Source organism: Cavia porcellus, unplaced genomic scaffold, assembly GCF_034190915.1.
Source record: "Cavia porcellus strain 051 isolate PalLab524CR breed Dunkin Hartley unplaced genomic scaffold, mCavPor4.1 scaffold_14, whole genome shotgun sequence".
In the NCBI taxonomy this organism is placed as follows: Eukaryota; Metazoa; Chordata; class Mammalia; order Rodentia; family Caviidae; genus Cavia; species Cavia porcellus.
In genome coordinates, this window is record NW_026947497.1 from 26,746,808 (window position 1) to 26,818,896 (window position 72,089).

The 72,089-nt window shown below is 35.3% G+C and overlaps 1 pseudogene; it reads right to left on the bottom strand.

The window, feature by feature from the left end:
* Positions 1-9,837: 9,837 nt before the first annotated feature.
* On the bottom strand, positions 9,838-56,785 carry LOC100726974 (large ribosomal subunit protein uL16-like; annotated as a pseudogene).
* Positions 56,786-72,089: the final 15,304 nt, after the last annotated feature.

The following is a 72,089-nucleotide window of genomic DNA, read 5'->3' on the forward strand; positions in this document are numbered from 1 at the left end:
ATTAAAGTTTTTAATAAACATATCTATTAAAATGAATAAAGCAAAAGACAATTTCTTCCACTGATCACTGTTTGGAAGTATTATTTTGGCTCTTCTCTAATATTAATTTGGTTCTAGAAACATAATTTAGGATTTTCCAAGGGCCTGTCCGAGCATATGTTTCCTAATGGTTGAAACTGTTTTTTTTTGTTTTTTTTTTTTAATTCTCGCTCAACACTCCTGGTGTCTGATTATCTCTTGCACAACACGTCCATGTAAATTAATGGAGTTTTATTCTCTTCTGTCTTCTACAAACAAAGCACACATTTTAAAAGAAGAAATTTCGTTTCCTGTCTCAACATCATCAATAATTGTCATCAGAGACTTCACACTGAGCATACATATATTTAGACAGTTTTCTGAGAACTTGAAAGGTTATTGGCAAAGACTAAATTTATGATATTGTACAATGCCAAATAATATTGGAATATTGGAATGGAATTTAAAAACAAATCTTAAAATTTAGAAAGTTGTTAGGTCTGTGAGGTTGTAGCTTTATTAATGCAGCACTTTCCTAACATATGTGAGGCTTTGTATTCAATCCCCAGTACCACAAAACCAACAAAAAATTTAGACAAGGATTTATAAAATTAAATTTAGTAAGTGTGTCATTCTTTGCACGTTTAGAATCTGTGTGACTCTAGAAAGAACACACAAGAAGAACAGTTGAGAGCCAATATGGATGTGTGTAGTAGCATGTTTAGTTCTATATTTGCTTTCTTGTGGGGGAAATATTTAAATATAACAACTTCTTCAGGTTTCCTAAATCCATCTGTGGTCTCTTCTATATTAATCCTTGCAGTCTTCAAGGCCAGGAGACAAATCAGTCACTTTTTCAACCCCACAAAGCTCTATATAATTCACATCAAGACCACACCCTTCTTAGCAAGGCAGCCCAAGAAGGCACCAGCACATAGAATGCCTTCCCCTGTATTTCCCATTAGCATCACCCCTCCAAAGTGCTTATTTTCTGATAACTACTAGGGTCAGTATACTTTGTGTAACATTCATTCTAAATTTCTCCTTTATTTTTTTTTCCTGTTAAAAGAATGAAAGCAAAGGAACAAGCTGATGATTAATGGCATCTGTAAGCACCAAAAGAGAGTATTTTAATTCTTGTTATTCTTTTACTTAGAAATATTAACTTTTAACTCTAAAAGTGGATTTCATCAATAACATTATTTAAACTTTTCTAGTTACGTATTCATTTAAAATTTGTTTTCTTCATAAATTGTACTAAATCAGGGATTGTATTGAACCAAAATCTTTTACAAGTAGCTCTCACTTAAAATATAAAAATAAAAGAAATAAACATTTCTGGGAAAATGTAGTGTGAAAATTATACATATGCAAACTTCATTTTACTGCTTTAAAAGAAACAAAAATAAGTAAAAGTAGCAGAAATTAACTTGTGTCTCTCAGACATTAAAGAGAAGAAAGGCATGATATAAATTAAGATTGTAATCTAGAGCTAAAATGTTCCGCAGTTTATGAAAGTTGCCTCGCCTACTTTATCAAAAATACAACAGTAAATGGATGAGGTTTCTAATTACAAACACAAGGACTGGAGCAAGAGGAGACAAACCTGAATAAGAACACAGTATGTTTCCTAGGCAAGTGGGGGCAGAGCTGAGTATGGTAGCTGCATAAGAGACAAGGCAATTCTGGTGATTTTCTGATTGTCACAAACAGGAATGGGCTTGGGAAGGCAGGAGGTACATCCAGGCAGGGAAAAACACCAAAGAATCTATGAAATGTCCTACAACGCACATGGAATCCCCCTCCTTCACAACAAAGAATTATCTTGTTCCAAACCCCAAAACTGTCAACATCGGGAAGACCTGATTTAGCCCAAAACCTCAGTCCCACCAAAGAAAAAGTACATCCTGTTACATTAAAACAAAGTTCATTAAAATGTTTGTCTTCTATTTATAGTCTCTTCACTCACTCATTCACCAGACTGTAGCCTCAATTATAGAACATTCACTAGTGATATCTTTATAAGTAAACCAAATTATTTCAAAACCAGACATCAGCTGTGTTATACACTTGACTCATTTATATACTTCTTTATCATGATGTTGGTTCGCTTCAGTTGGGAACTTCTTGTAACACCGCTTCTGTTATCGAGACAACTTTCTTACGGACATCATTATATAATTTAACAGCCTCAGGAAAATCTCCGTCAAGGATGGCAGTGTGACTGCACCAATAAATTTCCTCCCAGCTTTACCTCCAAGCTTTTCCTTACTTTTCTTACTCTAGGATAAGTTGTACACATTTTATTTTTAAGATTTTTAAATTGACAGATATTAAGTACATATGTCCAGTGTAAAGTATGATAATTTCATAACATACACAATGTCTCTCCAAAGTGCATGTGTCAGCACTTGGTCCTTGTGTTGGCAGGAGCTACAGTGGTGAGGGTTTTGGAAGGAGATTAGGTCAGGGAGTTTGTGACTTTATCAGTTAAGGAGTCCATTGATAGGTTCATAATTTGATGGCCTTATTGGGAGGTAGTAGGTACTTTAAAGGGTGGGATCTAGTTTATAATAATTCCTATGATACCCAAATGCATTGAAGATGTAACCATTGATACAAAAAGTATTTATACATAAGTCACATATGACATGTTAGCTTCAAAAGATGCTTCTAGTCATGGGTCACACAAGAGGAAGAATGTGAACCTCAGAGTTGATGTGTGTGGTCCTGTTAGTTGGCTTTACCAACACAAGTATCAAACTATACAGTTTCTGTTTTCCCCAATCTGAATCATCTTGTGGGTCTCCACAATTAGTGTATATACTATGTCTTAGTCATACCATATTAACAGTAAGATGTTCATTCCCAGAGTTATAATGATTTATCCATGAGTGTGAGGTTGAACTTGCTAGAATGAGCAGATTTCAGGCTAAAAGCAGACACAGCAACAGAATAAAATTTAAAGTGAGTAATTATGTGCAGCCAACAGCCAAGGATCTGATTGTCCTAACAGCCCTATGGTAATACACTGCCTAAAGTGATTAGTTGCATTTCCTGAATAATGGGATTCGGTCCAGGTTTGTTCCTCAAGACTGTCCATCAAGAAGATAAATAGCAGGTTTAAAACCACTTGCACTGGTGGAAGGTTAACTGGTTCACATAGTGCAGAATCCACCAATAATACAAACGCCGTAGGCTTTTTGGAGGTGGAGCTTGCTGACTGAGCTGACTGATGGGATCTAAGTAATGAACAAAGGATAGTGGAGGCCGGACTTAGAAAACAACTGCAAGAGAAGTATTTTTAAGCAAAATAGTGTTAATTTTAATAGTTCAGCAGGTAATCATCTCTTTAAACTTAACAGTACTATTACAATTCTTCAAAGTGGAGGAACTTTAACGATTAAGGCAATTTGAATACCTGTGTCTAATAGCCCTAAGCAAAGTAACTGATTTGTTGGACCCCAAATTATATGCAGGTAGAACTGAGAAAGTTGTAAATGTTTCAATTAAAAAAAAAACAAACAAACAAACTTTTTTTTGCAGTGTTGAACATATTGGTATTAACCCCACTCTCTTCAGATACATATATCTCATTATTTTTGATATTTTATGAAGCATTTCTGAAAGTTCCTTTTTGAGTGTCAGTTTTAAGGTATAATAAAAATACAATGAACACTGCTGGTGAGTGCCATTTAACACATAAGAAATTCTATAAAATATTATGGTGTGTTCCCATCCAGTTTATTCACCAGACCTGGCACTGTGAGACTTGTAGCTTCTGTCCAAAGTCAAAATAACTATAAATGTAAATGTTTTGAATGGACACAAAATATCAAGGCAGTCATGATAGTGCAACTAAAAACACTCAAGGAAAAGTGGTTTCAGAGCTTCTTTGGAAATTGACAAGAATGATGGGATAAGTATGCTCAAATGAGGGAGAGAACTTTTGAGAGATCTCAATACCAAAAAATTACTGTAATAAAAATTTTAAATTTAAAAATTGATCATCCATTTTGATAACGTCTTATAGGTAATGCTAGAAGGTTTTTTGCTGTTGGAGATACTTCAGAGATCTCTGGAACTATGTGTGGAGCTGGTCTCTAACCTCCCCTACTGAGGATCAAAGGCATATGATGAAGGGAACAGTGTCTGTGAAGAAGACACCTATTACTGTTTGTGTCTAACATACTGGACATACTGTAAATTTTGTTGACTTACCAGAGCGCAGGTCATCTGCAGCTTCCTTGTTCCTTATGTTGAATACACATGCTCTTATCCAGCTTAGCTTCACACTTAGTAGAAGACGCAGAGGAATGTCTGGGCAATGAGATGGCCTCACAGTTCATAAAAACTCTGATTTAAGACAGGTGAAGTATGTTTGCTGAATTAATAGGCAGCGCAAGCTGAGTTGGTGTCCCGTGAGTTTCTATTAAAGCCAGGGCAGCTACTGTTTCCTGAATTACTGTAGCATTAGCCATCACTGCAAATTCATAGGACTCAAAGCTTTTAGAGTGAATTCAAAACTCAGTTCAGTCTGTGGATATGCTAATCAGGCTGAACACTACCCATTCCCTGATAAGTTCATCTTAACATCCTCACTCATTACAGGAGACCTCTGGCCTTTGATAACATTTTCCATAAATAGTCTTCCTGGGCTGTTATGGGATCTCAATTAGAATTAGATAAAATTTAAATTATGAAAATCCATTCCAATGTCATTCCCAGCTTGCACATTAATTGTGCAGGCCCCATAGCTAACTATATTACTATGGCAGCCTATTATTTAACTTCAGTCCCATTGGATGAAACTCATCAGTGGCCCAATCCATTCTAAACAGCCATGCAGTGGCCTCTACATTTGATCCTTGGGTTAGGGTCCTTAAAAAGAGTAAGGCTCCCAGGGTAAGTGAGAGCCCTATTTCAGCTTCTAAATGAGAAATAGCCCCTATCTTTTAATTGTTCATCTTTTTTTTCTGCACCTTTTGCTTTGTGCATGGTCTCTAGCAAATCTAAGGTGAATCACCCTTATCATTATTATGAACACATCATGCTGATGCTGATGCTGAAGTATTCTTTGAGCCTAGGAAAGGGTGAATATTTAACAAAACTGACACTTTTTGAATGAGAAAGAATATGATAAAAATATCAGAGAAGGGCCAGGGATTTAGCTCAGCAGCAAAGCACTTGCTCAGCAAGCATAAGGTCCTGAGTTGATCTCCAGGAGCAAACAAACAAACCAAAAAACAGATAAAACACTAAACAATAGTATCTTAAACATTATCAAATTAATTCAGAACAACTAGCAAATTAAATAAAACATTTAGAAAGTTTATGGAAGTATCTGTCAATGAAATAATAAACGCAAAAAGTTTGTTTGATAAATTATTTGAAATTATAAGGAATTATAAATTTATTGAAATTATAAGGAATAGATTTCAGAAAAAAAAGAAAAATTTCTGACTATATTTTTATAAAACCATTGCAATATTGAGAAAAACCTTCCCCAAATACAACACAAATAACTACCTACGTAGACTACTATTATTCATGAATAACATTAGAGAATTATTTCCCACATCTTTATATATAGGATTCCATAGTACATTAATAGTAGAGTTACATACCATCACAAAACAAGTCATAAAAGCAGTGCAAGGATAGTTCAATATTACAAAAACCTATAAATGTAAGTCAAACTTGTTACTGGCTCAAAGAACAAACAAGTGTGATCCATTTGATAGAGGCCAGAGCTGAAGACAAGGTACAATTGGTTACCTTTGTTTCCAAATAAATTTGTGAATGCAAAAGAACTTTAAAAAAACTAACGCAATGAAGAAACAGAAATTACTATATAAAAATCTGCACATTTTCCTAGTAAAGAATTATCAGTATTTATATGCTTTATGTGAAATGGGAAGGAATGGAAATACTTTTCTAAGAATGTTCAGTTTTTATTTTTTAAATCATGTTTTCTGAATTATTGCTTGAATCATTATGCTCACAAAAAAAACTAGTTATTATAAGTTTTTGTGATTTTCATAGTGTTTCTTAATTTTACTTCAACATAAATATAGATACTGAACTAGAGTGCAAATTGATAGAAATTAAAGCAGCACAAAATAGTCACACAAGCAGACATAAAAACCTGACAGATATATTCTCAAAAAGGAGAGAGAATTACCTGTGTATAAGGGTTATTCAGAAAAACCAGTCTGTGACTTAAGCAGACTGTGTGCAGGTGAAGATGTTGGGTGGAGACAAGGTCATGTACACTGTCTACCATAAACACTGCTGGAAATTTTAGCCTCAGAAAAATGGAGTCACTATTTTAACCAGGGAAATGATAGGATTAGAATTGATTTTCTAATCTATCATAGACATAAATTATTATCAGGTTCTGGGGTTCTGGGGTCTCCTTCTGAGCTGGTTTCTAGCCCCAGCCTGATTCCTCTTGTCTTCAATGAAGAATTAGACAAAATAAATCAAAAAAGTAGTAGGGTTTTGTGGTTATTAAAGGCAGTAAAATAAACATGCTTTGCCATGGAAGTTTGAGCCAAGTAAAAATAGGAAAAAGATATACTGTATAGCATGGAAGAGGACCACTGTGAAAGAGAGAATGCAGGAATCAAAACATTGTACTCCAGTGTTCTGAGAAGCACTTAAGACAGAACTTTCTAATTGAGTCCATGAGCAGGGCTTTGGGAACTGTGAGTATGTGTCCTGGGATTTTGCAATTCACCTATCACACTCAGTTTCCCAGCCAGTTCAGCATTCCCTGTCTCCTGCCTCAGTATCACCGAAGTATGAGAAATACATAAAATGAGCAGGTGAAGAAAAAAAAATATCATACAAATCCCAGGGAAGACGAGGAGTAATATTACTTTTTAATAATCTGAGGAATGTCTATTTGGGCAGAGAATACCTTATTTGTCACTGTTCATTGAAGTAGTACTGTAATGTTTTGGTATTTGCTATTATCAGAAGTCTAAAAATGCAAATTGTATTACTATGGTAGTAATCTGTATTGTTCTATTGATTGTTCCATTGAACAAAAATACTTGGAATATTTAATTTCAAAGGCAAATTTTTATCTTCATGTATATGAGTCACCTATTTTTGCATTGTCCTAGTGTATCAGGTCACTATAACAAAATACCACAAGCTTCGTGGCTTAAAAACAATAGAAGTTGGAGGCCCAGAGTTCTTGGTTTCATTCTTTGTTTTTCATTGAGTCCTCATGTATCAGAAGAGTTGATGGAGCTCTGCAGGTTTCCTTTCATAAGTGCACTGATCTCACTCACAAGTGACTCCACCCTTGGGACCTAATGACCTCCTCAAGGCCCAGCCTCCTAATCCCATTACCAAGGTGATTTAAATTTCAATATATGAAATGGGAAGGCACTTTCAGTCTATAGCACAAGTGACAGACTCTTGGTTTTCAGAGTCAGACTTCAGTTTTGTAAATTTTATTATCTTATAATATTTATTTATGCTTTTTTTATTCTGTGGAAGATCTGCTTTGATATTTACTAAATGCAGTTTAAAAGGGACTAAAAACTCACCAAGATGAGGATTACTTTAAACCAAAAACATTTCAGTTACAACATGCAGAAAGAAATCTTATCTGAATTTCTCTTATCTGACTAATGCAGAGTCTTCAGAAAATACAGCTTCCATAAACCTCACCCTGAGAGATTTTCTTATTTTGGAGAAAACTGACCTTAGCACAGCAATGAAAAAGTCCAATAGGACCTTCCCTACTGACTCTCAAAACTTTAAAAGCACTCTCTTCAACCTCACACACTTTAAACTGACATACCGAGTAGACCCTCATACATGTGAGGTAAAGCTTTTCTCCTATTAATCTGTGACTGGTTAATTAGTAGCCCCTACCTCTACCTGTTGTAGCTAAATTAGTGGAGGAAAACTTTTTCCCTCCCAATAATTAATATATTTTAAATATTTTATTAGCTTTGTATTTTTCCTTTATTCTCACCTGTTAGCACCTTTTCATTTTTATTTGCTACAGTTTTCAGTCTATCTCTGTCTCAAATATTTTAGAAATGAGTCCCCAGACTCATATTCTCAGTGCCGGAAATGATACACGCAGACAGCAAGCAAGAGAAGTCCACAAGGAAGAGTTTAAAGTTAACATCTGCAGAGAAGTCCTCAAGGAAATGTTTAAGGTGTATTCTGCTCCCGCGCAGCAGGCCTGCCATGTATTAGGCAAGTGGGGTTTTTAAAATCTCACTGGTGGGGAGCAGATATCCTTTAAATTCATTGGCTGGATTCAAAGGCTTGCAGCCTATCACGATTGGCTAGTTTAAGCAGCAGAAGAGGTGGATTCTAAGGATTACAGAGGGAAAGGTGTGAGAGCAGGGGTCAGGGATCAGAAAGTCCTTGGCTATTGATAACAGTCTAGGTCTGCAGTTAAGTTCCCGGAATTTAAACTGAGTAGGCATTTTTGTAAATTCAGTGTGTTCCCAGGTGGGCTTTTAAACTTATATTCTTGGATACAAAAGTCACGGCCACAGTTTCTCACGAATATGATTCAAATTTTGTTCACTGTGATTGTCATTTTAATAATTCCTCTTCTTGACCTAATTTGTTGTTTGTCTGTCATATTATCTTTTATGAGACAAACACAAAAAAGTTGCTTCATTGCAAAGTGTTTTTATATAAATACACACTAAATATTTGGTTCACTTATTCTCTATTCCTCTATAGCGATGGACGCAGTGTTAAATATTTTCCATTTGTATTCCGTTTGTGTTCTAATGAAAAGTATTATTCTTGTGCTCCCTGAAATTCTATTAGGAAATCTGTAACAACATCCATTAAAATGAATGGATGACAAAATTAATCATAGGAAAAAGAAAAAAAATAAAGATTACATAAAATTAATAATAGATATAAATAAACTATATAAAATAATAGAAATAAAATTCCATTATTTTACTATATATATTTTGCTATATATATATCAAATAATTACACATATTTAACTATGTGTAGTTATTAGAGAAAACACAAATATAGTTCAGTAAGGTATAATACACAATTTGATGCAAAATATTTGAAGGAAGTAAATTAAAGTAACAAATTTGAAAAAAAAAAAAAGAAATAGGCTAGCTTCTGTTGGAGAAAAATATGATAACTTCCAGACTAAAATAGAAAAGGAAAAATCTGAACAGTGGGGCTCAAACTGCAATGTCCTCCAGAAAACCTTGCTTTATTAAACTAATTGGTTTCTGTTTACTTCTTCACTTGCCCCCTGTGCGTCTGTCTCTCCTCTGCAGGTGGTCTCAGTTCCTCCTGGAAGGAGTACTGTACTCAGTATGCAGTAACTACTCAGTAAAAGCTAACTTCCTAACTGCCTGGAGCTGAGCTGACTCCTGTAATTGTGTAGAACTGCTAAAAAGGGAATACAGCCAGGTGGATCACCACCTCCTCCCTCCAGCCTTAGAGAAGGTTTACTGGCTTCTGCACCCTGAGAGCCGCCCATCTGAATTAATGAAAGCAAGTGGGAAGTGTTCTCACTCCTGTTAAGAAAAGACAGAGCAAATCATCTTCCTAGGTGCTTTTACAGGTATTTATACAAAGTTATACACTGCCTCAACTGCAAACGTAATTTTAATAACCATTTAATAAAGGTTGGATGACTATGTATTCACCAATTTTAATCTTGCTAATTTTTAAATTCACTGGGCGTTATGTTAATTTCACAAATATTTTTAGGAGAATTTGTTGGGCACTTAAAGCGTAGTCTTCACATTATTAATTTTGTGAGTAGCACTTTTTAAAAATTCCATTTCCTCATGTGAGGCTCTTAAGGATATTAGTGGAGTTTTGGGGTGAAAATCCTGCTTCCAGGGCTCCTAAAAGAGGGAGTCCCCAAATGCCAATCAAGGAGACAGGCAGCAGGAAGCAGGAGAAGATATTAATCAGCATGCCTTTGAGGAACGGATGATACAGAGACTCAAGATCTGTCTGCAGGGTTTGACTGTGACTGCGGTTTATAGAAAAGGGACAAGAAGGCAAGGGCTGAAGGTTCCCCTTACTAGGGGTTTGCTTTGCTAATGTGATAGGCAATTCTGGTGGAGTGATAGCAAATTCTTGGTTGATCATTTTCTCTGGACTAGTTTTTCCAGCTGGTTTAGATAACTGCATAAGGCATGGAGGGGTCAATCTGATTCCCCCAGAAGGTTGTTCCTGTTTGGGGGGGGGGGCAACCTCAATTACTTAGGGATGATGTTTTCATGCGGTGCTCATTGTGCAAGGTTCTGATATAGGGGAAAGAAACTCCCAGCCTGCTAGATGTCCAGTACTGAGTTTCTCTAAAGATGAAGAATTAATTCCAGCAACAGTTAAGATGAAGAACAGAATCTATTTGTAGGGGAAAGAAAGTTATACTTATTGGGGGGAAAAATCTTCTGCCAGGACAAGGGACATAGTTCAGCAAAAACAAAGCTCCTGTCTAAGACAGACAGAAAAGATCCCAAATGGATTGCAAGAAAACTGCTTTTAGCTTTTCTTTTCTTTCTTTCTTTCCTTTTTTTTTTTTTTTTTTTTTTTGTAACAGGAATCAAACTCAGGACTTTACACTTGCCAGGCTGTTGAGCTAAATCCCCAGCCCTGAGGGATCTGCTTTTTAAGGGAATTTTATACAGCAAAAACACACAGCAAGGTAGATCTAAGGAAAGAAACCCTTCATAAACTATTAAGATTAAAAGTAACATTGAGCCAATGGGAAATCAGAAGGTGGGACAGATCTATGATTGACCGATAAGATTATAATTGTTTAGGTCATATTGATTAATCAAATGGGGAAGGAGATCATGTAGCAAGTATATGGGAATAGAAGGGCTTTTCCTGGAGGGGTTGGGTCAGTGGTTCTGCCTCCCCCTTCTCCCCCACCAAGGCAATGCAAGAGATGTGGAAAAAAGTGTTCTAAATTTGGCAACTGAATGATGCTGAAAATTTTAGAAATACTTTAATTACATTTATCTTGGTGTCCTCAGCCTTCAAGAGGTAAAAAGATTAGGTAAATTTAGACCTAAAAAACCTTTTGCTACTAATTTTTGGACAGACTTTCCTTAAGCAATTAACATGCTTATGGTACAGAGATGAGCAAGAAACTTACTAAAAGTTATAATGTAATGAAGGAGACAGATGGATAATGAATGCAGAGATGCCAAACTTTATCCTGTATTTAGTGACTCATTGGTCATCTGCAGGTCTAGCCTAGATGTCCTTGTTGTATGGGCAGGAAATTATGGTATCTTTCTCGTCTCATCATAAGGGTCATGACTGAGGCTCCTATAATAGCAAAATAAAATAAAATTTTATCAAAGATTTGCATGATAGGGGAGGTTTAAAAATATATCTGAAATCCAAAGACAATTGTCTTGTTTCCTTAGATTCAGTGAAAAACAACAACAGCAAAAATGACCTCATGGAAACAGACCAGAAACCCAGCAAAGATTTGTTCAGCTTCCTTTTGACCTCTCTACGTAGCATTTTGTGTCCCAGGTGTGGGGCACAAACCCTTCAGTAGTAAGGGTTTTGATACAGGGGAATGAAACTCCTGACCTACTATGTCCACAAGCTCGTGTTCTCTAAAATTGAATAATGAATTTTAGGAACAATGGAGGTTAAGAGTAAAATATATTTATTGAGAGAAAGCTTCTGTCTGAGAGACAGAGACAGAAGCGGTCCCGAGTGGGTTGCCAAGGACTCTGTGTTTTCCAGGGTCTTGTATAGAGCAAAATTCTGGGGTGACATGGGTTTAAGGTGGGGAAAGCTGGGAACTCACAAGGCAGATGGGCATAAAGTGGGACAGAACTATGGTTAACCAATAAGAGTAATAGTTCAGGTAAAATTGATTACATTCTAGGGACAAATGGGGAAGCAAGTCACATAGAAAGCAGGCATTCTTAGAGAGCAGTGACTCTTCCATAGGGGACCAAGAGGGTGACTCCTGGTTTCCTCAGGGTGATAGGGAACTATTATCAGTCCTTAGGATGTGGATACATTTGTTTATCCTTTGTCTTGAGGATTGGCCCACAGCAGGTACCTGTCTCCCCCATAGTTGCAAGGTATCTGGACTTTTGCACCGGTTCCTTTGAGGACCTAGCCCTGTGTCACTGCCTATAATATTTCTAACTAACTCAGCTGCTTACAATAGTTTTATGATCCTCTGTGAGATAAGGTAGAGCAGCTCTTATACAGAAAGTTAAAAGAAGATTGTTTTTAATTAAATGGCTATATTTGGGGAAGAAGGGGTTCCTATCTCTAGCACCTACCCTAGGGGAAAGAAATTCTAGTATTAGCCTGTCTTAGTCTCCCCTAAGACTAAGGGGAGAAGAAGGAAAAAAAGCAAAGCTGGGCGTGGTGGTAAACACCTATAATTGCAGCATTCTGAGAGGCGGAGTAGGATAATACATTGGAGCCCTTTGGGTAAATTCAGTGACTTAAGAAATGCTGCCTCAAAATAAACAAAAAGAGAAAGAAAGAAAAAAAGAAAGAAAGAAAGAAAGAAAGAAAGAAAGAAAGAAAGAAAGAAAGAAAGAAAGAAAGAAAGAAAAGAAAAGAAAGAAAGAAAAGAAAGAGAGGGAGGGAGGGAGGGAGGGAGGAAGGAAGGAAGGAAGGAAGGAAGGAAGGAAGGAAGGAAGGAAATGCTGGGTATGTATGTAACTCAGTTGGAATGTCCTGTACTCAATACCTAGTGTAGCAATCAGTCAGTCAGCATGACTCAATCAGTGTACAAGGTCAAAAAGAGCCCACTTCCGAGGACTATTCCAATGTCTTTCCATTCAGAGAATTCAGCTTAAGAACTTATGCATTTGGGGATCTTGCATAACCTATGCAGATGTCCTTACATAGACTTTGAAGTGTCAAATTAACAAAATTAACAAAACAAATTTACAAAAATTGGACCTTTGAGAATGAGCATTTATGGATAAATTGATTTAGCCTCATCTAGGTATTATCCTATAACTATCAATTTAACCTTGTTAGGAATCTATAAAGTGTATAAAGCATATAACTAGTGTGATACTGAATTAAGGAAGGAGCATACAGGTTCATTTCACGTAGTTGATTACAGTCTCTACTTTTGGTCCAAACACACTAATTTAATGGAGAATAGTTTTCATTTTGAGCTTTATTATCTTTGTGGCTATGGATTAACAATCATTTGTGACCTACAATATTTCATGCAGCATATTCTTAGGTTTCCTAACTACCTTACTTGATATTCCAAAAATGTATTCTATATTTAAATACTACAAACACCTTCTAGATAGAAGTCTTCTTATAATAGAAACAGACTGTTTGACATTTGGTTGTCCTTCATTTCAATAAAAGTGATACAGGAAGAAAAGTATTGTTTTTGAAAGAACTGTCAAGTGATGTTAGAATAAAGTTGATTTTGCTATGGGATTGGGTTACTTCTAAGTATTAACAAACTATCTGGGCTTGATAGTGGAAATGAAAGAGGTTACTTCTTTCATTTCACCAATATTCACACACAAAAAAATCAGTTTTATCACCAGTACTTCCCCACCTCAAATTAATAGTTTCATTCATTCTCTTTACTACAAGAACGAACTACGGAACTCAGTGTTTCTGAAAATAAGGTCCTAATAGCGAAAAAATATTTAATAACATAATAGTAAATAGATGTTGGTGCAAGCTGAACTTTCGGGCACGCCGAAGAAACCAGTGTTAACAGCTAAATAAATAAACCGTGGCTTATACCTTGGTTGAATTAAACAAAATTCATTCAGCTTGTTAAAAAGATTGCCAGGAACAAGTAGCTAAGGTACCTAAACTGTAACTGCAGATGTCAAAAATAAATTGTAAAAAAATATATATAACTGTGTAGATTTATGTTTTTCATCAGACATTCCTAAAGCATGGAACATTTATGGAAAAAATGTGTCAGTTATTAAATTGTATTAAAAGGAAGACCCATTTCTATATTACTTTATATCAGATATTCTACTGATTCTAGCCATGTGAAAACATTTGGATATGAAGAACGTGATTTATATGTACCATGCATGAAATTTCAACGGAAAAAAAAACTAACAGCTAATATTTTTTGTATTGCTTACAACACAGTCGTAATGGCATGTAAATCCTATATGAAATGTAAAAATTGTATCAGCTACAACCAAAAGAATTGAGCAGCTGGTGAAATTAAGTACAGTAATATACTTTGTTTAACCCAAAATATCTAAAATATTATCTTTTTACAACATGATACACATGAAGGTGAGTAATGAAAGCATTTGCAGTTTTGTACTTCTAAATCCTGCACATATTTTGTATTTACAGCACATCTTTTACTTTGAACTCAATTGCTTGATTGTTCAGTAGTCACATATTGGATAAGAAAAAATATCTACATTATCCCTTCAGTTACTTTCAACACTATAATTACCTTGATAACATCATCCACATTGATTATATTTATGACTAAAATTAGATATATAGATTAGATATCTTGGATATTTTCCTGTGAAATAAACTTTGCCTCACAAAAATGAACATTTTTTTTAAATGGAAATGCTTCATGAGTTTATAATACATGATAAGTGAAATGTGTAACCTCTGAATATAGTTATTGAATCAATGGATTACTTTATATTGTTAAAAGTTTTATTTCTTGCCTATATTAGCTGTCTATATTTGTATAATAAAATATATATATTTTAAAATATTTCATAGGAAATTATGCCTATTATTGAAATCTAATGAATCTGCATGTTGCCTCTGCTTTCAGAAGAGTGAGAATCTATAGGCTTTGCTAATCCTTAATGTCCATCTCTGTCACCGTATTTTATCTCACTGACCAGCTGTAATCCCTTCATTGTGTGAATTAGATGTTAGACTGGTCCCACTTTGAACACGTAGCCTAAGTAATAGTAAGGCAACATGCAAATATTTTATTACAGGGAAAAATGAATAGTTGGCAAGGTCCAGAGATATGCAATACCTAGAGAGGAACAAAATAAACGTGAGTGGTCAGGTACTCTTCCTTCTGGAAGTACCAGGAATGAATTAGATCACCTTATTAACCACAAATCAACTGGTTTCCTAACAGCAACAAACAGACATACACCAGAAAAACTAAAAACTATATAGTCAATCTTCAAACAATAAAATTTGAAATAGCTGAATTATGAGTCAGAGATCAAATTTATGAATTAGTTAATATGCTATATAAGCAATGGTTGTAAATTGAAAAATTAAACTCATAATAAGCCCATAGTGTCCTCATGCCAACATGTTCATTCTGTCTCAATGGTACAGAACTGTCTGCTATTCATAATTTTAATTGCTATTATGTCTTAAATATTCTAATAATAAGCCACGATTGCATGAAAATTTAAATATGCTATTGTCTTAAGGTTCATTAGGCACAAATACTTCTAGTCATAGTACATAGGTCAAGAATTTGTACTGATTTTAAAACTGATAATTATTTTTCTCTGTTATCTGTTGCCAAAGGAGAATAAAATGAAAGTGAGTTCTTGTCCTAATAAAAAAGTTTCATTGCTTGAAAAAGTAATAATAGTTAATGTTATGTACAAATAAGAAAATACATGGCAGCACATTAAAATGTCCACCTAAGAAATAAAAGCATTAATTATCCATTACAAGTCATAATTATGATGAGTGAAATTAAAATATAAAACAAGAATCAAATTTAATTTATGAAGCAATATTTTGTATTTGTACCACAAATTTAATAGTATCTTTGACACACATTTACTAATAAATTCGTATTGTAAAATTCCTAGGTTAAAAAAGAATGAAAAGCAATTATTTGTTGACTATGCATTCATTAATTATATGTAATTATATATATATATAATTATATATCTTTAATAATCAAGTCTAATTTTTTTAGTCATAAGACTATGTAGAAATATAAGATGTGTTATATATATATATATATATATATATATGAATATAATCATTAGGTACTACAAACATGTACTTATAAAAATAATGAATTGACAAAGCTCAAAATAAAGTAAAAATCATTTCCCAAGCCCTATCCCATTCCCTATCCTTCAAAAAAGAAAGAAAAGAAAAAAACAAAAGAGTTTTGGCTTAGCTTCTAAACGCAAAACCAAAGAGCAAACAAATATCTTACAGAGATGGCTTAAAAGCCATCATTATCATATGGTAAGCTTATGTGTGTGAAATGGTCTTAATTTCAGTGATTTGTCAGAGTACTTGAGCCTTCCACGTAGAGAAAGCTCAGAGACTTTCCCATGATATCACTTGAGGACATGCAAAAAGCAATGCTTAGATGCTGAATCATCCAGTATACACCCCTTACTTTGAGGATGTAGAGCATTGGAGCATTTTGCCAAATAATATCCTTTTAGATTTGCAAATTCTGCATTCACTTCTTTTCCTTTAAAGGAAAATTAGGCATTTCCTTTTGGGAATTTGCTCCCTCTATTAGTCACTTTCCTACTTCTGAGACAAAATATCCAACACCCACAAGTTGAAGAAAGAAAGGTTTATTTGGCTTACAGTTTCACATAGATTCAGTCCAAAGTTGGCTGACTTCAAGGCAGAAATGACATGGTGAAAGGGTCTGGCCAAGCCCACCTCCAGCATCTAGGAAGCAGAGAGGAAAAGGACAAACCTGGGGCAAGAATGTTCACTTTAAATCAAGCCCCTAGTCATCCACCTCCCAACAGTCCCTTAAGCTGCCCCATGATCCAGCCATCTTCCATATCCATGAGACTTTGGGGAGACATTTTAGATATTTTAGATTTAAACTATGAGGCCGCTACTAGCAAATTGTATCTTTGGTGGCTAAACATTCCTATTCCACAAACAAATATAATTAAATGACTTCAGAGATCTGAGAAGGATTCTGCCAGCCACAAGCGCATTATGTGACTGAGATTATCAGCAACAGGATTATTGCCCTACTCATGATGGTAGGGAAAAGCTGTCTCTCTTGGGTTTGAGAAGATGAAGATGTAAGGTGTGAAGTTCTTGTGCTAGCTTTGCAAATGTACTAGGGAAAACTAGCTTGAGAAGAAAGCCCTATGTACTGCTGCTGCTGCTAATTTTCACCTCTGTAGTCACTGAAGCAAGACGAATAAAAGCTTAAGCCCAGCTTAGGCTGCTTAGTACTGTAGTGAGCCCGTCTCAAAACAGAAAATAATAAAGAGCTGGATACATAGCTCAGTGCAGAGGCCCTGGGTTGAACCTCTAGCACTACCTCCACCTTCTAAAAAATGAAAAAAAAATCTTCATAATATGAAGGCAGGTGTTAAGATGGCTCACAGTTTAATTGTATTATGAAGAACAGTGTAGGGACCAGAATCCTGACTCTTCACTTAAGTTTATTAGTTTTGCCTCTGTAATGTGCTGTGCCTTTGATCACCTGGACTGCAGAGGGGAAGGTTGGCTGCAGGGAGGATCTCAGCAGGGCATCTTGGCATTTGTTAAGGTTTGGTTTTACTTACTTATCTATGCACCTTTGGTAAATGGAGAAGACATATCAGTCTAAAATGCAAAATGCAAAAATGCAAAAATTATATTTTGGTACAAAAATACTTTTAATACAAAGAGAGCAATAGTAGACTGAGAAACAAAAAGTGATTAATAAATTCAGACAGTGAATGGATTTATAGTATTAGGGAAATTTTTTTGTAAACAACTGAGATGTTTGGGGTCCTTTGTTATGATACCATATTTAAGCTGAAGCAGATGAAATATATTTCAAACAGATTTTTTTCTATCCTTGCTGAAAAATCTTGCTTACCTTCTTCTCTATCTTATGCTAGTTTCTGATTATATGAGTCTGTCTCCAGGCCAAAGACCCATGGGTGACCTTTCAGGCCAGGCTTCAGGCGATTGCACAAACTTTGCCTCGCAGTTGGTAGGAGCAAAGTAGCCTTCCCCACATCCTGATGGGGTACAGTGAGGACACTGTATCTCTGAAGGGAGCCCTGAAAAAGCTTCTGCCTCTTGGGCACCAGTGTTCTTACAGCTATTGGCAACCTGGGGAGATATTTTCCTCCTGGAGTCCCTTGCCCAGGCCCCTAGCTTTGAGTGCCCTGTGCTGAGTCTTCATTATTTTGCAAGAGGAGAGACTGTAAGGATGTTTTTCTCCAATCTAACTCAGTACTTTTCCTCTCTTAGCTCTATCCTCTGTTTTTTCCTGGGTCACTGAATGCATATATAGGATCTTTTTTGCGGGGTGCTTTCTCAGCAGTGAGATGATTGTTGTGACCCTTGCCTGGAGCCATTCCGTGGAAGAAGAACAAAACTCTAGGAAGTCATCCAGAATTTTCGCCTGCTTCACGTAGTCCTATTCTTTGCACTCAGTAAAGACTTGATTGCTGCTTTCTTTTAGATCTGCATTCTTAATTGGTTACTCACACACTGGGAAGAGCAGCTCTGGCCAGTTCAGCTTGGCTCCTTGCAATTAACGTCCTCAAATACCCAATCTGTGAGTATATAATACCAGAATTAACTCAGATGATGAGTTTGATCATTTATTTCACTTCTGTTGCCATCACCCTGGATCTTGGCAGTATCATCTCTCACCTGGACCCCTGTAATTGTAGTCCTATATTCTTTCTGTTCCTACTGATGCTTTGTTCTTTCTCTTCCAAAACAATAGCCAGGGCAATTCTGAGAATATGTCATATTGCATTACTTCCTACACCAAAGCTTAGCCCCTGTTCACCAACAGTTAACAGCTCCAACCTTGGCACTCTCCACAAAGCCCTAAGAGGTCTGTACCATCATGTTCTTTGTCAATCTCCCTCGCCTTTTCTTTTACTCCTACCTTCCCTGCAATAACATCAGTTCTTGCTAACTCCCTCATTTCTCTCTCCTATGTCTTTATGCAGATGTCACTTTCAAGATGAGCCCACTCCTTTTACAGAGTCACCGCACCCCATCTGCTTGATTCTTCTCATAATTCTCTGTTTTTTCTACTTTTCAATAGTATGCTTATATTATTCCATTCATTTTAATTATTAGTTTTATTATCCATTCTGCTTGATCGACATAAAACTTTATGTAAATTGAAGGCTATTTTTTCTTCACAAAGGTCTTTTGTTTCCATTAATGAAGCCTGATTCTTTGAACAGGTATTAGCAAATAATAGGTAGTTTATAAATCAATCAATTAATGTGTTAAAATTGTATCTGTAAACCAGTAAAAACAATGAAAATATATTGGATTATGATTTGGAAGACTATAGTTATCATCATATTCTGCACACCTCCGTGGTTCCACTTATGCTAGCATGTGCTAGGTCAGTATGTAACATCCCACGAATGCCTCAACATTTTGAAGGGCATTTGGTGTAGCTTCTCTTCCATATCCACCCACCAGAGTATGTCTAAGCTCTTCCTACTTCCTTTTCTTTTAGACCATTTTAGATTGAAGAATAATTTTATCAACCAGTGACTATCCCCTGGTTCATAGGGCATCAAACATCATGTTTAATTATCATGGGTTTCTTAACTGTCTAATTTAAGAGCAAGCTATTTGAAGCTATTTTAGTCAGCAATACACAGCCAGATGGGCATATTTTGAAGAGCAAAAGTCATGACTCTAGTCATAGTTCATTTACAAGCAATACACAAAAGCAAGTATGGATGGATGAGTATCTCGGATAAGGAAAGTTTTTTTTTTTTTCTCAAATTATAGGCACATACTTAGCATTTTGGATTATTGTTACTTAGCCAGTCAGCATTTTACTAATATATGAATCTGAGGAGAATGTATGTGAAACTTGTACATTTCATTTGTGATATATGTGTGTAATATCTACATATTTACACTCACACAAATTTATAATAAATAGAATTTGAGAGTAAATTTAAGAAATTTAACGGAAATATGAAACATGAAAATTGTGCTACATTTCTCCTTCATATTAAAAATATTTCATATATTTACTAAAATCATTCATGTCATAAATTAGTACATTTTACATGTGGAACTGGAGTGATGATACATACCTACACTCCCAGCTATTTAGAAAGCTGAAGTAGTAGGATGGTTTTGGTACAGGAGGTGAAAGTTAAACTGTGTAATATAATGAGACCCTGCTTTTGAATGAAGGAAAGAAAGACAGACAGACAGAAAGACAGACAGACAGACAGAAAGAAAGAAAGAAAGAAAGGAAGAAACAAAGACAAGTGCAAAAAAGGAAGGTAGGTTTGATCATGTGAAAAAATATTATTTGTATTAAAATTGTAAGGATCTGTAACTTTCTCAAAAATCTTCTCTGTAATATGGTAAGGTATAATAAATGAAGAATTTAAAAATTCAGACCAATGTCTCTTTCCAGAAAAGAAATTCGTTTATACAAACTCTTTACTTTGGTCCCTTCTCTAAGCATTTGTACAGATGTTAAACATTACATTTTCCATTATGTTGATTGATTCTAGTCATCTTAAGAAAATTCTTCTCCATAGATGTCAGCGCAATGGGTTTTTAAAAAGCTGTTGTTTTGAGTAATGATCATCAAGGGAAGGAATATGACACTTCTAGGAGAATCTTAGCGTGTCTGTAAAATGTAAGATTAGCTCGTGCTAATGGAGAAAAAAGAATAATAACATCAAACACGAAGTCCTTATATTAAAGTCTGCAATTCTTGATTCTAAGAAAAAAAAAAGTCTAGATAAAGAGAGATCTGTTCAAAGTATTTTAAACGTTTAAGGAAAAAGTTTCCCAATGCAGCTGTCGTCCTCAAAACACAGTGAAGGTCACTGCAGTGGAAAATGTCTCTGTTGATTTAGATAAATGTGGCCTCATTCCAATATATTCTGCTTTTCCTTTTATCCAATTGAAAACTACCAAAAGTGTTTTTTTTTTTTTTCCCTGTAGGCTGTCAGACATGGCACAAATATTTCATATACCACGGGCTTATTAAATTGGCACCAATTTTAGCCTATGGGGTAGTTTACTTCATGATTTTAAAAGCTTTCCACTTCTCTCCCTTAATACAGAATACACAATACAGATGTTCCTGTTTTGAAAGCCTAATGTTAATGATATCTCCCAATCCATATGCTGGTACTTGTAAATAACAAATTGGAGATTATAGACCATATTGTAGGATTGAAGGTGAATATGGGAAATGTGTTGTTGATGAGTAGCTCATATTTAAATATCTTCCAAATATATAAGCCCTTTAAAATTTGATGACTCTGATGTTTAATTTATGCCATGTTATCTTCTTGTCATAATAAAACAAATAGGGAAAAATCAGCTTTTAAACTCTTGAAATTTAAAAATCCTTTTTATATATATGATTGCTCTAAGCTACCTAAACTTAATATCTATTCAATCTTTATTTTTTATTGAAAGCCCTATATGTGAGGTAGTACTTTTGTTCTGATTATACAGACAAGGAAAATCAGTCAATTTCCCAGAATCTCATACCTTGTGATGCTGATAAGTGTTTCGAATAAGATGTAATGGATCCAGAGCTTATATCCTTGCCCACTATATCACTGATTTGCATAATAAGAATACATAGAACAAAGTTGGAAGTAAAAGTCTTAAAGTAGAAAGTTGTATCCATTAATAAAAACTGGATTAAAAATAAAATGTACAAAGTATAAAAAAATACAAAAAAAATTTAGGAATCACAAAAATATACAGCTTCTAACAAAAGTGCTAAAATTTTACTGGAATAACAATACAAAAAGGAAATAGACTGTCGAAGTAAATTTAAAAAAAATAACGTAGGAATATTAAGTGTAAGTCTTGACACAGTGATCTACTTCAGAAACAAAAGGACACAGTTCTCTCCCTGACTCCTTTATTCACTTACCCATGAATGCCTTCTGTGGCCTTTCATGCTACAGGCACTGATACAGGGACTGAGGTGGAGAAGCAGACCCAGTCCCCTACCCTCACTGACACTTTGCCATCAGTGAAGAAGACGGACAATAGGTACATCCTTTAAGTAAGGCACAGTATGCTAGACACGGTGAGGGAAGCTAAAGCAGAAGAGAGAAATGCTGGCAGATGCAGTTTTGAATAGGACTGTTACAGAACCTGTTTCCAAATGAATCATAAGTAATTCCCACAAGCCATGGATAGGCCTAACTCCTCCCCAGAAAAGCACAGACATCTACATGACAAAAGTGGCAAAGAGGCTGTATTAGGTTCCAGTGACCATTGTACCAAACTGTCACAGTCAGGGTGGTTTAGAACAGCAGAAATTCCTTCTAGCACAGTTCTGGAGACAGGAAAGTGTGGGTTTTGACCAAACTGCCTGTGTAGACTGCAGTGGAATTTCCATTCTCAGTGTCATTTAGATTCTGGTGCCTGCAACCTTTCTTTGGCTTACTCAGTCTCTCCCTCTTAACCATCAAATGCCTGCTTTCTATGGGTTTTCTTCAAAACTATTTTCTTCTATATGGAAACACAGAATCACTTATGTATCCAATAACTTTATGTCACATAATTCAGGCTAACAGATGCTGTCTTTAGTCTGGTACATCTCAGGGATGTGAGGTGGGAATCTCTGGGATGTCAGTTTTCAGCTTTTCACAGAGACCAGTTTGACTAAATGCAGAATGAGTGAGAGTAGCAGAACCTGGGAAAGGACCAGCCCTTGTAGACGCCTGATACTCTGATTTTTACTTAGTAAGGTGGAGCTACTGGGCAACTTGGACTGCTGACTGACATCACATGACTAGCATTTTGAAAGACACTTTATTATTATTATTATTATTATTATTATTATTATTATTATTTTGTGTATGTGCTGATGTGAGAACATAGAAGTAGACAAGAGCAGAAGCAGGAGGTTTGGCATTCTATTGAAATGAACTGGGGTGACAGATACGTGTTGGGTTTCAGAAAGTTGGGCTCAGAAATAATGAAAATGGTTGCATCCTAGATACTGTTCATAGGAAGTGTCGGCTTCTTAAGGATTCTGGCTGTACTTTGTACTTGGTGGTACCATTTATAGGAAATCCTTGAAATCACTGTTTCTGGGAAAATAACTTCTACCTGGACAGCAACCAGATAGAGAGGCTTTTAGTCTTTTCCTAATGATTTGAAAAATCCAAACTTTTATTTTTACCGATTGAAGGCTCTTGAACACAAATCCCGAAACTGATGTATTAGAGAAGCCTCTTGGAAACAAGAACTCAACCATGTCTGTGGATTGAGCTAGTAAATAAATGTTAGCATTGAGTGCATGTAATAGATTCAGAATTCCAAATCATTTTGTGAAAATAAATTGCTTTTAAAATTCAGCGAGCTTAGCTGGAGATGTAGCTCCGTGGCACAGCATACTTGCCTGGCAAGTGCAAGGTCCTGATTTTGATTGCCGGTATTAAAAAAAAAAAAAATCAGTGAGTTTAAAGATATGGAATGGATAGGCCCTTAATAATAAAAAGGGAGCATCTTCTAAACATTTGAAAACAGCTCTGGAACAGGAAATGAATGCTGTAGGAAAAAAACTGTAAGCTGGCGGCATGTTAGTGAAATTTCAGTGCATAGATTCGTTACATTTGCACAAGAAAGTATCTGAAATTTTATATGTGGTCAACATTTAAAAATTGGGCTTTTCATATAAAAATGAGTTCTTGTGTAAAATATGTATTTCCAGAAACTGAGCATCAGTAGCTCATGTTCCTGCACAGCACTCATTGTTGGGGTCTTGAGAAAATACCTCCTCTTCCGCAGTTCTTCCCTTCTTTCTTCTCTGATGAATTTGTCTGGGCCTCTCTGCCCTCGTGCTTTAATCCAGCTGTTTATTAAGACCCTTAGGAAGCTCGTTTCTTTTTCATGAGAATTCAACTCACTTCTTATCTTTGTTAAATGCTTCATTTCTAGGATCACAAAACTTCCTATTTTTCCAATTTGTTTCCTCATTCAGTGGAGCATATTTACAACAGCTGGAGAAGCAACTGCGGTGTTTGAAGGACACACATGGTACGTAACACCTTTTTCATGTCTGACACCAAGTTCAAGATTGAAAGCTCCCTAAGATACCCCTCAGTTTTGATAATTGACTAGAGCAGCTCATACAACTCACCAAAAGCTATTTACTTCCTATGGTTTATTGCAGGGAAAGGATACAGATTAAAATCAACCAAAGAGGAAGGACTTTATAGGAAAATATCAAACACAGAAGTTTCTTGTCTTCTTGTCTTTCCTGGTATTGATAAATGATAACACGTTTGGAGCACTGCCATGCACAGAAGCTCACGGAGCCCTAGTGTTCCATTTTTATTGGGGTCTTATTATGTAGGCGTGAGTGATGGATTGACTGTATGCATCTGTGATCTCAGTCTCTAGGTTTATTGATATTGTGTGACCTCAAAACCTCAGACTAAATTGCACTGTTTGTCTTTCTGGTATGGTCAGTCCTAACCTAAACCACATCATTAGACTTTTCTGGGTGATTCAAGGTCCCCAGGTAAATAAAAACATGTCTATCAGGCATAAAATTCCAAGGGTCCAGATATTGCTTTCCAAAAGTGGAGGGCAAAGGTCAAACAATCTTTGTGGGGAAGGCTAAATTCTTTATTACACACTATTCTGCAGTAACTTTTTAGAAATAGTATTTGGAAACAAAAACACATAGAGAAAGCCATTAAATTGTATGATTGCTAATTTGATACAGTAAAGAATTCCATATCGTTTGTCCATCTGGCTCAAATCAGCATAGACTTTTTACTCAGAAAGCATTACTCAAGTATTTAATGATGTTTTAAAAATTCAGATACTGTGTTGACTTGATCAATTATAAATAACTCGGTTTTGCACTCCTGTGTTTTTGGAATCTCTGCACTACAGAAATCTGAAATTTCATTATTATAGGCCTTGAAATGAGTCTTTTCATTCATTCTAGTGGGATTTAGTTAGCTTTTTAAATTTATATCCTCAAGTTAAAAAATTCTCTGAAACACTTGTATTAGTTCTTTGATAATTCTGCCATTTTCATGTTTGTTGTTTTCCTTTTTAGAAATTCTTATTGCTGAGACAATGGATTGATGGTCTGTTGTTACCTTTTTCTTTTATGTTTTTTTATTTTGTGCTCTGTTATTTTTAGAGGCTATCATTTAATTTCTATATGGGACGTTTATTAAAAATGTTACTCTATATCATAGTTTGATTTCAAGAGCATTTTATTTACTTCCTGAATGCTTCTTTTATATAATCCTGGCTTTGCAATTCTGTCTTCTTTTAATATTTACAGCTATTAAAACCACTATATTTTGAGGGTTCGTATTTCTCTTTCCATTATATTTTAAAATTGTTGTGTCTGATGTTTGTTTCGTTCTTAATGTTCTTCAAAGCCTGGCACTCTTTGCAGTGTATTCAAATTTACTATTAAAAGTTTGAAGTGTTTTTGCCAGATTTGTGTGACTGTGCTTGGTTGATGTACAAGTCCCCTACAAGGATAATCATAGGGAAATCTTGCTTTTTTGTGAGGAAAATTCTAGTTGTGTGTTTTCCACTGGCTTTTCTCTTAAGATTGTGTGGGAAGAAAGTTGTCAAACTCTTACTGGAAATACAGGCTTCCTTATTTTCTGTAACTGGGGTTAGAGGAAGGGCATCAGTGTAAGGGAATGAACTACAATTCAACATACACATTTTAATATTTTCTGGAGGGGAAATGCCAGGTGTTTTTTTTTTTTGTTTGTTTTGTTTTTTTTTTTTTGTGCCAAAATATAAAGGTGAAATTGCCTGTGTGCTTGCGTTGAGAAGAGATTAATCTGTCTTGTATTCAGCCCCCAGACACATGCATTGTGAGCTGCCTGGTTTCTTAAAATCCCAATCTGCCTGTAACTGTGTGGTGCATTTGCTGGCTTACGCTGTCCTCTCATTGCCAACTGATTTCAGTCTTTCCCTTGTATCTAGCTTAATTGTCCATTAACTTTTCAGCTTACAAAGAGCTCTTATCCACTATCATATTCTACCATGTTCTCTTTTTCATTGTAGTTTTGCTCTAGTATTTTAAACATTTCTTTTCCATATAATTAATGGCCTTTTAGCAAATTTGATAGAATCCACAGCATTCAGATTCCCATGTTAAGCTACAATACTCGATTAACTATGGACTCCTGCAATAGCAATTTCCAACTAAATTGTGAGCATTGTATTCTTTCTATCCAAAAAATAGATTAATAAATCACATTGCAATTGTATACTGTAGGACTGTATAAGTAATAAAAATAATTTTTAACAATATTAGGCTTATTCTAGAAATCCAGGGGTTATTTATTTTAGAGGTAATTAAGCATAGATACTTTTTTCAGATGATTGTATATACCTCTTTCTACACATCTACTTAACATATCCATTCAACCAATAGCTATTATCAATATTTAACATTTGAATGACTGGGACTGTAAGTGTTAGAGATTGATGAACTATAATTTTGCCACCAAGGAGATTACAATTTAGCAGTGTTGCTACATGTGTAGAAGTAATTTAGATGATAAGAATTCAGATATCAAAACACTTTATAGATCAGAACACTGCAGAGAATCAGAAAGTAAGCAACTTGAAGATTTCATAAACTAAAATAATTTTCTTGTTCACAAACTAAAATTTGAATACTATATTTATAGTTCATGTTATGATCTTACAAAGATTGTACTTTCACACATTATAGATTTAAGTAGTCTGCTTTCCTGGAACACATAATATTTAAAGTAATAATTATCAAACATAGATGTCTGCTAAGAGGACAGGGAATGGTAGTGGGCTGACAGGATATGACGCTCTAGTGGATCAGGCACAGCAGACAGTAGATGCAGAAGCAGTGCCTGTGTGGTTAACAGCCAGGTGTAAATTCTGGTTCCACTATTTGTTAACAAGTTAGTCTTGGACAAGTCAAGAGCTCTCTTGATCTTAGTTTCTTGAACTGTGACACTAGGAAGAATATTGTTTCAATCTTACAGAGTTTTTGGAAGGATTTAGTAAAAGAACATATATAATATAGGGACCTTAATAAAAGAACAATTATCAATTAAGAAGTATTGCTATAGAAAGAGAACAAATGTTGCATCTTTCAATGTAGTTGAAAATAATTCAGTACAAACTTCCTTCAGTTCAACGCTAGCATTGAATTTCTCAGCATTACATCATGAAATACCTGAATTAATTTTTGAAAAAAAAAAGACTTATTTAGTTCATAGAGATTCCAGTGCATGACTGAGTGTAGCCATTTGAGTGGCCCTCTGGTGGGAGTACTAGATGGCAATGGTGCTGCTCTTATAGTTAGGCAGGAAACAGAGACAGAATGGGACCTGGTCCTATAATCCCATTCAGGGTCATGTCCCCAGGGGCCTAAGGACTTCCCAGAAAGCCCATCTCCTAAATGTTCCACCACACACGCAGGTTTTTCCATATCCCAAAAGGACCACAAAGTGTTGAACACACTGCCCTTTGTGGGATATTTGTCAAGTTACTGTAAATGTGATATAGTATCAGAGAAGCATGTTAAATAGGGTCTAACCCAGGAAAAATGAAATTTCTTTGAGTATTCAAATCTCAATGACAAATCCTATGTAAGGGATTGTTTACGTGGTTACAAGGTATTTGAAAAGCTAAACAGAAAGAAAGACACTGAAGCAATCTAGATATCAGAAGTCACAGAAAACTATTATCTAAGCTTTGCTGAAAATACCCCAGGATGATGTGCAGAGCTAGTAAAACTGAGAAGTTTATGTTGCTCAGAAAGGGCCAAACCACACAAGGACGGCGTAAAGGAAGATGCGCCTTTTATTTTTCCCTTCATTACCTCTCAGTTGCCCACTGATGCCTCTTATTGACGGAATCCAGTTGGAGCTCATTGACCTCAGAGCATGGAAGTCCTGTTTCCAGATCATCTGCCCATATTAAACAGCAAGGCAGGATGTGGTAAGGAATAAATTGGCACAGGACAAACTGGCACAGGACCATAACAGGTCTCATAACATACTTGTGTTATCCAATGTAAATAGACATTATTGCAAGTAATAAATATTTAGACTCCCAATCAACTTTGAATTGTCTAGGAATTATGAAAATGTATCCTGTCAAAGTTCTAGAGAGTTAAGTATCAGTATGTGTTTAGGTATATGTGGGGAGACAGAGGGAGAGACAGAAAGAGAAAGAGAAGAGAGAGAGAGAGAGAGAGAGAGAGAGAGAGAGAGAGAGAGAGAGACTACTTCCCAGAAACTCTTTAGGCTTAATTGAAAACATATCTCTATTATTTTCCCCCAAACCCTTGCATTTCATTCATTTTTTTCTATTCATTCGATAAATACTTCTTACACATTTATTGCATATTGCAAACTAAACTAAGTTTGTCCCCGTGGACTGAAGTTCTAAGTATACTGGCTCAGTTCCCAAGGACCCCAAACTTTGTGTGAACATACACTTCTGAGTCGTTATCTCTTCTCTAAACTTTTTCTTAGGATTAATCTAATGTATTAGAGTTGGAATCACTTCCTACTCATTCTGTTACAACATTTTCTGACAACTACCTGCTACATAGAAAATGTTTAATAATTATTTGTTCAATTGAACTGAGTAATCTCAAAAGACTAGACTCCCTCTTCAGGTCCTGTGTTTTAAATTGATAGAAAACAAAAAATGATGCAATAAAAAAGTGATAGTTCTTAGAAAGTAGGAAAAACAAATTTGAAAATAGTGTAAATATTAAAAATGTTTGAGATGCTAAATGTATATGCAACTCATTCCCAAAGTATATATAAATTTTTGTTTGTCCACAAAAACATACTAATGAATAAAAAGTAGCATAGCTATTCTATTTTAAAAAGTACTTTAGTACTTTTTAATGAGAAATTTTCTACTTTGTTTATTCTTTCCTATGAAAATGTAAGATAATTTTTCTTCTATTGAGAGTAAATAGGCCATTTGACATTATAAATTTTGACTTTGGTTACCTTTTTCTTACTATTTTTAACAGATTCAGTATTAATATAACAATGAAAACTAATCAGATCAGCAATTAACATCACTATGTTTAGATAAATTTTTTTCAAATATAAACCAGCAGATGTGAATTCTGGGCATTGGCCTATTCTGGATGACATTGTCACAATGCTGGGTCAGAGTCACTGAATTTTGTGACTAGGAAAGTATTTACTGTTTTCCTCACTAATTTCTGCAGGTCTTTCTAAAAAAAAACTGTAGAAATTAAGTACAGATTTTTCTATGAATGCAGAATGTTATTATGACACTGTTTCTTTCACAAAAATTGGCCTGATCTATTTGTGAAGATGGTCTCATTTTAGAAAATGCATATTAATTTCTTCATCTATGTATTAATTTAACATCTCTGGGACACAATACCTGATAGCTGCAAATAAAAGGAAGAGGAGTTTATTTTTGTTTAACATTTCAGAGGTTTTCAGACCACAGTAGGCAGGAACTTCAGTGATAGAAGTAGGACATGGTGGATCAAAGATTTTTAATTTTTGGTAGTCAAGAAGCATATCATGGGATCAGAATGCAAGAGACCCAATATAGTATTCAAGGTCATACCACCGTGTCCCACCAAGACGTGTTGTCTCAGTTACTTTCCCATTGCTAAGACAAAATATCCGATGCCTAAAATTAAACAATGAAAGGTTTATTTAGCTCATGGTCTGTAGGGCATTCAGTTCATAGTGGGCTGGCTCCAAGGCAGGGTGGCATAAAGGGTGATGTGGCAGAGGAAAAAACTTCATGACAGGTAGAAGACAGAAAGCCACAAATAACAATAGCAGCTTTTTTTTGTCCCTTTATAGTCTATCTAGGCCACCCAATCTTAGGGCGAGTAGCACTGAAACCCAGATTTATGCCAAACCATCAATGGATTAACTTTGTAATCACATACCCTTAGCTGCAGCATCACATACTCTAGATTCAACCATGAAAAAGCTCCACTTATAACTCCATGAGGTTTTGGGGGGACACCTAGGTGCAAACTATGACATTCATCTATAAGTGATATCCACCAGTTCTGTAGGAGGCTCTCAAAACATTCAGGTTAACATAATAGAGCTTAATTGTCTCATCCCACACCTTGACATGCAAACACATCTCCTTAAACCATACTTAATCTCCAAATAATGAAAATAGTAAATTCATATTTCTGCCTAACATATTAAAGGTATTTTGCATACAATTGAAAACACAATTCTTTCTCCAGGGTTAACAGTTCCACAATATTTCAAATGTCCAAAATAAAATCTTTTGTGGAACGCAAGGAAAGCTGTTACCTGTGAACATCTGTGAAAATCAAAACAAGTTACATAATCCCAAAGTATAGTGGCACAGGTTATGAATTCCTGTTTCAAAATGGAGGAATAAGGGCACAAAATAAAGGAAAGAAAAAAGAAAGAAAAAAGGAATGAAAGAAAGAATGAAAGAAAGAAAGAAAAAGAAAAAAAAAACAGATAAAGCAAAGTTGAAACTAGCTGGAGAAACATTGAGTCCTGCAGGTTCAAATCTGCCATCTGAATCCATGGCGGTAAGATATGTGCATCAGAAGATAGTGACCTCACTACTTTGTTCTGTCTTGGGCTTGCACAGCTAGGGACCTGAAGCTGTTCTCACTGGACAATCCACATTCCTGGCCTCTCTGACTTCCTGGAGTTTCCGCTGTTCCTTCTGTTTCATTCCCATAGTGCACGGACAGGTATATAGCTGTCTCCTCTCAGTGACTCCTTGCCTGACTTCCGAAGCCTGCTTGTGGAATCTGGAAGTCTTTCTGAACCCACAACTCTCACATTCTGCACCTTGAGGAAGTGGGCATTATTATGTAGGTATTGTGAAGTCAGCTGTCAACAGAAGTAGCAGCCAGGAGCATTTGGATGGCATAAGATAAGGATTTCTAATTTCAGCTTTCCTTAAAATCTCAAAAACATGGAAAAATGTAGACAATTTTTTCCAGAGTCTAACATACATGCCCTCCAGTTCATTTCTCAATAAATTCCTTATTCTCAGCTGACACCTCATGAGTCTTCCCTTTGCCATCTGTATTTCTACCAGCTTGATGATCTGAGTTCTAACCAAAATCACCTACAGACATGACTTTCCACCTTTTAGGTTTTCCATCACTATTCTCCATTTCTTTTTTCTAAATTCTTCCTGCAAACCAATTCCAAAACGTTTAAATCACATGGTCAGGTATAATCATATCAACTACCCAACATTTCTGGTACCAGTTTTTGATATTAGATTTTTTTCATTGAGAAATAACACTTGACGCCCATAACTTAAAGAAATAGAAGCTAATTTAGTTCACAGTTTCTGGGGTTTTCAATTCAGGGTTGTTGGCCTGCAACTCAGGAACATCATGGGCCAGGAGTACGGTAGAGCAGAACTGCTTAATTTATGAAGTCCAGGAAGCTGAGTAGGAGGGTGGCAGGCAGGAGGAAAGGATTAGGGACCAGATATCTTATCCAAGGTCATGCTTCATGACCTATGTGGACACATTTGGAAGTGTGCTCCACCAGTTCTCTGGGCATTTTCCAAGCCAATCAATAACATTTTAAGAGTCACAAAACAAAACGACAGAAAACTCAACAAGAAATAGTGGAATTTTGGCCAAGCTTAAAACCGAATCTGACTAAATTAAACTGTACATGGATCAGTGGGCTTGTGTGCAATTTATAAATTTATTCCCAGTGTTATAAATTGCAGGACAAACATTTGCAAACATTGCAACTCCTCCTTGCCTAAGTGACTGCAGTTAACAAGAGATAAAAATCATCAAAAAGAGATATATTCTTTCAACCTCTTTTCTGCTCTTTGTTTCTAGTATTTTTCTTCAGCTAGCTCACAGTCCACAGGCAGCACAGAGAGAGACTGCACAGTACACAGTGGGGGATTGTTTAAAGTTCTTTTTACCTCTTACAGGTATATAGCTGACTGTGCATTTTTGAAAAGGTCTTAAATTGGTAACTGACAAAGTTATATATAAAATAGTAAGACTTTGATGTTGTTGTTTTCTTTCTTCTGAAGTCTGCAGTGGCAGTGAAAGATCATGTGGACTGAATGACCTTCCCAAGGGTAACTTTTATTAGGAACCAAATGAGTCTTGCCTTCCACAGATGTTTTTTCAAGACTTTATATGTGCGGGTAATTCCAGAGGCAAACTTACTCTAAATATACATTCCTTTGTGGGCACATACTCATATTTCTTGTCAAATGAAACCAGTGAAATATGGTTTAAAAGATCAGCACCTCTTTGCAATGAAATAACATTCTTTTAATTATATCAGGTAACTTTAAAATGCTCTGGTCATTAATGAATGGTTAGAAATGTTTTTATATATTGAAATGAGTGTGAATTTGTAGTTTACATAATTCTCCATAGTGATTTAATGCTTTAAAAGAAAACATAAAAATATGATTGTACATATAAAATGAATTAGCCATTTATTGATATTTAAGAATTAAACATTTATAATGAAAAGGTTTTATAGACAATTTAAGGGGACTTTCCATGTCCTAAACTTGCTCTCATCTTGGTTTCTAGGTTGAGTTTTCTCTTGACTTTTTATTTCTGGTTTTTAGCTACTGTTTCTTTGAGAGGTGAATACCTAATAGTCTCAGTATTCTTTTGTTCCTGGCATAGTGTGAACCAATGGCTTGGATAATTTCCTCTGGAAGAAGCTACCACTTTGACAATAATTTACTTATGATTTGAAAGTGGAGAAAGGGTGTCCAATCTATAAAGGTTCACCTGCCGCCACCTTCAACTTACTATAGGAATAATTGGAAATTGAAGGAAGATACAGCAACATAGGCTCTTGAAATGGCAATTAAAAAAAAAAAAAAAAAAAAAAAAAGAGAGATCAGATTACTGTTTTTATGTGCCGTTTTGGCTTCCATTAGATGCAACCTCAGACATTTTCAACTCAAACATAAATGACTAAGACAGGTTGCCTCACTGTGGTAAATACATTTACCTTTTTTTTCCTGAAATGTTCAAAACAATCGAAAAAAAAATAGGAGAAGGTGACTATGTACTAATTTTATGTGAGAAAATTACCTAACTCTAGAGAAAATAAAATATAGCCCTCAAATTATTATCAAATTATTTCCATGACTTTATTGATAGGAAATAATATTCATATAACCATGGTGTCAGTTATTATTAGTTTTCTATTTGTTAAAATATTTAAAAATAATTTACATAGACATTAATTTCTTTGCCTTTATTCTAACTTAAAAAGACACAAGAATAAAAAAAAATTACACCTAATGATTTAAAACATCGCTACTCTATAGATATATATTCCTATTACCAGAATGTTTCCTTGTTTCTGATAGTAGTTCAGTAATGGCCATAGATTTAAGAAGGAAATATTGTGGTGCAAAAATAAAAATATCATCCTTTTTGTTTAAACACAATAGTAAAAAATCAAATTACATATACACATAAACATATGATCTATAACTTATCTTAGATACTACCAAATATATCTAAGCTTATAATAATGGCAGTTTGAATGTTTAAAAATACTGTGTATATTTTCAGTCTCTGTGCTATAGTTTGAAATTTATCTTGGTGACTTTTGGCACAATGCATTTGGAGTGGTGTGTAATAGTTTTACAGATATAGAGTATTCACATTTTTTATGTAAAAATGATTTAAGTAAAGTAAATGTAGTTTTATTACATATTGTACTTAAATTTTCATTTGGATGCCACTCTAGAAGGGCTGTGGATGTAGTATTTGCCTGGCATATGTAAAATTCTGAGTTTGATCTCTAACACTGCCTAAAGATTAGAGAAAGTTATGGTTTGTGTGTGGATCTCCCCAAAGCCTCATTCTGCCATGAGGGGTAAGCTTTTCAGAGGCGGCTAGAGTTGGCGACTGGTTCATTATCTAGTGCTGGGATTAGGGGTGTGAGTGTGACATCCACCCTAGGGCAGCTGGCCTGTGCACAGTGTAAGGAGGTTTTCTCCTCCCTTTCTCTCCTGTTGCTTTTGCTGTCTTCTGCCACTATGAACTGTTGCCCTCATCCATGTCACCCTGTCTTAGAGCCAGTTGATTATGGATTGAAACCTCTACAAACGATGAACTAAATAAATCTTTCCTCCTTTAACCTTGGGTGTTAGGTATTTTGTCTCAGCCATCAGAAAAGTAACCAATACATACAGACAAACAGACAGAGACAGACAGACAGACAGACAGACAGACCAGAGCACTTGTTAAAAACGTATCAAATATATTGACTTCGATTATACAAAGAAAATTCCAACAGAATTCAGCATCCTGTCTATAGTATAAATTAAAAAAAATTATGTGGGCATTTTCTGTCTTAACTAAATATATTTTCATTATTACCTCCACAAGTCATTTTGAGGAAAAGGTTAGCCTTTTTGTTTGGCTTTCTAATCCCTCATATTTTTCAGACAGTGCTTTCAGATGCCTAAGACCTAAAAGATACATAAAAATCCATTGGAATCTTCACAACATTAATTTCCAGGTTAGTATTCTACACTAGGAAATTCTTTAATAAAACTTTTTTATAAATATCTAAAATGAATCAAGTGCTTGCAAGGCACATCACATATCCATATCAATTCAATCCACATTATACACATTGAACAAATGGCAAGACTAATCAAAACTGTCTTGGATCTTGCCCAATTCACAAGCTCATACTTGAAATGAAAATTAATAATGACTATCCAGTTTATTGTGCATTATGGGGAGAGTAATTAGCCATAATTAAATATACTACTCCCGTTTGCACTAACACTGAGCTGATCATAAAGTTTTTTATGTAAGTAGGAACGGAAACCACATGCAAATCAAAGCATACAGTTGTGTGTTCTTTGAGACTTCCCTCTCGACATCTCTGCAAATGAGTTTCATACATTTTAATTGGCCTATATTTTTAAACATCATTGCATTAGCCTATTTTTCCATCACTAGGATCAAATACTTGATATACAAAGCTTGAAAGAAATGATTTCATTTCCTTAAAGTTTTAGCAGGCTCAGTTTTATGACCAGCTGGCTCTAAGGCTGAAACACAATGGCAAAAGGGCCTGGTTTAGCAATATTGACCACTTCATTGTGACCCAGTAAACACAGCGGACTGGACACAGTGTCAGGGAGAATGATCAAGGAAACAGATACTGTCCTGAAAGTCACACCCTTACGTTCAATTTAGACACATTCAGAAGTATACTTCGTTAATGTACTAGGCATTTCTTAATCTAGACAATTTGACAATAACAATGGTCACAACCCACCCATTTCATACAAGCAAGTCTATTTAACCGTACTTAATTATCTAATGAAAGCAATAACAAGTTCAAAATTTCACCTAACATGATATTAACATCCTGCATCCTGCATCTATTTCCTCAAATCTCAACAGTTCCAGTATAGGTCAAAAGTCTGTCAAAAGTTCTTCTGAGACTCAAGGCACATTCTTGAGTGTGAACTTGGGCACAATCTCATTATTTAATTTCAAAATACAATGGTGCATAATAAACATCCTCATTCTAAAAGGGAAGAATGGAGGTATTAAGAAAAAAAACAAAATTTAAGTAAGATTGAAATCCAGCAGAGCAAACACTAAGTCCTATAGCATTATGCTTGGTGTACAAGGCATGTGATGATTAAGATATGAGCTCTAGAAGTCTCTGCCACTTGTTATATCCCATACTGTTTCTTCCTTGGGCTGGCAGATGCAGAGGTTACAAATTTCCCTCATTGGTTCTACTTTCCTGGCACCTCCAACTTCTTGGTGTCTCAACTGCATCTCAAGTCTTTTTCATTTGACATGGTAACAGAACCATCATTGCATGGATTACACTATGGTCTGGGGTATCAGTCAGGTTTTACTAGAGAAACAGATATAACACAAGATACATAAATGACTGAGAAATTACAAGTTTGGCTTATGATGGTTAGCTAAAAGCTGAATGAGGAAGGGTGCAGAGTGTGTCTATGTGCTGGAGGCTGAAGAGTCCAGTCCAAGGTCTGGAGCTCACTGCAGTGCTCTGTGCAAGAGGCTGATGGGTCTGTAATGGAAGGCTGAAGAATCTATGCCGGAAGGCTAAACAGTCTACACAGGATGGCTGAAAAGCCCCAAGCAGAAGCCATATAGTCTGTGCCCGAAGCCAGGTGACAAAGTCCGAGCTGAAGGTGAAGCCTAGAGCTCCTCCAAAGAAGCAGCCTTCAGCCCTTCCCCATTTCCCTTGAGGCAGGTTACAGAGAGGGAAAACTGAGAATCCTTTACACCACACCATCTCCATGCTCTCCTCTTGCTTAGGCTGAGGATATTCACAAAGTAAGGACTCTGGTCCCCTGCTGAATCACTTAGTTAAACTTCTAAACTTCTGAATTTAGCACAATGAACATCCTAGAGCAGTAAGGGTAAGGGCGTGTCCTAGGCATTCCAGCATGTAGAGGTGCTGAGTTAAACCTCTAGACTTCCCTAGTTAAGACAATGTGTCACCAATTACATCTGCCAGGGTGAGCAGTAGCTGAGGCCTCTCAGTGGCTGGGTGGCTCAATACGGTGAAGTGAATCTGAGGAAACCTATTCTCTATAAGGCTCTTGTTAAGCAAGGAAATCCAGGGGGCTGTCTCCTTAAATGACCATTTACATGAGATTTCCTCAAGTCATCTTTCTACTTGCCCTCTTTCAAAGTGCTTGGTTTGTTTATTTATTTATTTATTTATTTATTTAGTCTTTTTCATTTTTATCCGTACCAGGGATCGATCTCATGACTGCCTGTTGGCAAGGCAGGAGCTTATGCAGATGAGCTAAATCCCCAGCCCCTTGGTTTATTTTTAATGGTGAAAGGAGCCAAATAAGTTCCCCCAGTTCATAGCATCACGAATCACCTCTACGTACCTAGAAGGGCACTTTACCAATCTATTACAATCTTAACCAACCAAGTTTCATAATCATCAATTAATGGTGAAAATCATTCTAAATATAATTTTAAAGCAGTGCCTTTTCATATAGTGTGATAAGAGGTGAAGATATTGTTAATTCACTTGTAAATATTTCATTGTTATTGTTAACCATTATAATTATTTCAAATATTCTTTTAATTTTATTTTATGAAAACTTGAATTAACATCAATGGATATTTGATGTTTTGTTTCCTAAACTGATATCATGTAATGTTGTAAAGTATAATGAATGCCAGAAACAAATTTAGTGATTGTAAGTACGTTTAATCAATATGTATGTATGTATGTATGTATGTATGTATGTAAAGATAACATAGCTATTAAAATGATAGCCCTAAATATCTATATCTCAGTCAAGATTCAGTATCAATTTTGAAGAAAAATATTTGTCTGAATTTTAACTTCAGATATTCTTTAGAATGCATTGTTACTGGCTGTGGGTATAGTTCAGTGGTAGAGTGTTTATTTAGTATGTGCAAGGACTAAATGAAATCCCAAGTTCTAAAGAAAACAATGTATAGTAACAGATTATTGATAAGGTATGATGTGGTTATTCCAAGAAAAATGTAGAAATTATAACCTTAGCCAAGTACACTGATGCAATTTCAGGTAGCTCTCAGGCTTTCAACTCAGAAGAAGCAGGCATGTTAAATGGATCTCATGATTAGCTTATAGTTGATAAAATATTAAAAATCTCCAAATGAAATACTCTTAAACACATCATTTAATTATATAATTATTATATTATGATTAATATATACACATAATATATATTCTTTCAGTTAAGGAAAGAGTTATGTACATTAATAGACAATTTCATTGTAATGGGAGCATCATATTACACAGCAGGGAAGGCAAATCTTTTAGAAATCAAATTTTCAAACTCCTATCCCAAACCTACTAATTTATCACAAAGTCCAACGCTGCTATTAAATCTGAGTAGTGAAGTTTTAGTTTAGAAAAGATAATTGTTGTCCAATGACTGGCTACTGGGACAACTTGGCCCATGTGCCAACTGAAAGGATTCTATGTTTTCATCTTGGTGTACATGCCATAGATTTGTCATCACTTGTGTACAGTAACAGATGCTAAGATGCCTATGATGTTTCCAGGTGACACAAATTTACAGAACCACTGATGTGAAGTGCCACATGACTGAACCTGCATTTATGTATGTATGAATTCATTAAATCATTTAATGGTAACTGAAAGACAGAATCTAAGTTTTTAGAATGTAAATATTTCTACCTGGAAGGAAAAGCTATCAGGAAAAAAAATTGGATATTGAGAAATGAGAAACAGCATTGAGAAATGCTGTTACAGTAATTTTGCATCTATTGTCAATTCAATTTCTTAATATTACTTTTTTAGTCTCCTAGAACCCTTTAGGACTCATTGAAATTTATTTTTTTCTCCAATCAGCTTCTTTTTTAAAGTATTCATTGGAAATTACAAACTGAACTTCATGGGAGGAATGCCAAACAATTGGGCACAGAAAGGAGTAGAGAGAAAAAACACCCTATATTCAGCAGAATACTATTTTAGGACAGAGGATTCAGGAAAACTTTGGGTCCAGTTGAAATTGCATGGAGGATTAAAATGGCAATAAGTGCATATAATTAAGCAAGCTGGAATTTGTTCAGAAAATCAAGGCCAAGTGCTCTTTTAATTATTCAGTTAATGGACCTGTCCAAGCCAAAATAACTACCCTACACTGAGGCTGGCAGTCTGTTTTTCAGAACGATACTCTCATTTGTGCACTTTAAAACCACACAGGAGTTAATTGCATATCTAATGCTTCCATTTTTGCATTGAGATTCTGGTTTTACTGGTGAAGTTAGTACGTGTTTAGGTCATTCTTGGGAATTGAGGAATTCTTTGAACATTATATAAGCCCATTCTGTTTCATTGAAATGGCTTGTACATAGGGATCCTAGAGCACGGAATCTCCATCTCAAGAGTGAGTCTAGCTTTAAAATTTAAATAATGGCTACTTTAGCTAGAAGGAGTTCTGTTTAGATGGTACACATCATTATGGCTTCTTACTAATCCCCCCAGTGAGAGGTTATCAAAATGTTAACCCTTTATAACTTTAACTTTTCTACCTCTGAAAAATCATTTAGGTTAGTGTATTAGTCAATCTCTTTCAGATGATTCCAAATATGTTTGGATCTAATATCAGGTGTATTTCTTGAGTTTTTATAATTTATTTTCATGCCTTTCTTTAACTAACAGAAAATTTTCTACTCAAATACTTTTTTTAAAAAACTTACATGAATTATGAAATACTTTCACTTCCTAAGTCACTAATGCTCCAAAACATTAAAAAACAAACAAACAAACAACAACAACAACAACAACAACAAAAAAAAAAAACCTCAGAGAAAGCCCTGGAGTACAAACAAATGTGTGTTGAGTGTAAACGCCTCCAGGGAGTTACACAAAGTTTAGGCAGTTTGTTTCTATTTCTTCCTTATGATTGAGCTGGCTGCGATGTAATGCATGCAAAGACAGTATTTAGTTCTTCACTTGCATTTTTTTCTTCCCTCTAGCATTGCCTCCTCTCTTTCAAAAATCTGTCTGTAACTTTCATTGCTAGTACAAGGATGATATTTCTTCATTTGCTAAAGCAGTTTTGCTATTCTTAGAACATAAACACTAAGTTATGAAACTATAATTAGAATAATCTTACTGCTAATACAGGTAGGAAAGCTAGAATCTATTAGTATTAACAGATTGCTTTATTACGATCTAAGTTATTTAATTGACTTAAAAGAGGTTTCTTTCCAGGATTAAAATATCTATTTCATACATTTTTCTCACTTTAATTGACTTTATAATACAACTTTTAACTATCGAGACAGATCACACAAATAATAATTGGCATATGTTCTTTATTTCTGGGTTCAAAATTTTGAGAAAGATTATCCATAAGTTACAGTGTTTGGAATTATGGTACCAAATTGATGAAGATTTCAAAACAAATTATATTCATGAAAGATTTTATAGATCTGTTTTATTCTGAGAGAAACATACTTAGTTATTTTTTACCTACTTTATTTCTCTTAATGTTCAAAAGGACACTTTGAGTGAGAAAATGGAATTTTGAAAAGTTAAGGAAAATGATATTCAAATGATATAATACATGTTACTAATGGTAGGATCAGAATTTAACAAGGTTCTATTATCATTCTATAGAGAAAAAAATCAGCTATTTTATTTTAATTTTGGAAGTTGCACTAGAAGTAGTTATTTTGAAGAAAATTTTTGAAACTAAAAAAGTTTTGAAACTAAAATAGAAAAATATAAAATGAAGATATGTGGTAATAATAAAATAAGACATAAGGTCAAAAGACCTAAGTTTTTTAAAAATAAAATCATAATGGACTAAGTTAGCTGACCTCAATATTTTATATATATATATATATATATATATATATATATATATGCCTTTAATAATACAATAATGGTTGGTCAGGCATTAAATAGGAACACAATAAAAAACATTGAGTTATATATATATATATATATATATATATATATACACACACACATATAACTCAATAACATTGAGTTATATACAATGTTATATACATATATATACACACACATATATATGACTCTCTCTCTATATATATATAGGTATAGGTATATATGTTAGTGTATATATATGTCTGTGTGTATTACCAAAAACATCGAATTCGATATATACACCTATAAATACTCATATATACTTATATACATATATCATTATATATCTATATATATTAGTAGAAATTTTAACTCAGTTATCCAACTATTTTTGAAGAAAACTAAGATTTTAGAACACACTGTGTTCCAAATTTCACAGCCTGATGAATTAGCGGTAGTCCTCTCTGCCTACTAGGTATATTAGCATAAGTTTTTGCTGACATGATCTTTCATATGTGAGAAAAGTAATAGGGTTGGCCTTTGATCTCGGTGGTTCCTGTGTCCAAGGGCTCAATCAACAGAGGATAGAAAATGTTTTTAAAAATTATGTCTGTTTTGAATATATACATACATTTTCCTTGTCATTATTCCCAAAATAATGTTATATAACAACTGTGTACCTAAAATTTGTATTATATTAAGATTTATATGTAGTTAGAGTTGTTTTGAAGTGTATGTGAGCATGTGTAGTAGTTATATATGCATAGTACAAGTATCAGTTACCTTTCAGGCGCTGGGATAAATGCTTGAGATACATAATTTAAAGGAAGAAAGATTTATTTTGGTTCACACTTTCCAAGATTTTAGCCCATGATTGACTAGTTCCAAGGAAAAAACAGCAAGGCCAGAGAGTATATAGAAAAGATGTGTAACCCATGGCAGCCAGCACACAGAGAGCAGAAAAAAGGCAGAAGAAGGATACACACACTCTTCAAAGTGCACACAGAGTGCCATGTGTCCTTCAACTAAGCCTAACCTTGGAACACCATCTTCAACTATTAATTCATCAAACGATTAGGTCTTTGGTGAAGATAACACTCCATAATCTAATCAACTTCCAAAAGTTGAATGAGCCCTTTCAGCAGCATTTTTGATCCAAACTATAATACTGTGCTGTGATGAATTAAACATCATCAGAGTTTGCTATTTGTGAGGGTCTTGGAGCTACTTTTCCAGTACAATAACAGCTTATGGTAGGCCCATATTGTGTCATACAATGTTTATTGATGTACATTTTCCACTCTCTTAATTTCATCAAAAAGCATGAGACAAGGCTGGCAACAATGAACTATGAATTTTGTTTAAGTGCCACAACTCTATACTTCTTGTAAATTTTTAAAGGAGGTTTAGTTTCTAGGAAGATGCTACATGTTTAATCTAAACCTTTATGTAACTATTCTACATGCCCAGAGGTAAACATGCCCTCATGTTAAATGATTAGCTGTAGAAATTAGTAAATAAGCCTAAGTTTTACTGATTCTGATTGTTGGCTATCATGTTGACTTTCAGCTTATTTGTTCAGTTCTTTAATAGAAATAAGTAAACCCATGATGGAAAACCAGCTTCATGACATATCTTTCAAAAATCAAGTGTTAAGATCAGAAAGTACATAATTAGGAAACATTTTTGACTATTTTATCATTAATTGATCATGACTGAGTCAAATTTTGAATTTTTCTACCCAGTAGAAAAATGTCAGAGGATCTGGATAAGAAAAGATAATGTTTAAATCTTTAAACTTATTTTCCGAATCTAGTGTTACAAAAGTAGTATCTCAAAATCTATGCACAAAGATCATGACTTTTATTTAGTAAATGTTGGTCAATAACCCTCCAATCTGTAACAGTGATGATAGAGATTTAGCTTACTCTAGCGCTCCTATGTCACTGACACAACAATGAGGAATACATTTTGCCTGTACTTTCATTTCATATAATGAAGACCAAATGAAATATGAGGTTTAACTTTCAAATATACACTTAAAGTAGTTCGTGTTTTAGAGTATCTCCATGCCATTTTTTTTCTATTTATGCTACGTTTTTGAAAAGACATGTGTTATGCTTTGTGTCTAGGTGCCCTCCCAAGCGTCATGCAGTCATGAAGGCAGCTGAGTCTAGCATTTGTGGTTGGTTCATTGTCTAGCACTGGGATTGGTGGTGTGAGTGGGTGCACCTGCCCAGGGGTGGCGCTGGCATAAAATAAAAGGGAAGGAAGAAGACCTGTTTTCCCCTTTTGCCCTTTTGCTCTTGTTGTTTGTGACCACCATGAACACTTGCCCCTCAGCTACAAAATCTTGTCTTGGATCCAGCTGAGTATGGACTGAAAGCTCCAAAAACTGTAAAAAATAAACTTTTCCTTCCTTCATGTTGGGCGTCAGGTATTTTGTCTCAGCAACAGCAACAAAATAACCAAGACACATGCTGGCATGTTCAGGAAGATCTGCTCATTTATTTCAAAGGGCCTCAGTGGGCTGAGAATTTGGGAATGGGCAGATAATCTGCTTCCTGGGGTCACAGTGTTTACTTCCTGAGAGCATTATTGAGTTTTGAGTTCAGTCACTCAGCAAAGGCTCTTTGGTTGCTACCTGAATTTATGGTTGATGGAAGAGGCTTCTCTGTTTCCTGGGACACAGTGGGTTTAGTGAGTCAACTCAGCTCTGTTTGGAGCTGAGGAGATTACCCAGTTCTGTCTGGGGCTGAAGGTGGTTTTGTGAGTAAACCTGATTGGTTCCCATCACAAGAGTAGCCCTTCAGCTTCTTCTGTGACTAAGAAAAAGTGGGTAGGGATAGCAGAGTTTTCTAGGTTCCTCTGCAGCCTGAATTGCTCTGGATGAGCCACTGAGATGCTTCAAGATCTTGGGAAAGTGGGTGGGTCTCAAGGCTGGTCTGTCAGTTCTGGGTGCCTGAGGCCACTTTCTCTAACAGATTCCAGCTGTGAAGCGGCATGATGGCCCTGTGCAGCAGAAGCCTGGCTGGGGGAGATTACAGTGTGTGCTAAGCAATGCAGAGGCATGTTATGTGGGCATCTTCCAGAACTGGTCTCAGGCAGTAGGAGGACAGCAGTGTTTGCAGCAGCAAACAAGTGTCTGTGATGTGAGCAGGGAGGCTGGGAGCCTCCTGCTGCCCATCTCTCCACTGAACAAAGTCGACCTTGGTCCAAGGTTGGTCCCCAAGGAAGAACAGCAGACGCTGTATGCTAGTTCCCTTCTTTAAACAGCCACCATGAGTTTCCATTCCCTTCAGCGTCTCTGTTCCAATCTCACTGCATTCAGATGCTCTGCCTCAAACGCGCCAATGAAAAAGCTATTATTGTTTGCTTTATGCCTTTGTTGTAAAGGAAATGTGACAACGTTCTTTAGTCAGGCACTTTGTTACTGTCACCCTGCCCCTCAGAATTCCCTTATTTGTTAAATCTGAAATCAGAGAAACCTGTAATTGGACCAATACAGGTTTCTACAAATTTGACAATCTGCATTTTTCTAATGCTAAAATCAAAATTTACATACAGATTTAAAAATTCAGGCTGTGACTATGAAAAATAAAGCTCTGAAAAGATTAATTTTGGGCTTTTAAAAATTTGGATACAAGTGTAATGAGCTTATTACTAGTCTATTAAAAGCTAGATTCATAAAAATAAACAGAAATATGAAAACCTAGGATTTGAATATTTGTATGAATACAAAATTATGAAGATTATACAAACTTCTTTAATATGGTATCTTTGAACTTCATATTTCTAACCTCAACTGATATTGCAAAAGAGAATTTTTATTGGTGCATATTAGTTATACAGAGTTGTGGGTTTCATTTTTCTAATGATATATGCATATAATAGCCCTTTATAATTTCCACTCTTTTATCCTAGTCATATTATCTCACCCGCCTTTCATCTACTTTAGTAAGATTTATTATATGTTTTTTAAACCTTCCTAATATGAAAGACAACATTTAATACTTGTTTTTCTGAGTCTGGCTTACTTAATTTACTAATCTCCAATTACATCCTTTTTGTTTCTTATGACATGACTTTATTCTTAGTTATTGTGAATTTACACCGCGTTTTCTTTATCCATTTATTAACCGATAATGAAGATAATGAAGATAATGAAGATGTATAAAGAGCTGTTCAAGCATTTTGAAGAATCTGAAATTACCTTACATGATAACAACTTAGTCTGTTACTTGTTATTTTACACAGAGACCAAAGAAGATAAGAGATTACTAGAACAGAGAAAAAGAACATTTGTGCTCATAGCATAATGGGAAGCAGGAATTTCAGGTTCATTCCCATCAATTCTCTCTCCTCCCACCCCAAGTCCCAAGGCAACCAGGATGATTATTTTGAGATACAACTTGTCTATAATCACTCTCTTGCAAAACATGATTGTAAAAGGTGAATTTCCTTTCAGGAAATAATATAATCTAAGTATCTTGTGTTGTTCTTAGCTTCCTTTGTTTTCACCGTCTTCAAACACCCACCTCTCATCCTCTGTGCTGCAGCCATACTGAATTATTGAAGTTCTAGCCTGTGTCTACATTTTTCTTTCTTCCTGTACTGTATTAGCTCATATGATCATTTTCTTTCTTAGGTTTAATTAATGTTTATTCATTCTTAAGGATCTAACTTAGATGTCATTTTCTTCAAAAAACCTATTTGACTCTTCTCAGTTCAGATTATAGAACTCCATACTTCTCTCTTATCTCCTAACACACAGTAGCAAAATTCCCTGTTAACTTGTCTTTATGTCCCAGCGGGCAATAAATTTTATGATAGTAAGTACCCAGGAGACAGACAGACTAATTTGTGGGAGTTACTCCTAAGTACTTTTTGAATATGTGAATGAATGAATGGAATGGGATGCTTACTTTGATGAAAAATTAGAGAAATGAAATGATACTCCAGAAATTATGGGAACCAATTAGAATCAACACTATTGTTGGACAATACTTCCTTTTATCTTTCTCTCCATATGACATTCTTTTGACCCTACTGGTATACACAATTATACCACTTTATAAAGAGGATTTTAAATGTCAGCCAACTCTGACTTCTTAGAATTTTATTCACTAAAAAGAAACAGTGAGAAAATACGACAGGTAGATATGTGTTGGGGATTAAAGTACACTGGGGACTGAAATGAGCTACCAATCTCATTAGCTGTCTTCTGAGCTGCAGAATTCTACCTAGATCCCCAAGGTGAAAAGCTAATAATTAATTCAATTTACTATCTATTCTTTGGGAAGCTCCAAAGGTTAAGATTATGGAGGACCGATGAGGGCAATCTTTTATACTGTTTAAATTGCTGTTTAAATTTGAATTAGATTCTAATAGTGACAGTTTGAAACCGACACAGTTTAATTCATTTATCACATTCCCAAACCTGCCTAACTGAACTAGCTTTAAAGCGTGTGTTAAATAAGCAGTCAGCCAGTGCACTTATATGTCTATTTTTATTATTTACTTGGAATTTAAATATAACCAGCAATCTCTGTCCCTGTCAACTTTTTTTATTTGTTCAGTTTCTGTTGTTTAACTTCTGCTCCTTTAGGTTCCTCCACCCACTATGATACACAGTATTTTGTAAATAACCTTGTCTCATCTTGTCTACCACAAAGAGTTTCTTAGGGGATGGGATTATGTGGTGATAATAATAACAAAACTAATAACATCTATATATGATTTACAATGTTTTACAAGTATGTACTACTACGTTCATTGAATTCACTGACTCATCCCAGCAATTTTGTTAAGTAGATACTATTATAGGTAGCTAAATTAGACTAAAATTAGTATACAGTCGGAGAGGAAATGGCTGTCAAGGAAGTCAGTAGAAAAATATATATTGGAATTGTGGATGGAGGTGCATCTGAAGAAGACCACACTTCAAGATAAAAATGCAGCAACCAGGCCTGCAGGCACCCCTTCTGGATAAGCAGTAATGTGGAATTACACTATAATTGGTATCACCTGGTCCAATCAAATCCAGATAGACATAGGTCACCCAAGACCTTTCCATGTACCCTTGCTATGTGATCTGGTTCCCTATTGAACCTATATTAGCTAAGTGGTACACATGTAATACTGTAAGTTGATGGCAGCTTGATCCACATTGTACCCACATTATGACTTCGCTATATAAATTACCCCCTGAAAAGGACCCCTGGCAATCCACTTCTGGGACTCATGCTTTTCCAGGAGCTGTTCTTATTTCCTTATAAGCTTTTTCTACTCTTACTATTTTTTTTTATTTTGAAGAGATTAAAACCAAATGAGACAAAAAAAAAAATAGAGTCCATCAAACCAAAAGAATGAACATGGTACATGACTTAAAAACACAATACAAGGAGATCAATAATGGTTATCATAATACCACTTGTTATCTTCAGAATAATTGCCCATATCATGAAGCATAATAAAATTGAATAAAACAGTACAAACAAAACCAATAAAAACAAAACAATGGAGATATTATAGGACTTCAAAAGAAGATAATAGTTAAACCACAGTGGGTATCGTAATACATCGTATTGTCTTCAAAGTAGTTGCCTATACTGTCACACTTGATACTATCAAACAAAACAGAATAGAATAAAATCAGTCAAAACAAAACAATGAAAGCAATACAAGGCTTCGAATTAAGCTAAAAGGAAATAAAAAATGGTTACTATAATATATCCTGCTATCTTTAGAATAGCTGTTCATGCCATCAAATCTAATGCAAGTAGACAAGTAGTCACTGCCTTCCCTTTTTTAGACAGTTCCTCCTCTTTCACTTTCTCAGGATGTATTATTGTACATCAGATCACACTGACTCCTTCTAGTTTTTATATTAGGGACCTGATAATTTATCTAAGTGGTTCTGAACTGTTTTACCCCCTGAGCATGATCTCAACTTGTATCCATCTGCCTACAAGAGCTACTTTTTTATAGCTGAGTAGTTTTCCATTGTGTAAAAGTGTCATGGATTTCTATCCAGTCTGCAGATGATGGGCAGGCTACCCCCATTTTTTTCTTATTCCCTGTCATGTAGAACATTGTTTTGTCATCTCTGACTTTCAATCTATAAACCCCCTTTCATGGTTTATGTAAAGCATATTGATGGACCTATCTCCTGATCCACTCTGCCCATGTTTCTTTTTGTTGGTGAGTTGAGGCTATCTGTATTGTATTAGTGATTATGGCCAACCGTCTCTGCCTCATCTCTGCCATGCTATTTTTCTGCCTGTGGTTGTCTACTTTTCCCCTTCATTACACTGTTTGCCCCATTCATTGAGGCCCCTCTGCCACTGTTCCTGAAAACATGGTCTTTTTTCTCTCTCTGGAATATTCTTCAATATTTTTTTTAGGGTTAGTCTGGTAGTCATGAATTTCTTCAGTTGTTCTTTGTCATGGAAGTATCTTGTTTCTCATTCAATTTTGAAAGACAGTTTTGTAGAGTACATCAATCTGGGTTGGAGGTTATTTTCTTTCAGGACTTGGAATACTTCAGTGCAAGCTCTTCTTGATTTGATAGTTTGTGTCAAGAAGTCTATTGTGATGCTTATGGGTTTTCCTTTATATGTGATCTGTTTTTTTTCTCTGATAGCATTTAGTATTCTGTTCTTGTGTTGAATTTCTGGGATCACAGATTTATATTGGTTATAGTTGGCTGGAGTTCTGTATGCTTCATAATTTGAATATCATTTCCTTTTCCTATGCTTGGGAAATTTTCTTTATTTTTGTAAATAGCCTTTGTATTTCATTTGTTTTTACCCCTGCCTTGTCACTCACATTTTTTATTTGTAAGTTATACTTCTTCTTGTCATCTTGTAGCCTTTGCATTGTTCCCATTTCTTGTTATTTTTAGATTTTTCCTTTCACTATTGCAAGATCATAAGCCTATATTCAAAGTTTAATAGTCTATGTTTAGTTTCTTTCAAGCAGTTTTGCCAGCTTTCAATGGAGTGTTTAATTTCCTGGTAATCTCTTTGAATCTGTTTCATGTGTTTTAAGTCTTTTTTAAATTCTTCATTGAAGGTTTCTCTCATTTTTCTATCCTCCTCTATTCTTCCATCTGTATCTTCTTTAGAGGTGCTTAGCAATTCTTTGATTATGTTTCTCATTTCTTCTTTTACATTTCTGTTCTAATTTTTTTCTGTTCTAACTTCTTTTATAGCCTCTTGAAGTTATTTCTTTATTTCAGTTGCTGTTGCTTCAGAAACTTCAGTTGTGTGACTCCGAAGCTCTTCTATGTTTACATCTCCTGGACCTGAACTGCTTAGGTTGGAGGCTAGAGACTACATTTGCTTCTTCCTCTTGTCATGTTCCTGGTTTCTTCCAGTCAAGTGTACAGTAGGTTCCCCTGCACTTCCTGTTTGTATACAATTTCTCTAAAGTGAGACTGTTTGGTTTTTCTAGCCTGTGCTGGCTAGGGATATCTGACAGTGACCATTGGGTGCACTGGTGTAGGACTGTTTGCTGGTTTTCCCAAACTGCTGGTGGCTATTGGAGTACAATCAGGGTCAGGGCAGGCTTTCTCCCCTTCCCAGGCTAGTTAACAGCAGGTAGCCATCACTATGTAAACTATGTGCAAGGTGGGCAGAGCTATTTGGGGATAGCTTTAGGGAAACCTGAGCAATGGCTGTTGAAGTGCACAAAAGGGCAAGACTCAGTCCAGGCAATTTCTGCCAGTCTGCTCTGAGCTAGGAGTGGCTGAATAAAGCCAGCTGCAGTTTTGGATACAGGCTTATCCTTCTCAACTCCAAAATGGCCCCTAGCCAATCACCCACTCCCATGGGAGGACTGAGTCTCCCACACTCACTGCCAACCACGGCAGTTCTCTGGTCCCTTGCTCCCCTCTGACACTGTCTCCCTTAAGAGGCCTTTGGGCTTGCCAGCCCCCTCTTCACTATGACTGTGCTTCCCCAGGTTTCAACAGCTCTTCGTGCAAGGTGTCCTGGCTCCAGGTGGAAAGTGCAGCCAACTACCACCTTCTTCTGTTTAAGTTTTTCTTTTCTTGTTTTTATTCTCTCTGTGGGCTCCAATTCCCACTTTAGTTTCTTCTTGGGTCAAGTAGACTCACTTCCTTCCTTCTTGTCTTTCCCATGATGCTATATGCCAGCATCTGGACTGTTTCTCTCAGAAAGGCTGTTTTACTCTGCTGCTTACTGTTCTGCCATCTTCCTGGATTCAGCTTACTCTTATTCTCTTTTGTCCTTTGGGATTCACTTTTCAATTTCAAGGGACCGGATGTCAGTGTATCTGACATCTAGCAGGTTGACAGTTAGTTTCTCTTATATCACTACTATTATTTTTATTTACATTTTAAATATGAATAAACTGAGTTTCACACAACAAACATATCTTAAATTATGTAATTAGTGATAGAACTGTTTTTGAAATGCATAACAGAAATATTTACCTAAATCCACTCATATTTGTTCCTCTGGAATTTCAGTATTCCTCCAATTCCTTCAATCCAGGCTTCAGATTCTGACGGGATCTGATGCTTTGTCCACAGAACTTGGTTACTGCATGGCGAATGCTGTTTCTCTTCTTGCCTTCTCTGCTTTTTGGTAGTGCCCATTGCTATGCCAATGCTTTCTATGAATGCCAGGTCTGCCAGTGCCTGCCTACTCCAGCACATCTACCTCCACCACTGCCCACTAACCAGCACCCCGTGCCAGTCAGGGGTATGAACATTATGCCAAGGGTTGCCTGCAGCAATGCTCTCTGGTGCAACCAGGTTTGCACATAGCTGCTAACAGTTTTCCAATTTAGTTCTTTTTCTAACTTAAAATTGTGATGTCTCGGTTTAGGGAGGGCCTTGAAAACTAAGTATTAAGAATATGAGAAAATGATGTCTCCAGTTCTTTTAGTAATGTTAAATGCTGCTATGATTCTAGATAAGTATCATGCAAAGGTCCCTGTGTTAACGGCTTGTTCCCCTGCTCCTGGAATTGGTAAGAAATGGCAGAATTTCTAAGAGGAAAAGCATAGGCAGAAGTCTTCCAGGCGTACATTGGTGTTCCTTGAAAACAATGTCGACACTCAGGCCCTTCCTTTTTCTCTTTGTGTTTCTTGCCTCCTAGAGATGAGCAGCATCTGCAGCCATGCTCTTGCCATGACACACAGCTTCCCCACAGTCATAGACCAAAGGGCCAACTAAACCCTCCAAACCTTCAGGTCAGTTTCATTTCCAAAATGCTGTTTATTTATATACCTGAAGCAGATCTGGGGAGTTATTTGTTCAATAATGTTACAGATGCACAGAATTTGAACAAACTTACACTAGTGCAGTCCTTGAAAGATATTTTCTTTCTTTCTTTCTTTCTTTCTTTCTTTCTTTGATCAAAGCTATTATCTTTCTAAAACTCTTAAAAATAAACAAGAAGATTTGGGCCACCTCATTTAAGGAAGAGTCATGAATTCCTACATGCAGATTGACAGGGAGGATTTCTTCTTTGGAAAGGACAGTTCTCTTGCATCTATGCTCAGTGAAAGGCCTCAACTTTGCTTTCTTTAAAGTAGTAAGATGTAGTAAAGAATTTTTCTTTCCTGGCAAAATAAAGAAATAGGAGCCAACCTCTCTCTCTCTCTTTCTCTGTCTCTTTCTGTCTGCCTGTGGAAAGTCAGTGGAGTTATCTGAGCTTCAAATGAATTTTATGCTTGTGAAAGGCACGAGGGGAAGACATGATGTTAACCGTCAAAAGATGTAGTAAGTTATGATGATACATAGATGGCTGTCTAATTCAAGCTGAAGAATTCAGAGACTTACTGGTTTACAATTATTAATTTAGGAACTCAGCAGAGCTTTAATGAATGAAATAACTGGAGGACAGCAAAGTGAGAATTATTCTGTGTTTGCAATGAAGTAAAGTCAAGGAGTATATGAAGGGAAAGTCTCTCAATGTGTCTGCCAAAAAGGCAGTAAATGCAGCACAATGAAAGAGACTACTTTGAACAAATGTGGAATGGGATGGAAAAGCAGAGCAGGTTTTTCCATTGTCATGGAACTCGCTCTAGTGCTGTCTGTGACTGGGCATGATTTTTTTTTTTTTTTTTTTTTCTCTTTGAAATCCCAGTGCTCTGTCTCAACTAATCACAGAGAGAAAGAGTAGCCTTTGTAAGATATCTAGTGGTTTTTTGGAATATTTTAAAAAGAAACCTGTTAGTAATTTTAGTATACTTCAAACTTATAACTGAATGGTGGCATAAGATTCCTTAATTTTTAATGAGGCAGTGATATTCAAATACCAAAGTTTGTCAGAAATGTATACTTCACATAAATTTGGTAGAATTTCCATGTGAAGTGAAGGCAGTGCTTCCACATTTTCTAAAGCGTATTTTTCTGTTCTATTAAGGAACTAAAAGCAGTGGTGGTGAAAAGGATTTAGTGAAAGAATTTATGTGGAGAAAATTCCATTACTGTGCAGAAGTTGTTCTATCTTTTGATAGGTGTTAGATGGAGTGTATATCCAGAAGCCTAGTGATTAAGTCTTCAGAAAGGGGACATTTGGGGATCTTTTAAACATTTTCAATGCAGCTGAAGAGACAGAGATCTTAGAAAGCTAACATAGAATTTGAGAAATGACTCATGAAGCCTAGAGGATCAGATAGTTTACAGTGGACCAAGCAGAGTGATGCTGGAGTGGTCTAGAAGCACTGGGGATTATCTAGAGTCTGTCAGCAAAGAGCTTATTGGATGAAGTTTTAAGGTAGTTTTATTCTTTTCAGTGTCTAAATTGAGACTTTGTAAAAACAAAGAACAGTGCATGGTAGCTAAATCCTGTCCAGTAAAATTGATGGAAAAGCAACAGAGACCTAATTTCAATGCAGTGGCTCAGATTTATGTCTAAAATCCTCAGAGCAGTAATGGTAAATTCTGCAGGAGAGTACTCAAGTTATTTTATTTTATTTTATTTTTTCATTTTTGGTACTGGTATCCAAATCGTGACCTCATGCTTGCCAGACTGGTGCTGCACCACTGAGCTGTGTAACTGGCTCCAGTCTCCTATGTGATGCAAGCTCCAGGCGGGGTGCCTGAATAATGTTCCCACCCAGAGCCCCAGAAAGAAGCTCTCTATTGTCTTTATCTCTTTCCCCTATTATTAGAGAAAAAGAACTGTTAGATAGTCAAAACGTAGAGACAAAGACAGAAGAATGACCACCACCTTCCTAAATGATAGTGTTTAAACTGAAAGATTAAATATAACAATAGAAACAAAAATTATTGCAAAGTCAAGTTTATAAACTATTTTTTTATATGGGACTAGATATTACTGCTTGGAACTGAAGGATTTTCAAGACAGCATTCATGCTAACACTATGTGGAGCCATCTTTAACCCCATGATAGTCAGTGTTTTGCTGGGATTTTTACCCAGAGGTATGAAATTTTTATCATATGGACTAAAGTTTGAAAGGCTAGAGTGACACAGATCATTGCATGTCCATAAGAATATAGGTGTTTAATTATGATCGTATTTAATTCTTGTTCAACAAACTGGAAATAAATGAACCACTCTGACGACACTGGGCTTCAGTGAGGGTACTTTCTTCTCTCTTGTGTCCTTTCTATGGAAATCCTTTTTTCAGTAGATTTTCATCTAATAGTCAATCTTTAATTTTGGTTCCTGTATATTTTAATTATACAAGTTTTTATTTCATTAGAAATAGATTCTAGTGCTTTGGTATAATTTACTAAGTCATCATATTTTTCCTGCATAAGTTATGTTTATTTTAAAGTCTGCATTTGATAGCTTCAACCTTTGGAGTATTTTCTAAACTTTTAACTTTATCTTTGCCTTCAGTAATTTTAAAATAGAATTTATGTTTCAATGTGATAGTTAAAATGGGTCAGCTAGAATCAGGACCACCCAGCTAAATTGAATCAGAGCAATGTTAGTTGTGATTGAAGGGATTTGCTGGAGACAGAAGACCCAAACTGGCAAGCTTGTTCCCTGAATGGAATAAAAGGGAAACAAAGGAGGAAGACTGCTTCTGTTTCTTCAGAAGAGCTTGTCTTGGACATTTACTCCCTGCTTCCAGCACACTGTTTAGCCTCCCGAGACAGACTTACACAGGACACTACTGTGATTTCCAGGTCTTCAACCATCTCTTGGCTCCTGGATCTACAGTGCACAGACAACACTTTCACACTCTTACACACCTGATTCTGAAGACAGTCACTGTAAGCCAGCCCTGTAAATATATATTCTTATATCTTATATTAAATTTGTTTCTCTATTGAGCACTGATTGACACATTTGGAACAGTTCTGAATTTACAAAAAGGTTGTAAAAGTAGTACAGATAATTCTCCTATAGTCTCATGTCTAAATTTTCATATTATTAACAACTTACATTAACATATATATATATATATATATATATATATATATATATATGATCAGCCTGTATACTTGTATCATTATTAACTCAACTATATATTTTGTTTGTATTTCTAAATTTTACCTGGTTATGGTTTGTGCCTAGATGCCCTGCCACAGCCTCATTCAGTCATCGGGCTTTTTCAGAGGTGGCTGAATCTAGAGTGTGATGCTGGGGTCAAGGATATGTGATATATGAATCAGCTCACTGGTTGGTTTGGCATCGCCCTGATGCTGGTAGTCTGGATAATATAAAAAAGAGCAGAAAGCCACTGAAAGCCATCTCTCTGGTTTCTTTGCTACTTCCTAACAGCCATGAGCTGGTTCCCTCTTGCTTTTTCTGTCTTCCGCTGCCTTGAATGGTTGTGCCTCTGTCTGTGACAGCTTTGAAGTCAGAGGATTCTGGGCTAAAACTTTACAAAGTGTGAGCTAAACAAACCTTTCTTCCTTTAACTTGTGAATATTGGGTACTTTGTCTCAGCAATGGGAAAAGTAACGAGGTCATACCTCGTGTCCTTTTTCTGACTGAGGTTACTAGGTGAAATAACATTTTACATTTTGCTATGTCTCATTAGGCTTCTATTGACTGTAATGTCTTCTCAGACTTCTTTCGTTTCTGATGGACTTGGAAATTCTAAAGAATACTTACTGGTCCAGTGTATTGTAGACTTCCACCATATTCGTTTGTCTTTTTTTTATCATAATTTAAAAAATATATATATATATATACTTTTTTATCAGTACGTGTTTTCAGTACATAATGATTACATTCATTGTGATGAGTTGATACATGAATGTGACATTTCTTAATTGATTTTTAACTACCTCTTCTCTCCTCTCACTTCCAGCATTGTAGTATTCTCTATAAATACAGGACTCCTTCAGTATGTGTGTGTATATATATAACAAACATATACTTGTATTGTATATTAATACTATATATTATCTATCTATCTATCTATCTATCTATCTATCTATCTATCTATCTATCTAAAGTTTGCCTTCCATGATGATTCATTGTACAGAGTTTATGCATGTACACAGCAGTTCACAATTCCTCTCCCATTTTAATCTTATTTCCATCAATTCCCCACTTGCTTCTTCCATATCTTGGTTCCCTCTCATATATCAAAGTATTTCTTTTGCACTTTATTTATATATTGATATTCTCATGTAAGAAAACCCATGTGATAGTTAAACTTGTGTGTCTGAGTCACTTTGGTTATCATTATGGTCTCAGGGTGCATCCCGTTTTCTAGGGATGACTCAAATCTATCATCTTTATCACAGAGTAGTACTCTGTAGTGTGTAAATATCACATTTATCTGTTCATCTGTTAATTAACATTTAGGCTGCTTCCAAGAATTAATTATTATGGGCGTGTATGTCTCACCATAATATATCTATTTAGTCTGCTGGACACATACCCATAAGGGGAGTATCTAGGTCAAATGGAATTTCTACTTTTAGTGTTTTGAGAAATTTCCATACTGATTTCCATAGTGGTTGTACCAGTTTATATTCCTACCAACAGTGAAGAAGAGTTCCTTTCTTCCTGTAGTTTTTCTAGCATTTTTTATCAATTACTATGATTATTGATTTATTGAAGATAGACATTCTTTGTGGAGTGAGATGAAGCCTCAGTACTATTTTAATTTGCACTTCTTGAATGGTGTTATAATTTGTATGTAGATATCCTCCCAAAACCTCATGTGTTCACTGGAGGCAGAGTTTTCAGAGGTGGTTGAAATCAGAGTTTGTGACTGGTTCATTGTCTAGTGATGGGACTGGTGGAACGAGTGCTACAATATTGTCCAGCCTGTATACATTGTAAGGAAGGGAGAGAGGCTTAATCTCTCCTTTTTTGCTTTCAGTCTTTGCTTTCTTCCACCACTATGAATGGTTGCTCTCTCAGCCACGCCACTCTGCCTTGGAGGCAGCTGATTATAGACTGAAATTTCCAGAGACTGTGTGCTAAATAAACCTTTCCTTTCTTAACTTTGGGTGTTGGGTATCTTGTCTCAGCAATGACAGAAAAGTAACTAAGACAAATGGCCAGTAATGTTGAATTTTTTTCATGTACTTATTGGCCACATATACTTCTTCATTTGAGTCGTATCTATTCATTTCAGATGCTTGTTGTGGACTGAGTTTTAATTTGCAGAGAGGTCTAATTTTTGACAATATTTTTTCTGATTCTATAAAGTGTCTCTTCACTATGTTGGAGTTTTCTTTGCTGTGCACAACCATTTAAATTTGATGTCATTATTTTTAGAAAGAACATATCACTAAAATACCATTTTCTTTTTTGGGGGGTGGCAGAGATAAAATTTACTGATGAACTTGTTGAGGCAGGTCGGTCAGTGGAAGCCTTCGGGAATGCAAGGTCCCCATTTGTCCAGGTAACCGCTATATGGGTATATTTCACCCTGCAGCCATCAGGGCTGAGGCACTTTTTTGGCTACCATGTCTTCAAATTTGTCTGCGTTGACTTTGGTGAAGCCTCACTTCTTGGAGATGTGAATCTTACAGCACCCAGGAAACTTGAACTTGGCTCTGTGTAGCCCCTTGATCACGTGCTCCTTAATCTATGGCTTGGTGTGGATAGACATGATGACCTGTCCAATGTGAAGCCTTGCCACTGTGCCATGGGGCTTTCCAAAGGCACCCTGTATACCCATCTGGAGCCTGTCAGCCCCATCATGGGACAATGTGGAAAGGGTGGATGCAGATGACATATAGCAGGTGAAGCCACATCTGGATATGGAAGCAGTCTCTCCATGTATTTGGTGCAAATCCTAGCCGCCTCCAAAGCTCCGGAGGAGAGCTGTGCATATTCATCAGACACCATGTGACCACAGAGTCAGAACTCATACGCTTTTGCCTTCTTCCACGCCTGGTCAATGATGTTAATGTTGGAATCAGCACACCTCGACAGAAGCAGGATTTTGTGTACAGCTTGTTCTTACAATACCAGCTATCCATGGTGACACCAAGGGTCTCTGGGTAGAGCAGAAAGAAAAGAGGAAAGAAACGTTTTCATGTGATCACTTTAAGGATGTAGGTCCGATTTAGTAATCATAGTAATTATCACTACTGATCTTTGTTAATCTTGATCATCCAACAAAGATAGAGATTGACAAGTTTCTTCAGTGTAAAATTATGGGGTCTTTTCCCTCCTCTATATGACTGTATTAATAGGAAGTCACTATACACCCTGCTTGTAAGAGATGACGAGTTATATTGCATCTCAGATGGCAAAGTGTTGACATTAAGAGCTCTCTCTCAATGAGCATCCATTGAGAGGCTCCTCCACCCACCCCCACTTTGTAAAGCCCCTCTTTAATTTCTGTCACCATAGGATTCTCCAGGCTCTTCTTGTGTATTTTTTTCCCAAGCCCTGTTTCCCAAGAGTCTTGGGTCCTTTCATTGTTACTCAAAAGCAAAATTCCAGTGCCACCTATTTTATTTTCTAGTGGCTTATACTTTTTTTCTAGGGCTGCCAAAGAGATAAAGCTAGCAAATATAATTTGCGTAGTAATTCAAGTTCTGTGTGTGTGTGTGTGTGTGTGTGTGTGTGTGTGTGTGTGTGTGTGCTCAATTTAGATCAGTTACTAACTGCGTACTAAAAAGTGTGAGATCTTTGAGTGATATTTTATTTCAATGAAGAGGACATTTTAAAATTTCATATTAGTTTTTAAGTTATTTTAAATTTTTAAGCTGGTGGCAAAAAGATAATTTAGGGGAATATTTCCTTGGTTCAGTCTAGGATTGGATAGATTATGGGCTGAATCGCACTTCCCCAAGGTCAGTCTTATTTTACTTTGTCTTTGGAGAACCTCGTTGGTGCACTCAGTGTTAGCCAGCCCTCATCGTTGGTGGAAATTGTGTATTATCTCCTAACACCGCTGAGGTTTTCCATTGTCTCAGTCACTTTATTTGCAGTTTTTGGCTTCGTATCTACTGGATCACTAGGGAACCGACAGGATTCTCAAGTGGAGAACTGGCACAGAACATATTTATTTCCTTGGATTCTTATTACTCCAAAGTCTGTTCCTCTAAATATTGGCAGTTTTTTCAGGCTTAAAAAGAAATCCAATTATTGTTTTTTCCTAGTCCTCTGAGGTTTCCTCTACCTCCACTAGGTTTCTGCTTTCAGTGGAGACTTTTCATGGCATTTTTCAGTCCCTTGTCTAATACTTCCTATAAAAGGGAAAAAAATGTCTCTTATAGAAAAATGTAGAGTGGAATTTCAGATCATCTTGCTAAGTTTCCTTTGACTTCATAATCATGGTGGTGTAAGTTCTACTTTTGGTAACTTTCTAACAGCTTCAAAAGGAGACGTGTTTAATTATATTTTCCACCCATTTTTCCTATTACTGGTAGAAGGTTTGGTCATTGGTAAGTTATTTTGAGGTATACTAAAAAAATCGTCTGTAAAGAATTGTAGTAATCCTGAAATTCATGATTAATATCTGAGTATTAATTTTTGTCATATGTTCTTAATATATTCTTAGTAATTTAATGTCTTTTTCTATTTATACCTACCACATGACACTGATGATTAAGCTGAATATTTAAAAAAAAATTTTGCTAAGAACCAAAAATGACTTATCAGTACATTTTTGCCAAATAAACAAACATGTTACATATTTTTAGTAACATTGACTCTAAAGCTGAACACTGTTTGAAAGAGTGCCATGGCCTCCTACTCCTCTGAGAAATAAACCAATATTTTCATTAATAAAGGATGTGATATGTCACATTATTATCTCTGAGTTGTTGAATCAAATAAAGATTAGCCTCATCCAGTTTGATCAATTCAAGGGAATAAACTCTATATGCTATTTTAGTTAAAAAGGTTAAATGAAATGTCAGTCTGTTATTAGAAAATTTCAGTACTTCGTTGATTTTAAATGCTGCAATACAGTAAATAACACTTGGACTGAACTTTAAGAATGGCAGCATTTTGCAGAACATAAATTACATCTTTGTAAAGGCTCTGCAAAGTTCAGGGATATCAGTCTCCATTCTATGAACATGAGTAAGTGTGGTAATGAAATAATTTTATTTTTAGTAAAAAAGAGAACCCATCATTTGGGTATTACACATTGTTAAAGCTTGTATCAGCTTTATAATTTTGAGAATGTAAACTTGCTTATCTATAATTTTTTATTAATTTGCAACAATAGAAAACATTTAAAATTCTTAAATTGTTTATGATAGAAGTAAATAACAATGTAGACATTTTAAATTCATCTAAAACAGAAAATATATTCATGAAATGAATGGTAAATGGTAAAAAAATGGTAAAACTATCAACTTAGTTTGTCATTTTCCTTTACTATATCAATGAATGACTTCAAGGATTTCACACTGTTAATTTCCAAAAATAATTATTATTATACAATTGTAAATGAAAACCTATTACTCATGACATATTCCCAAGCTCTGTAATATTTATTCATATTTATTTTTTTCTTTTGACAGCATTACATTTGTGTGCAAAAACATTCTTAACCATCCAGCCTTCTGTATCTTATCATATAGAAACAAATGAAATTAACCCTAATTTTTTATTTTTCTGGTCCCAGAAAATTTACCTAGTACTTTTGTGAGATAAACTAAATATAAATGTTTATATTTAATTTATTTGCTTGCTTAATCAATTATAACAATATTTTAAAAGATACTAGTTTTTCACATAATTATTTTCTTTCTTGCATGACAAATAATGAAATTTAATAATGAATATAACAATGAAATTTCCACCACATTTTTCAAATCAATAATGTATAGTGAACAGTGTTATAATCAGCGAGGACTAGAAATTATTGGCCAATATTCAAATGCCTGGACATTTCCTGCACTTAGTGAAGGACAGTGTATGCTCTGTTAACTTCTTAAAAATATTACTCAAGCTTAAAAAGTAGGCCTTATTAAATGATTTTATTTAATCATCATTTAAGAAGTTTTTATTTGTTGAAAATTGTAAACCAATTTGAATTCTAAAATTAGAGAATACAGTCAGGGTTACTAGAGTCAGGTTAAGAAGAGTACAAACATCTGTATTTATGCTAGAGACCTGAAGGATTCAGCTGAGGACCTGGGTCCCAGGGCAGTGTGGCCAGCTGGAGGCTTGCACCATGTCAGTGTCTCATGCAGGTCCTTAGCGCAGATTCAGAAAGGTCCACGGGTCAGTGATAGAAGCTAGAAAACCTTTACCCATAGGGTGAGGGATCTGTGCCACAAGGCTGAGGGATCTGCACTGAAGCCAGGAAGTGACACTCAAGCCAAAAGCAAAGCCCAGAGCTCCCAGGAAGAAAATAGCAGCCATCCCCAGGGACAGCGAGGATCTGCGCTGCTCTGACCAGGACAGCAGCTCAATTCCTATCAAGAAATGCTTCAAAGTTTCTCATGGAAAATCAGCAGCATGAAGGCTTCCCTTCTGTTCTCCCTTGATGCCATTCTGGTAACAATTTTCAGGTGAATTTCCACCACACAACTGTGCTGACTCAGTTCAGCTGGGCTGAGCATTCCCACTTTAGTGCACCAGTAATTAGTGCACTAGTTAGGTCTTCTTCCTTTTTCCTAGACTCAGGGTCACCCAAAATGCCTCAGAATTTACTTCAAATGTTCATTAACACTACAATAATTTAGATCAACGTTTAAAATGAATGCCACTATTATGATAGAAAATAGACATGGATTTTCCATTTGACAAAGCTTATTGAAAATAAAATCTTTCAACTTGATAATAAACATTTTATGCTTATTTTACTAGAAAACTGGAATCATAATTTTTCCAGGATTTATATATATATAAAAGCTATATGATGCAATTGTTGATTTTTTTCAAGTCACAAGTGATCCAAATGGTCATTTAATAAAAATCTTATTGAAATGTATAATCCGAGATTATAATGTTTGTTGATAGGGAGTGTGTCGATTGTATTATATCAAATGTCTTGACTTTTGTCCAGAACACTTCTTTGACTATTAAATTACATTTTCAATATGATGAATGTCTTTAACATCCTTTCATTATGATGCATTCTGCTTTATGGCAGTGGAGCAATCTTTTGGCATATTTACACACAGAATCACACAAAATTGCATCTTCATCAGCAGCTCAAAGCTGATTGGTTTCTATTAGCAAGAAGAGATGCAGTTTTTTTCCAGTTCTCTTTAATTCTTTGTCATTTTCTAAGAGCTTTTGAGTGCCTTCAAAATGTAATGCAGACTTGAAAGCTTATTGCTAGGCTCTGTTTATCCCCTCTATGAGAGACAGATTTCTTGACATATGCTTGGCACTTGGTGTGTATTTTCTGTACGGTGTCTAATATGTATGGTTCTACAATTGGAAAGTTACCCTCTGTAGCCCAGGTGGTATTGTACAGAATGATTTTCTTAGTATTGATTTAAGCAGTTGATGGTTCCATTGGAGAGGAAAACTCATTCAATTGTATCAGAGCTTTCAGTAAAAAGCAACTGGTTTAGTCTGTACTAAATGGCATCTTCAAAAGATATCTTCAGTAATGAACTTAAATTTAATTCTAAGGTTTCCTCTGCATTATAGCATTGAACATTCTCATTCAGTTAAGCTATTTTTAAAGAAAACAACGGAAAAAAGTTTTTCCATGGGAGCTTTCTAAGTATTAAATTTAATTCCCGAGGGGTTTTTTATTTTTATTTTTTAGCACTTATTTTTCTCAGTGGGTATGTGAGTTTGATGGATATAAGAGTAGTCAGCTTTCTTAGCAAAATATCAAGCAGTCTGTTCTTGGGTTCCTATTTTGGGGAGAGTTTAGAATAGTCACTTGCTAGTTTTCTTATAGAATTAAATTTTATATTCTGAAAATATGTTCAGTTTTCTAACTTGGAATTATTCACATCAGGTAGCTTGCAGCTCTTGTTTTCACTGTGATCTCTGGAGGTAGTTAGTTGTGACATTCAAACTGAGCACTAACTTGCGTGGCTTGAGAGAGGCTTGGGATATTTGAGAAGCCTGCATCTGGATGCATCAGGTTGGTCATGGATGGGGAATGTGGGGATTCTGTCTGGTACTTGGCTCTTTCCTCTCTGCTCTCTTTCCAACAGACAGGAAATGCACAGCTTTGACTCATAATGCCCTTGGCCGCCATTTTTCTTTCTTTGGTGCCAACTGATGAGAGACTATGTAGTCTAAGCCAAGTTAAATCTCTTGGTTTTAAGTTGTTGGTGTCAGTTATTTTATCCCAGTGAAGGGAAAGCTGTGTAATAAAAAGAAGTCAGTGAATTTTTAAATGTCTAAAATTTGTGTAGCTACATTTCACATGGTAAAGCTAACTTCACTGTCTCATACTGATCATCACATTTACTGTATATGAAGTATCTTTACCCAGCTTGTGACCTTCAACTTGTATTAGTTCTCTTAAATTGTATTAAATTGTATTAGTTCTCTTAAATTGTACTTACCAATTTTAATTTTACTTACTCTCTGTGCTTAATTTATTTATTTTCCCCATATAATTTAAGTTCTATAAAGGTAGAAATCAAACACATATCCCAACTTCCTAACAGTGGCATATAAAAGAAACTTGTTAAGTATTAATGAGCAAATGAATTTGTTTACTTATGTGTTAATAATGATTTTCTTTCTCAGAAAGTCACTTTTTAAGCAACAGATCATTTATATCTGTACATTTTCTCAGAAATGACAGGAAAATGCCCTGATTTAAATTAATCTCAAATAAAAAAAATTAAAATAATTGTAATACTATTAGAAAATGCAAGATCAAGAATTCCAAACTAATCTTTCTTTCTTTCTTTCTTTCTTTCTTTCTTTCTTTCTTTCCTTCCTTCCTTCCTTCCTTCTTTCTTTCTATCATTTTTGGGTACTGGGAATTGTACTCAACCTTTTGCCAGGTAGATGCTGTGCCACTGAGCTATATCTCCACCAGTTTTCTTTTTAAAGTGGATGATTTATTTGATAATGAGGAACAGGGAAAGAGAGAGGGGCAGGAGAGAGAGAGTAGGACATATTTGAAAGGAAATATTTTAAACTGTTGTGCCAGAAGCATCGCAGGAGGTTTTATGGTAGAGACACCTATATACACCTTTGAGAGGAAAACCTTGTTGTCAGACATTTTCAGTAGCTTTATTTCATCATCACTAGTTTCTATGGGAGGCTTAGTAATCTTCAGAACTCTTGATCCTTTCTTAAATAATAATGATCTTACCAGTGTCCTTTGTATTTCTACACTATATACAAAAGCTGTTATGCTTTTGAAATTTTCTTTTGCTTTACATTTTCATTTATTGAAAACAGGTATCACATATGGCTATTTAACTACTGTGATGCTAGCTACATGATAGGAATCTTCTCTATATATTATGTGAAATCATCTATTTATTAAATAGCTTTATCTGTTTAAAAGGGCTGCATCTATATGTAATTTATATCTATATTTATTTTAGAACAATTTAAAACATGCATTTGTATACATATTGCATGAATTTATTTAAACAAAGACAAACAAGAAAGTATAGGTTAAACAGGAGAAAGAGTTCAGGGACTTACAAGCCTATCCTATAGACAGTCACCAATTCTTGGGTTCAGAAAGTGTTCACCATGAAGAACACTGATCCAGTCCAGCAGACACTGTGTGTATCTTGAAATAAGCAAGGGCTTATGCTGAACTAGATTGAGTCATTTAATTTCTTTTGGCCTCTACACTTAGAACTTAACTTACACATTATTTGCAAAGTTTTAAAAAAATACACACAAAACATCTACAGATAAAAACCAAAAGAAGGGGGAAGAGACCCTAGAGTTATAAGGAGCATGTCTTATACTCCCATATCAATTGGCACTTTCCAGAGGGAGAGTTTGTAGGCAGGCATCTCCTGGACAGAAGTTCAGTCCAGTTACCCATCTGACTGCTCAGTTGCTGGGGAGCGAAAGTGGTCAAGGAAAGACAACAGATAACAGAGACAGAGATGATTCTGCTGTCATGGAGTAACAGAAGTCTCTTACACTTTGTGTCTACAGATCCTAGAAAATGATAAGGTTAAACAGAAATCTCATGGACTAGAAACTCTAACATATGGTCTTGAACTTGACCAAAAGAAGTTCTCCTCCTTCAAAATAAAGTGGAGAAAAAAGTATAAATGATACTGAAGAAGTCTCACTTTTCTAGCCAGATTTTGACCAAAAACTGGAAAAGAAAATATATGAGAGATTGACCTTGTAAGACAACATGCAGGGAATTAAGGGCAGCATGAATGAATTTAAACCTTCAAAGGGAAAATCTTACTGAGAGTGTAAGTTAAACAATGTCATTCTTTGTTTAGTTTTTAGGGAAAAAAATCATTTACATTGTAAATAAATCTTTCTCAGGTTATGGAAATAAATTTTATAGTAGGAAACAGCATATTTTTATGCACTAACAGACTATATTCTTTATTTTACCTTGAAGAAATAATTAAAATTGAGTCTTCTAAACTACAGACTCTCAGAAGGCATCAGAGCAAAGCCCTTGGGGACCCTTTCTCTGGCCCTATTGCTTTGCTTTGCTTTTCAACTTCTTTTACCTTCTTGCTGGATAAGCTTTTGCTTGTGGAACATCCACCTGATATTCCCAGCTCAAAAATGGAAGAGAATCAAATCAAAACAAAACAAAACAAAACAAAATTAGATTGTACTAATGGCCAGCTTTCAAAATAAAATTGTGAATCGTTTTATTTTAAGGTAATGTCACTTCTATTTCAGGGTGTTTTCCTTTAGTTCCAAAATTACATGCTTAGATTCTGAATGCACATTTGAAAGTCTGAATGCACTGCCATGACATATGATGAATCCAAATCCAAACACGTGCTTGCTACTTTACTGAAACAGAAGAAACGACAGATAAAGCAATGCTATTTAAAATGCACAGCTTATGTTAGACTCTGTGTGACAACCAAGTGACAATGATAGATCTAAATGCAGTCCTGACTTACAGTATCAATTAGGAAAATGGCAAGGACCTTTCCAACATTATAAATTACCCTGTGAGTACCAGTAACAAAAGCTCTCTCTACCAGTAATTTTGCATGAGTATGATACGGACAAAAGATAGCTGATGAGAGTGAAGCCTTATATTTATAAAGCTGAGAAATATTTCTCATTAGATGCATGCCATTAGATGCATGCCTTCTCATTAGATGCATGATTCTATCGGCTACTATGGCTCTAAAACACACCTATGCCAACAGATTATAGATTTAAGCTGTATTGTGTTATATCATTAATAGTGGTTTTTGCAATACTAATGATCAAATTCCTAACATTTACATAACATTTTGTATAACAAGGAACAAATGCATGTCTTGATTATTAGTTAGCTACATTACTGTCTGTGACTCATAATTTATTTCCTCTTTGTTGTAACATTGGTACTTTGAAATGTCTTATAATGTCACCAACATACACTGTTAGCTTAGGCTTTTACAAAAAAAGTACAGTTGATATTTTACCTTTGTAACAAACCAATAGCCACCCTATATAACTGAATGTGTAAAGGGCTTTATGCTGGCTTTAAGGCATAATATATTTTCTACCTTCTTAATACATGTAGTATAATATATTGATTGCTGACATGAATGTTAAAAATATCAAGCGTACACAAAATAATTATTCTTTTAAGTGTATGTATGACCTTTCTCCCTTTGTTCTTGAACCTAATATTTACACATGGAAAAATTTATAATGAAGATATATGCCAGTGATATAGAACTTATCTAACATGTGCAAATCCCTGGGTTTAATGTGAGGTTTAATGTGACACAGAGACAGACACAGAGGAAGAATTAAGGGTTAAAGGATATTACCTAGTTCTAGAATCTTTGGATTTATACAATTTAAAGTTAAAGAAACAATTTAAAGTTTGAAAGTTCAGGCCTTGCATTTATACTGAAGAAAAAAGAATTCAAAAATTAAGTGAATTCTTTGAGATCAGTCAATTAGAAATTTAAACAATGCCATAAAGAGACAAAATCCATAATAAACCAACATCACTTCTTGAAAGAGAGTAAACCTCAGGTAATTGCTCTCTTATTACCTCTGAATATTTAGTGCCTCTGTATTCAATATCCAATAAAATAGAACCTAATATAGATGTGCTGAGCAGTGAGGCGTTTAATTCAAAGAGTTGACTGAAGGTGTTGGCAGGCACTAGACTGACAATGAATGCAGGGAGATCATAACACACAGAAGGAAGTTGGAGTCTACTTCCCTTCAGTGCTTCCAGATTCCCATTAAGGAGCCTTCAGCGAGTCAGAAGATGAGGTGAAGGATTACATATAGAATTATAAGAGCCGATTGCAGAGCTGATGGTCAATGAGCATGGATGACATAGTTGGAAGAGGTCCTGCAGATGTCTACCAAGGTAATGCACGCCCTGGGCTCTTGGTTCTATGGTTTTTCCACAGAAAATGAACATTTTAAGATTCTGTTCAACTGTTATGGTAAAAAAAGAGGATCAGGTAAGTTAATTTTCATTTCATAATTAAGTAGAGAATTCTAGTTCAAAGAAATGTATATAAATATTTATTCTACTAATGAAGGTCACCAGAACCATCTGGCCACAGACACTCAGAAACTGGAGAAGTGGGAAGACTCTTCTGTTCTGTTGAAGTTTGGCTGGGAGAGTTTCTCTTTGGCCTATACACAAATATTGAAGCAACTCTCACGTCTTCTTGGAGTTTCCACCAAATAGAATCTATTTATCAAAGGGTGAAGCTACCAAGAATGTCTTATAAAAAATAATGAAAGAAAGACACATCTTCTAAAGTTTTAAATTCTATACTTTTTTAAAGCCTTTCTTCCTGAATAATGACCCACAGATCTTCCCATTTTCCATCTAGCCTTTAATACTCCTCCATGTTGCCTGAGAGTAAATCCTGCCCAGGACATTCCAAGTGTAATCACAGGTAGACACAGGCCTTTGAAGTTTACTTTTTCCCAAAATGCATTGTAGTTCTTGTCTCTGAGAAATAGGCTTTTGCGTAAGAAGTTTACTGGAGACTGCTTTTGGAATACAGGAATAAAAGAAGAGGCTAGAAAGAGACAGAATCTAAACTGGGATGTGGTCACAACAATGTCTTCAGTCTTCTCCAAAAGGAGCTCTGGAACAGGCATACTTTCCACATGTGATTTGGTGGAAGTTTCTGAACCTTTACAGCTCTCACGTGGATACGTTTTTGGATGCAGCTGTTAATAAGCTGGAATGAACTGGGATGAGGGGCACTTCCCTCAGTGGACATTAACTACCAGAAGGTGTGATTCCGCTGTAAGCTGTTAGACATTATCACTATCAGAGCCTGTGGCATGAGCCTTTCGTGTTGAAGAAGAGTCTTTGGCACAGATCACAGTTATCCTCTGCTAGAGAGATGGTAAATTCTTCTACCCACTGATAAAAAAATGACATTTTTGTGGTATCTTGGTTTTAACCCAGGGCCTTCATATTGAACTATATCTCTAGTCTCTTTTGTTTTTATTTTGAGATAAGGTGTTTCTAATTCACTTAGTGACAGGGGTGGGGAATTTAAAAAAAATCACTTAGTGACAAAGCTGGGCTTGACTTGCATTTTTTATGCTTGAGCCTCTAACAATGCTAAGATTGCAGATATGCATCATCATACCTGGTTGAAAAGTAGAATTTTTAACCCACTTGTTTAGTATTTCAATAAGCAAGTATATTTGCCTCTTGAAAAATCTAATATCTCTTTAAGGTTCTACTAAAGAAAATATTTAAAATAACTACTTGTCCCACTTTTTAAAAATGCTACCTGCTGACCCTCTTTCCTTGCTTGTTGTTTTATGAATGGGGACATAATTCATCAATAAATGTTCTTGGGAGGCTTCATTATCTAGTTCAGTTCACTTATTGAGATATTGAATAAGTTCTTTACTCTCACTTTCGGGCAACTTATCTTTTTCTCAGCTAAAATGGTACTCTTCTACGCCGTGAAAGTCTTCCAAATTTTCTTTGAAGCTTGAAGAACAAATCAGTTTTGAGAGACAGGGTAAGCAGCATTGGAATGTGCAGTGGCCTGGGTGAGCTGGAGTAACTCATAGCCTGATTTTCTCCTACACCTTCTCTAAATAAGAAATACAGGTCACTGCTGGGTCCCTAACTCCAAAGAGAAACCCAGCCTTATCTGTTCTATGCACTGTATTCAGGACCACTGACTCCTGTATAAAGGATCAGGCTCATCTTTTCAATCTCTATCTTCTCACTCAGGTAGCTAGGGTGACTCAAAATATAGCACCTCTAAACTTGGTTACTTCCTTGTGAGAAAGTCAAGACAAAAGTTTCCCTTATCAGTAAAGTATCTGTCTTAAGGTATCCATATCAATATTGAAAAAACTGCATAAAATATTGGGTGATCCTTCTTTTTTTTTTTTTTTTTTCCTGAATTGGATACTTACTGAGGCATTCATGTGTTTAGATGGGAGGTGACTTCACACATTGCTTGCGGTAAAGCTACTCCCACTAAAGTAAAATTAGTGGTCTTTGTCTTTAAATGACTCCATGCCTGTTAGCCTTCTAATCAGAAGTGGAGCAGTTGAGCGTCCATGATTGATTGGATTTATTTGTCAGGAAGACAGGCTCAGCAGCTTCCGAATATGAAATGATGCATCTAGCTGAAAAATTTCCATTCCATTTTGTTGTCTAAGAAGAACTGATGCTACCTTCTATTTTTGAACCTCCAAAGTAGCATAATTAATACTAAGCATCTGAGGTGTCACTTCAGTGGAAAAGCTAGGATTGTGCCAAAAGACTTCTTTATGCATCAGTGTCAAAGAAAGTTGTGTTACCTCCTCTGACTTTTGTGCTCCATTGTTTTTTATGATTTTGTTTTTCCATATGATATTGTTCCATGAAAAAAAATCTCTTGCTCTTAACATGCATGTAGAGGTTCTCTCTCCTCAGTGCTAATACCTGATAAGAAACCTGATATACAAGTTGCTGTAGCAGCCTCATTCCTAAAAACCCACTCAACACTGAACAGCCTCAGCATCACAGGCATTTTTGAGGCTGAGAACATAGATTATACTAATGCTGAGTCATAAAGCATTTTTTATTAAATGACATTTCTTTACCACTTGAGGCCTGATACCTTTCTTATTCAGTTGCATGCTTTCAAACCAACTGAGTCTCTCTCTCTCTCTTCTTTTTTTCCCAAATAGCACATAGTTAGAGTCATCAGTTTTGTGGTAGTCTTGTATAGAATCCTACTTTCACAGAGAAAGAACACATAGGTCTTAGCATATTTCTCCATCCTTGAGTCTAAGCATGACTGAGGACAAATTTCTGGATTCTGCCCATTTGGCTTATAAAATGCTCTCTAAAAATATCACATCATAAACGATGTATATTTCCTGGCCTTAAAAGCACTACTACACTAATTCAGAGTCATTTTCCTTAACTTCCTTATGACATTTAAATTGTTGAGATCATTGTTCGATTCATCCACCCATCTGGCAGTTTACCTGTCACAGTGAAAGATCCTAGTTAGTTGCAGAGATCTAAAGCAAAATGCCACTAAATCTGTGATTGCAGTGCATGGCTTTTAGCTGAAATCTTAATATCTGAATAAACTTATCTACTCAAAAGTAGCTTCAGTTTTTACCCTGTTCTAATTCTGAAGTGTGTTAGAGATGCTCCACACAAGCCACTTACTGAGTGATATAGCAGTTTATAATGAAGTGTATTATGGAAAAATTTAGATGATTTTTTATTGACTCATAAAATTTTATTCCTAAATATGCATAGAGAAACATGTATTTTGGAAGTTTCCAAAAATCATATATTAATGGCTTTAATTAATACATTATGTCTTCTGTCTCCATACTTTCCATCAAATTTCCAGTCAGAAAATCTTCCTTTTTAAATAGAGCAACTTATCATGATCTCAAATTTAGAGTACTATTTTCACCTTAAGTTTAAAGTACTGTTTTGTATCTACCACTTTTTGGAGTCCCCACGTCCAAAAGACATATTAAAATATTACTAAACACTTATTGTTTATTGCTTATACTTAATAGAAACTTGTTAAATTATTCATTCTTTGCAAGTAGATTAAATTCTGGGGAGTGAGATGGGGTAGATTATCCTACTGCCAACAAGGATATATGAAATTGCTTTCTAAAATTTAACAAAAAGGCAGCTGCAGAGGTTCAGACAGACATTTTCTGATACAGAAGATTTTTAAACATAAAATTAAGAGAAGTTTTTAAAATCAAGCTTCTAGAAAGCACAGACTAAAACATTAAAAATCTTTAACATCTACATGTAATAGAGACATGTAAGGTTAGAGACGTGGGGAACAGTTGCTATGTGTGACTAAAGACAAGAAGTCATAGCAGAAGCAATTCAAACCAGGAACTCCTCCAATGAACACCTGGAGACAAATATTTTTCCATTTTTATGTACAAATAATCCTATGGTGAAATCCATCTGTTTCCCAAGTCATGAGGAAAGATTTTCAACTCACTTTTAATGCAGTTTTAGAGGGATAGATATTTTTATGGATCTCTGCATTGACTTAATAGTCTCCACCTGATTCTTATAGTCAAGATTTGAGGTTTAAAGTGAAAATTCAGTTCAGCAGTTTGCTATATGGAGTGACTTCTGAGCTTGCCTTATTTATATGCATGGGTGTGCTACCTGTTATACAAACAACAGTGGTAATGCTGTTTACTCTTAGGCCTATATTTCTCTCCCCCTCCCTCTTTCACCCTACAGTCTATTTGCTGATTTGAAATAATTTTATGCATAATTCAAGCATAACTTGTTATCTGGTCTCCATGCGCTCAGCAGTTTTATAAGCAGAAGTTTCATAGAAGGAAAGAAGCCAGTAGAAATATGTATGTGTTGTATGTATTTATGTGTATACATTTCTAAAGAAATTATGGATTTAGCATCCAACAAAAAGCCTAGTAACTTCAGAGCACTTAGAAAATAGAAATGTTCTGTTTCAAATCATTTGACTGCTGAAATAGATTTTATATGCTAATTAACACCAAATTTAAAAGTACTCTGCTTTTATTGTATTGACATGCAATAATTTTACCCCAACTTCAGCTAAAAAAAAGAAATCAAAACATGAAATATACTTTTAAAAGAATGGTAGGAATAAAGGAGATATATTGAGAATAGTAATCAAATATTTCTTAAAGTATTGAAATTCCTTTAAAATGGGTATGTGATTAGATTGGATGACCAGAAAGAGGTATTTGGCTCAAACCATTGGTTTGTACATTGTGACAATTTGAACGTATTTCCCTTTTTAGAAGTTGTGAATAATTGTTTAATTGTTTCTTTTTCCAAGACTACCTTTCAAAATGTGATTTCTTTTTTAACATGAAATCTCTGAAGTTTTATTTTTGCTCTAAATGTAAAGGAAATAGAAAAATGTGACTTATTACTATAAGCATAATAATTTAAAAATTTGTTATCTTGATTATATTTCACATCTCTTTTCTTCTCAGTTTACATTTCTTTTAAGTACATCTTTAGATATAGTAATAGGTAGCTGAATAATCTTTAAAGCTACTTTAAAACTAAATTAGGTGGTATTTTTGTCATGTTGGTCAACATATAACCTGTATCTTTGACTTTTTAATCATAATGTAAAACTTACAGATTTCATTGTACCAGGTAATCACTTATCATAAGGAAATAGAATTCATACAAATACGTGGGTATACATGGAGAGATAGATAAATACATAGATAGATAGATAATGTCTAATCCAATAAATTAGTTACCTTACAGATGACCTCTATGTGTAGGAAATTAGGATCACATGTATGAGATGCCTTTCATATATTTTTACTTTCATATTAAGAAACACATAATTCTAGTTATGATGGTTTGTTCTTATATGAGTCTTATAAACTATTTTTTCTCTTGTCACAGAGGTGTAGCTGAAGCACACGGTATCATGTGTCCCCTTTATGTCTGAAGATCCGTGGAATAGAAACACAAATTTTGTAGTGTATTCACATGAGAGAATCTCTGTTATTTCCATAGGAATAGCATCTCTCCTCACTTGTCTGGTAACCATCCCTAGATTTTCGTTCTGTAATTTGCTTTTCATGAATGTCTTTCCGAATACAAACTCTGTGAGACAGACAAAAATCAAATTTCATTGTGTAAACCCAAAGGAGGGAATCTGTAGTTTCCACTGGGCTGTCCTTAATCTCTACCTGTCTGGTGATAATGCTTTGACTTTGCTTTTGTGATTGTGCTTCCTA